Source organism: Notechis scutatus, chromosome 14 (genome assembly GCF_049901735.1).
Source record: "Notechis scutatus isolate UNSWTSFEM ecotype Mainland chromosome 14, rNotScu1.2, whole genome shotgun sequence".
NCBI lineage: Eukaryota > Metazoa > Chordata > Lepidosauria > Squamata > Elapidae > Notechis > Notechis scutatus.
In genome coordinates this window covers 2,536,948-2,607,682 of record NC_142022.1, presented here as the reverse complement: position 1 = coordinate 2,607,682, position 70,735 = coordinate 2,536,948, and the positions used below count along the sequence as shown (strand labels likewise).

The 70,735-nt window shown below is 48.6% G+C and overlaps 2 protein-coding genes across 2 annotated transcripts in view; one reads left to right on the top strand and one right to left on the bottom strand.

Annotated features, from left to right (window-relative positions):
* LOC148129495 (uncharacterized) overlaps positions 1 to 11,162 on the top strand; it is a 16,391-nt gene extending 5,229 nt beyond the window's left edge. Inside the window, exons 3-7 of the mRNA XM_087943253.1 lie at positions 1,703 to 1,963; positions 5,453 to 5,575; positions 7,039 to 7,077; positions 8,110 to 8,171; positions 10,376 to 11,162. Coding sequence (XP_087799379.1) covers positions 1,703 to 1,963; positions 5,453 to 5,575; positions 7,039 to 7,077; positions 8,110 to 8,171; positions 10,376 to 10,480 — 590 coding nt within the window. The 3' untranslated portion in view covers positions 10,481 to 11,162. The remainder of the gene's footprint in view (positions 1 to 1,702; positions 1,964 to 5,452; positions 5,576 to 7,038; positions 7,078 to 8,109; positions 8,172 to 10,375) is intronic.
* An 8,798-nt stretch (positions 11,163 to 19,960) lies between these two features.
* Positions 19,961 to 70,439, bottom strand: VANGL2 (VANGL planar cell polarity protein 2). The gene is made up of 9 exons (XM_087943248.1): positions 70,349 to 70,439; positions 56,708 to 56,895; positions 39,833 to 40,097; positions 35,561 to 35,681; positions 33,956 to 34,563; positions 30,427 to 30,563; positions 27,123 to 27,258; positions 24,657 to 24,888; positions 19,961 to 22,593 (listed from the first exon to the last, which is right to left on the bottom strand). Exons 3-9 carry the CDS (start codon positions 39,901 to 39,903, stop codon positions 22,333 to 22,335), a joined length of 1,566 nt encoding a protein of 521 aa, XP_087799374.1. The 5' UTR covers positions 39,904 to 40,097; positions 56,708 to 56,895; positions 70,349 to 70,439; the 3' UTR covers positions 19,961 to 22,332.
* Between the last annotated feature and the right edge of the window lie 296 nt (positions 70,440 to 70,735).

Here is a 70,735-nt window from a genome sequence, read left to right as displayed (position 1 = left end):
GGAGGGTCAGAGAGTGAGCTGAGTCATTGAGCCACACCCCACAGGGGATAAAAGTGGGTGTGTCTTCGGCTGGAACTTTGTACGGGACAAAGTTTAATCTTACTTCAGGTTTTCTTCGTGAATGATTTTTGTGGACTGCCTTGTAATTTTCTGTGAGTGGATTTTTATTTGTTATCAGTTCGGACTTGGCAGGCAGAGCATGTTGGAATGCCAAGGATATTATCAGTTCCAAAGAATTAACTCTGTGAAGTCAGAGCCAGCTTGCCTGCCTGTGTTTGTGTGAGTTTGTATTCTTTCATCTTTTGGGAAAGAAGAAAAGTGAGACAGAACTCTAGAAAGAGTGCAGAGAAGAGCAACCAGGATGATTAGGGGTCTCTGGAGGCTCAAACATACGATGAATGGTTGCAGGAACTGGGCCTGGCTGGTCTAGTGAAGAGAAGGACCAGGGGAGACAGGAGAGCAGCCTTCCAATATCCCAGGGGCTGCCCCAAAGTAGAGGGAGTCAAGCTATTCTCCAAAGCACCTGAGGGCAGGACAAGAAGCAATAAGGATGGAAACTAACCAAGGAAAGAAGCAATCTAGAACTAAGGATAAATTTCCTAGTAGAGCAATTCATCAGAGGAACACCTTGCCTCCAGAAGTTGTGAATGCTCCAACACTGGAAGTTTTAAAAAAGATGTTGGATAATCGTTTGTCTGAAGTGGTGTAGGGTTTCCTGCCTAGGCAGGGGGTTGGACTAGAAGACCTCCAAGGTCCCTTCCAATTCTGTTATTCTATTCTGTCCTGTCCTGTCCTGTCCTATCCTATCCTATCCTATCCTATCCTATCCTATCCTATCCTATCCTATCCTATCCTATTCTATTCCATTCCATTCCATTCCATTCCATTCCATTCCATTCCATTCCATTATTCTATTCTATTCTATTCTATTCTATTCTATTCTATTCTATTCTTTTCTAATTCTTATTCTATTTTCTATTCTATTCTATTTCTATTTATATTCTATTCTATTCTAAAAGGAAGTTTTTAAAAAAAGCTGTATTAGAATTGATTGATTTTGGAAATACTTTCAAGGAAAAGCTTAGAGTTTTAAAATGGAGGCCTCCTTCTCCCCCAAACATCATCCCCACATCACAGCGACTTTCATCTACTAACTCAAGGGTGTCAAACTGGATTTCTTCGAAGGCTGCATCAGCCTTGTACTTCTCCACGGACCGGCCAAGGGAGGGTGGGGTAGAGATGGGACAGATGCCTCCCACAGCCCCCCTGCTGGCCAAAACAGAGTGCAGGGGCCACGCATGGGCCGCTCACGCTCCGTTTAGGCCGGCACACTGCTGCAGGAGGCCACCCAGGCCAAAAACAGGGCACGGGGGGCCCCATATGCCCCCCACCCACCCCGTTTTGGCTGCTAGTGCTGCGGGAAACTATTCAGACTGAAAATGGAGTGCCGGGAGCCCATATGGGACCCCCCTGTACCTCATTTTGGCTGGCAGAGCTCCAGGAGGCCATCCAGGCCAAAAACAGGGCACGGGGACCCCCCACATGGACCCACACCATGCCCCCACGCACCCCCCTGTTTTGGCCAGTAGAGGCATCGCAGACAGGTCTTTTGCTGTTTCCAAGCTGCCCCCATGGGCCAGATTTACCCACCCTGAGTTTGACACCCCTGTACTAACTGTCCCCCCTTCCTGGGCTCCTCCAGGGAAGCTGACAGCCCCAACCATCACCGTCCATGCCAAGAACGGGACCTGCCAGGCCCTCCTGAGCTGTGCCGTGCCAGAAGAGGAAGCCGGCGACCTGAGTTACACCTGGTTCCAGGTCAACGGCAGCGTGGTTCTCTCCACGGCGCAGACACTGAACGTTGCCCAGAAGCCTCTGCAGGGCGCCCCGGATTACGTCTGCATTGTTCGCAGCCAGGCGGGTGAAAGTTCCAGCATGGTTTCGTTGGAGAAGCATTGCCAGGGTGAGCGCAGCTTCTGGTACAAAAACGGGTGAGGTTAAGGCACCGGAGGGTTTTGCCCAGGGGTAGGGCAACGTCTGGGGGTGCACATGGGGCACATTTTGACATTGTGAGGGCAAGCTCACAAATGTGGCTGATGCAGCAGCCATGCCAGTCAAAAACACCCATTTAGAAGAAGATGGAGATTTACGATATTTATAATTATGATATTTGTAAATATTTATTTATTACTTGTATGCATCGCTCACCTCATTACCTAACGTGACTCTGGGCTAAATGCTCCTAGATGCTCCTTGTTCACCCTCAAAGGACTCTGCAGATATAACTGATAACTTTTTCTATCTGCCAACAGAAACCGGCTAAAGCCCCCCTCCCCAAAGCATCTTAAGTAAAAGATGCCAAAAGATCCCAAAAGATAAAAGCAAAAATCATCCACAACCTACAGTGAAAGATCCATGAGACAGACAGGTAGAAGACGCAGAGCACATCAATAAACGGCTATTAGCAGCCAAAAGACACAAGGAAAACTCTTTAATCTCCCAACACATGAAGAGACTCAACCATAGTTTCAACTGGGAAACTGTGCACATCGTAGATCCGTGATGGCGAACCTACGGCACGCGTGCCACAGGTGGCACACAGACCCATTTGTGCGGGCATGTGAGCCCTAGTCAAATTGACTTGCACTGCGCATGCACGCACCTCCCAGCTGAGTTTTGGCCCATTTGAGGCCTTTTCAGAAGCTGAAAAATGGGCCTTTCAGAAATACTGGAAGTGGCAAAACCAGAAGTGCCAAACGGGCCGTTTTTCGACCTCCAAAGGCTGCAGAGGCTTCCCTCAAGCCCCCGGGAGGGCAAAAACACCCTCAAACGGGCCAAAAATCAGCTGGGAGGAGCACACATTCACAGTGCAGGTAAGGGGGGGGGTTGCACACGCATACATGGGGGGGACAGGACGCATTGCATTGTGGGTGCTCACACACACACACGTGCTTTCAGCACACCACAACAAAAAGGTTTGCCATCACCATCCTAGATCAAAACCACTAGGGAATTCCTAGAAGCTTGGCATACAGACGAATCGACAGACACATAGAGATAAACCCCATTTACGCACCAGCGCAAAGAGACAATAAAAAAAAGCTAAAAAGCAACCATCAAACCAGAACACCAATAACCAAGACCAAGATAAGAGATTAATACCAGACAAAAAAATCAAATAGAAAACAATAACCTAATCGAGGAACTACCAAGGAGAAAACCACACCCCACCAACCCTGGCAGAGCAAACTATGTATAAATAGGGAGCAAGCCCCATGACTAACGATATTACTTTGTTTGGTAATGAAACATCTGCAAGGAAACAAGCCAGCTCAGAGAGCACCAAGGGGCCCATCATCTTTCTATCTTTCTATTCCTGTTTAATTGAAATATTCCTGTTTAAATAATAAAAAACAAAAACAGGAGACACAGAACACCCGGCAGGCATCAAGATTGGCATTTAAGGCATCGTGTCAGGATTCTGGCAGTTATCCCAATTAAATCATTAGTCTCCAAACTCCCAAAACTTCAAAGGATTTATTGGAAGTCAACATCGGCATGACCTGGGCGTAGCCGACTCTGAGACACATAATTCACTGTCACCCTTGACCCTGCTTTTCTCCCCACTCCTCTGGGTTTATTCATATTATTATTATGATATCATATTATTCATATTCTCCAATGAAATATGTCCATAGCCAAGAGTCATCAATCATGCTCTCCAAATTAGATTTTTGCACAGCAGAAGCTTCAGCCATCTAATCAGTCTCTGAAGAAAATATGATTGGAATGTACTTTCGATTCCACACTGCCGCCTGCTCTTTGAAACTCCCCCTTCTTTCTGTTGCCAACTACAAAACGTGTATAGAAAATGGTTTATGAGCTGACACATCGCCATCTTCCTTTTCTAACCCGACAATGGCTTATGGCAAGAGATGCTTGCAATCCTGGGAAAATTCATTTCGTGTGACTCCAGAGATGGGATTCAAAAATCCCACCAACCAGTTCACTGCCTGGTTGCTGAGTGGGCGGGGCCATGGTGGGCGGGGCCTACCCAAACTTCCTGTTTCCGGCTTCCGGTGGGCCTCCAGAGCCCGGGGAGGCCATTTTCACCCTCCCAAGGGTCTAGAGGCCCACCGGAAACTGGAAATAGGACCATTTTGCCACTTCCGTTTTTTCTGGGAAGGCCGTTTTTCGCCCTCTCAAGAGTCCAGCGGCCTCCCCCAGGCCTCTGAGAGGGCAAAAACGGCCTCCTCTGGGCTCTGGAGGCCCACCAGAAGCTGGACTCAACCGGTCAGTTGAAATACCGGTTCAGCCAAACCGCTATAACTTTAACATCCGGTTCGCTCGAACCGTTTCAAACCAGTAGAATCCCACCCCTGTGTGACTTACCAGGGAAGATATCCTGAAAATAACCGCAGAATGAGTCAAGAGTTTGAGCATGCAAAAAAAGTCAGACTTGTAGATAACCCAGAACATTTACCAAAGGTTAATGCTACAGTTAAAAAGACCAGGTGTAGAGTCTGGGTTAATGGTGGTGGTACATTAATTTTAATTTCCAGTTGTAGAGTTTGGGTTAATGTTAGTGGCACAACTGCTTGTCAATCGTACCATAGAATTGGAGGGAATTTAGAAGTCTCCAGTCCAACATTGCACTGATGGTCTTACCTAGTTTGGGTAATGAAACTTCTGCAAGAAAACAGCCAAGTTCAGAGAGCACCAAGGACCCCTCATTTTAACCCTGAGCTGCAAATATTCTTCTCTATCAGCCTGTAGGGTTGACAAGGATTCTGTGACCAATGACCATTCAGCCTCTGTTGAAAAACCTCACCACTTCCAGTGGCAGCCTGTTCCTCTGGCCAACAGTTTTTGTACCCTCAGGGAGTTGTGAGGACACTTGCCAGGGGGTTGCACATAGTCAACCTCAAGAGCATCCTTGCCTACTGTAGGAGTGAATCTACTCTAGGCAGGTATCTGGGCTAGGCAAGATGATCTCCAAAGACCGTCCAACCTATTATTCTACGATGAAATACATCATGATACCAAAGTCACGTATTTTGGAGTAGCAACTCCTCCCATTGGGCGCACTGATCGGGGTTGGTGAGAGTCAAATCCTTACTCGGCTTTCCCCAACCTGGTGCCCACCATTTGAGTTGGGGTTGCTAGCCTGGTGGGTCATTTGGGGGGGGGGAAGGAATGTCATAAATCAGGGTCTCAACCTTGGCAACTTTAAGCCTGGAGGACTTCAACTCCCAGAATTCCCCAGCCAGCTTTGCTGGCTGGGGAATTCTGGGAGTTGAAGTCCTCCAGGCTTAAAGTTGCCAAGGTTGGAGACCCCTGTCATAAATGATACTTCATAAAAATGCTTAAACCACTCAGCAATTTTGCTAGAAAAAAATAGGGTTCGGGGAAGGATCTAACTGACTTTGCTTTTATTTGGGGGTTCCTACAGATCCGCCTATCACCAGCAAATACCTCTCGGCATCTTTTTACGCTAAATATATCGTCCCACCTTTCATCGTTCTTGTGATCTTGCTGTTTCTCTTCTTAATGTACAGACGGAAAAGAGGAAGAGGTGAGAAGTCCCTTTTTTTCTCTCTTTTTTTAGCAGGAATGCTTATTTGCCAAATGGTTTAGTATTCACTCTTAAAACGTACGAAGCACGGTTGTAGGAATTGGGGGTGTCTGGTCTAGTGAAAAGAAGGACTACGGGTGCCCAATATTTGAGGGGCTGCCACAAAGAAGAAAGGAGGTCAAGCCATTTTCCAAAGCAGCGGAAGGCAGGACAGGAAGCAACGGATGGAAACTCATCCAGGAGAGAAGCAACCAAAGAACTATTTCATGACAGGGAAAACGATTAACCAGTGGAACAACCCGCCTCTAGAAGTTGTGACTGCTTCATCACTGAAGGCTTTTAAGAAGAGATTGGACTGCCACTTGTCTGAGGTGGTTTAATAGGGCAGGGGTGTCAAACTCAAGGCCCGCGGGGTCGGCCTGGAAATATCAAGGGACCGGCCCACAGTGCCTGTGCCAGCCCCATGGGTAGAGGTGGTATTCAGCCGGTTCTGACCGGTTCTCCAGAACCGGTAGCGGAAATGTTGAGTAGTTCAGAGAACCAGCCAATCCCACCTCCGACTGGCCCCGCCAACCCCATCTCTTCTCTGCCTCCCTTTGAGTCCCAGCTGATCGACTGGGTCTTCTTTGGTTGCCCTGTGCAGGAAAAGGGAGCTGGAAAGCAGGTCAGTGGGGTGAGGAGGGAATGGAGGCTTTGCAGTATATCCTTCTCCTGCCACGCCCACCAAGCCACGCCCACAGGACCGGTAGTAAAAAAAAAATCCCCCAGTTTCTTCCACAGCCCACGGAGCCACGCTCCCACTCCCTGTCCGCTGCTTGGCCTCCCTCCGAATCAGATTCTGACAGGGGCGCGACAACTAGCCAGTGAACTAACCAACGGTCCTGGCCATGGGCAAGATGACGGGCAGGGGGTGGGGGGTGCCCCAGATAATGCCTGCAGCAGCCCAGCATGCACGCAAACAGCAGATCCTCCAAAGCAGGGGTCCCCAACCACCGGGCCTCAGACCGGTACCGGTCCGTGGAACATTTTCTACTGGGCTGCCGGTTTGCTGGGCACCGCCATCTTGTTTTGGTGAGAAAGTGCTTCCGGTGAGCTTTTCCAGTTGGAAAGCAGCGTTTGGGTCCTGAAGGAATCCTCGCGCCTTAGTTTCATCGAGGGGGGCGGCGGCTTTGAACAAAACTAAGGCGCGAGGATTCTTTCAGCACGCATGGCAAGGCGAGCCGAGCGACCGTCCCGAAGCCGTCGTGAAACCCATCGACACAGGTACAAAGGAGGAGTTGAAGGTGGCGGGGAGAAGCGGGGGACGGCTGGCTGGCCGGTCGCTCGGCTCGCCTTGCCATGCGTGCTGATGCCGGTACCGGGCTGCAGATCATTTTGTGATGCCGGTACCGGGCCGTGGCACAAAAAAGGTTGGGGGCCACTGCTTCAAAGAATTCACCTCTCTTTTCTTTCCCGTCCAACAGAAATACACAGCAGCATGGAGTCCATCAACGAGTCTTCAGGTATGTCACCTTCGTAGCCACGGCCCTCATCAAGAGCCACGGCTGGGCCACATTCACATTTCTTGGGTGCCGGGATGGGGAACCGCTCTGGGGTGCTGCAAATCAGGAGTTTGTTTGTTTGTACTTTCATGTAGCAGCAAAAGAGGGTTTTGGGCACAATAATCAGGAAGTCCAGGCAGTTTAAATGAATATATAGGTCAGTGATGGCGAAAACTGTTTGTTGTGGTGTGCCGAAAGCATGTGCACGCGCAATAGTGCATGCGCATTGCATGCCGGCACCCATGATGCAATGCACCCCACCCCCTTACCTGCATCCCACGTGCAACACCCCTGCCTCACCCCCTTACCTGCACTGCACATGCACGCGCCTCCCAGATGATTTTGGGCCCGTTTGAGGCCATTTTCACCCTCCCGGAGTCTCAAGGGAAGCCTCTGCTGCCTCGCGAGGCCAAAAAACAGGCCCATTTCGTCACTTCCAGTATTTCTGAAGGCCCATTTTTCGGCCTCCCGAGGCTGCAGAGGCTTCCCTTGAGCCCAGGAGGGCGAAAACAGCCTCAAACGGGCCCAAAATCATCTGGGAGGCGCATGCATGCTCAGTGCGGGTAAATTTGGCTTGGGCTCACGTGCTCGAACAAATGGCTCTGCGTGCCACCTATAGCACGCGTGCCATAGGTTTGCCATCATGGATATAGGTTTATTGCGAGGTCAACTCTCGACAAGAATCTGGCCGACTAACGGTTCAAAGCAAATTGGTAGCAGATAACAATTAGCGGAACTCAAGATGGGACTTGGATCTTGGGACTTGGATGGGACTTTGTGAGCACAAAGGGACTCGAGGCTGAGGACTTGCTTGACTCCTCCCTCCCTTGGGCTCAGCCTGGTCACCTCCTCTATTGCAAATCAGAGCAGAGGAGACCCAACCTTGCCGACTTCCAACTCCCAGCAGCCTCAGTTAGCACATGTAATGGTCTCTTTAGGCGGAGCATCCATTCTCCAATCCTGGGCCTGAACAGGGCTTAATTCTCATTTCAGAGTCCGACAGTGAGGTGGGTCCTTCGGTGGAACAGACGGCAGAGGTCACCTTCCTTCCCGAGGTAATCCAGTTATGCCCTGTGGGGGGATGGAAGTCCCGTTTCCTTTCCCACCTTTGCCTGGTCTTCTGCGTAGCATAAAATGTCAGCTTTTGTGATAATAATAACAAAAAACAACCGGAAACAGTGAACAAGAGATTTATTATTAAGTTTTTGCAAAAAGGAATTCTGCTCATGGCAGAAGACATTTTCCCCAGGAGGGCTGGGGTTTATATATAGGTTCAAATATACAATCTCTGCCCCTGTCCTGGGTTCACAATCTATCCAAGTACGTATCTCCCTACGCCACACCCATAGCGTAACACCTGTTTCCTTGTCTTTGGAAACTACCCTTTTTCTCATTGCTATGTCTTTCTGTTATGTCCATCGAAGCACAATGGATCATTAACCAGTTCCGTTCGGGTCACTATGACCCAGTATCTCCCACATATATCCTAACGCCAAGAAATACAACCCCACATATAACAGCGTTCCAGCAAACCTCCATTCCAGCCAATAACTCCGAGACAGACATCTCTCAAAAGTTCCTTTTATTTGGATAGTAACTGGCTCAACTGTGGAATCCTGAATCTGAAAGTTTTGGGCTTCCTTGCAATAAGTAAAAACTACAAAATCCACTCCCTGCACCCATCACCACATCCCATGGCCCAATCACCATCTGTCCCAAAGTAAGACTTCCTTTCACTGTGCGCAACACGACCTGACCTTGAATCAGAAAAAGAATGTTGTTATGTCTAACTAGATCTACTCCAATGAATTCCCCCCTCCCCCTTTCCCAGGCCCAATTGTGGCAGCGTGGGAGCATCGGATCTCAGTGTGGCTTCCAAAGCTGGCATAAGAAATAGAGTCCCCAACTTAGGAGTTGCTTAACAAGTGTTTAAATTTGCAACAGACCTACCTTGGGGCTACTTACAACACAGTTCCAACGGTCAGGCTGTCTCCGCAACTGCATGACCGAAGTTCAGCTGCCCGATAACAAGGCCACATTTATGGCTTTGTTCGTAGGATCCCACAGTCACGTGACCACATGTGCTGCCTCCATTCACCCACACGTGCAAACTTAGCCACAGTCATTGGCTCGTGACCAAGTAGATACCCAAATGCAAAACAAACTTACAGCCAAACCAAAAACAGGCTTGGAAATAAAGGTTTTGCCCCGGGGGAGGTTCCAAAAATAAACAGCCCTCCGAGGTCCACGGCCTCTACTGAGGTTTGTCAACAAGTCCAGTGGTCCGAGTTTCAGAGCTCGCAAGGAGAAGTCACAGGAATTATCCAAGCCAGGAATGCAGGAGGTCGTTTTCAGCAAAGCCAGCCACAAACAACCTCCAGACTAACCTTCCAGGCAATGGCCAATTTAGGCCAATTTAATTTAAACCACTCAGGGGTGGGTTTCTACCAGTTCTATCCACCTCTATAGAACTGGTAGCTCTTCAGAGCAGAAATGGTGGGTTGCAGGAGGGATGGACAGAGTCCCCACCTTGACCAGAGGGCTGCTGCCCCCAAGAGCCAGAAGCTGCAGGAATATTAGCAAGCAGCAAATCCTGCCTTCCTTTTGCTATCTTGGCAGCCAGGACAGAGGAGTGTGGATAAAAATGGCTTTTGACTTTTAAAATTGCACTGCTGTAGTTCGATTCTCTTGCTCCGCCAACAGCTGCTCGAGGTTTTAGACCACGGCTCTCCAAACATGGCCGCCTTTAAGACTTGAGGACTTCAACTCCCAGAATTCAACTCCCAGCCGGGAATTCTGGGAGTTGAAGTCCTCCACTCTAAAGTGGCCACGTTCAGAGCAGAAATGGTGGGTTGCAGGAGGGATGGACAGAGTCCCCACCTTGACCAGAGGGCTGCTGGCCCCAAGAGCCAGAAGCTGCAGGAATATTAGCAAGCAGCAAATCCTGCCTTCCTTTTGCTATCTTGGCAGCCAGGACAGAGGAGTGTGGATAAAAATGGCTTTTGACTTTTAAAATTGCACTGCTGTAGTTCGATTCTCTTGCTCCGCCAACAGCTGCTCGAGGTTTTAGACCACGGCTCTCCAAACATGGCTGCCTTTAAGACTCAAGGACTTCAACTCCCAGAATTCAACTCCCAGCCGGGGAATTCTGGGAGTTGAAGTCCTCCACTCTTAAAGTGGCCACGTTTGAGAACTCCCTGCTTTAGAGCTACAGACATGACCATGAACAGATGAAAAGGGGTTTTTCTCTTCCTCGCAGGGCGTTAAACCTCTTTCTCAGGACAATACATCCACTGCCGAAACGGCCATCGGCAACCAGGAAAAGGCGTCCGATGCACCGAAGCAGCTTCCAACTCAAGCATGATTTTTTGCTTCAGATTCTGGGTCACTGCCTTCTTCCGCCTTGTTAAGGAATGTTAAGGGTGGTGGGGTGTGGAAAGACGTCTGGCCACCCCAGAAAAGAAGTCCTGGAATGACCCCACACACACACACAACACACACAGGAGAAGGATTCCAAAACTGGTATCTCATCTCCAACTTCGCTGGTGACAAAACTGACCCATTTTAGTCTCGCTTAGGTTCTCAAACTGAACAAGGAGAGATTCAACTTGGAAATAAGGAGGAATTTTCTGACATTGAGAACAATCCACCCCTGGAACAGAAGTTGCCTTCAGAGGTTGTGGGAGCATCATCATCACTGGAGGCTTTCAAGAAGAGACTGGACTGCCATCTGTCAAAAATGATGTGGGAAGACAAACCGGAAGACAATTGAGGGAACCAGGAGTATCTAGTATGAGAAAGAGAAGGTCTAGGAGTGACATAATACAATCTTCCAATATTTGAGGGGCTGCCACAGAGCAGAGAGGGCCAATTTTTTCTCCAAAGCACCTGAGGGCTGAACAGGAAGCAATGGATGGACATTGGATCAGAGAGATCCAATGTAGAACTAAGCAGAAATTTCCTGATGGGTGCATCAATGAGTTAATTTGTGGGGGGCTCCGTTGCTGGTTTTCAAGAAGAGGCTGGACAGCCATTTGTCCAGAATAGCCTTGAGCACGGGGTTGGACTAGAAGACCTTCAAGGTCCCTTCCAACCCTATTATTCTATACTGCAGGGGTCCCCAAACTTGGCAACTTTAAGACTTGTGGACTTCAACTTCTGGAAATTGAAGTCCACAAGTCTTAAAGTTGCCAAGTTTGCAGACCTCTGCTGTACTGTAGGTTCCAAGTTGAATGCACCATATTATAACGTTTGTGCTCTTCAAGTGAATTGCCATTCTGGGTGTCTCAGGTCTTGGTCCTCCCATCTGTAACCTCTTTTGTGTGGAACCACTAAAATTAGTCATCCACCAATTCTGGATGACGTGTCATCAGTCTGTAATGATACCTATCCTGGTTCGAATGGAAGTCACAGTGGAAACCTTGAAGGTTCTCATGTTATGGATGAGTCAACAAGAGAGTGGTTTACAAGATGGAATGAATAATCTTGAAATTAGAAAAAAAAGCAAAATGGGGAACGTAGATTTGCAACTATTATGAAATGAAGGGTAATATTTCAACATGACAATATGGGGTGGGGGGGGGGGGGGGGGAACAGACCTGCCCTACCTAACTCCTGGCTCCCAGAAACTTGCAAGATCCTTATGGAGAAGGGGTGCCATCTCTTCTCCTTTCTCTGGAGAAGCCAAAAATCCCTACGGGAACATCAAAACATGAGAACATGAAAACCACCTGGGATCCGTGGCTGAGACTCTTGGGGAGGGGGCACCCATATTATACTTAAGTCTGTTCCAAGTTTGGGGGTCCTTGGTGCTCTGTGATCTTGGTTGTTCTCTTGCAGACCTTTCATTACTCAACTAGGTAACATCACCAGCCTCCACGATCTGAATGATAGAATAGAATATAGAGTAGAGTAGAGTAGAGTAGAGTAGAATAGAATAGAATAGAATAGAATAGAATAGAATAGAATAGAATAGAATAGAATAGAATAGAATAGAATAGAATAGAATATTGGAAGGAATAGAATAGAATAGAATAGAATAGAATAGAATAGAATAGAATAGAATAAATATTGGAAGGAATAGAATAGAATAAATATTGGAAGGAATAGAATAGAATAGAATAGAATAGAATAGAATAGAATAGAATAGAATAGAATAGAATAGAATAGAATAGAATAGAATAGAATAGAATAAATATTGGAAGGAATAGAATAGAATAGAATAGAATAGAATAGAATAGAATAGAATAGAATAGAATAGAATAGAATAAATATTGGAAGGAATAGAATAGAATAGAATAAATATTGGAAGGAATAGAATAGAATAAATATTGGAAGGAATAGAATAGAATAGAATAGAATAGAATAGAATAGAATAGAATTCTTTATTGGCCAAGTGTGATCAGACACACAAATGCCGATTTGGTGCAAATGCTCTCAGTGTACATAAAAGAAAAGAGACATTTGTCAAGAGTCAAGAATCATAAGGTGCAACATCTAATAATAGTCATAGGGTACCATAAGCAATCAAATCATGCTACAAAACAGTCAATATAAATTATAAAGATACAGTCATACAGTCACAAGTGGGAGGGGGTGGGCAATAAGGAGTGATGAGAAGATTAATAGTAATAATAGTGCAGACTTTGTAAATAGTTGGACAGTGTGGAGGGAATTCTTTGTTTAGCAGAGCGATGGCGTTTGGGAAAAAACTCCCCTTGTGTCTAGTTGTTCTGGTGTGCAGGGCTCTATAGCGTCGTTTTGAGGGAAGGAGTTGAAACAGTTTATGTCCGGGATGTGAGGGGTCTGTAGATACTTTCACAGCCCTCTTTTGGACTCAGGGTGCAGTATACAGGTCCTCCACGGAAGGCAGGTTGGTAGCCATTGTATTTTTTCTGCAGTCCTAATCACTCTCTGAAGTCTGTGTCTGTCCTGTTGGGTTGCAGAACCGAACCAGACAGTTATAGAGGTGCAGATGACCGACTCCATCATTCCTCTGGAGAACTGGATCAGCAGCTCCTTGGGCAGTTTGAGCTTTCTGAGTTGGCGCAGAAAGAACCTTCTTTGTTGGGCTTCTTTGATGACGTTTTTGATGTTAGGTGTCCACTTTAAGTCCTGAGATATGAATGCTGACATCCATGCCAACAAATTTCAACGCTTAAGCTTCAAGTAGCACTGATTGTGTCTGTAATGTCTGCAACAAAACAACTAAGCTTAAAAAGGACCAAGGACCCTGGAGTTGTCCTCCTCTACCTTCCGCTCCTCTGCAGACCCCACTTCCTTCTGGCATTGATGATGATGTTACCTAGTTGGCCCCTGAAACGTCTGCAGTAGAACTACCAGAACCTCCAGGACCCCAGACTTCAACCCCGAGCTACGGATATTCCCTACTCTTCCAAGCTTAACATCAATTTGTTATATAATCTGATTTTTTGATTTTTTTATTTCCTCCCAGTGTTAAAACTTACAAGTTTGCCATCCCAAACAGAAGTACTGGTAGTTGTTTTTTTTCCTTCTTTTCATAACCAATGATCCAGCTATTTATCCTGTAATGAATCCCTGACTGTAAATAAACACCAGGAGTTAAATTGCTTTAGATTGGATGTTCTTTGAATGGTGTTAATCCTTGGTTTAACACCCTCTTGAGTGATAATAGGCCATTGAGTCTTCGCCCTCAAGGCTTCAGCGATCTCTTGGTGTACTCTGACACTTAAACCAGGGATCCCCAACCTTTTCGACGCCGCGCCCGGTTCCGGCGTCAGCTGGCCCGGCGGTTCCAGCGTCAGCTGGCGCCGCCATCTTTTTTGACGAAAAATCACTTCCGGTGACGTCACGAAGTGATTTTTCGCTCAAAAATGGCGGCGCAGCGCTCCGGTGAGCTTTTCGGGTAGAAATGGCTTTCTACCCGGAAAAGCTCACCGAAGCGCTGGCGCCGCCATCTTTTTTGACGAAAAAATTGCTTTTTTTACCAAAAAAAGATGGCGGCACCCAGCAACCAGCGGCCCGGTAAGGCTTGTTCCGCGGCCCGGTACTGGTCCGCGGACCGGCGGTTGGGGACCCCTGACTTAAACCACAGAAACGAGGTGCAACATTTACATCTCTAAACTTAACAAGTAAATTGCAAATCCAGTAATGTCTAATTCACTGGTTACTTTTATGAACAGGAGAGCAATTATGATGGTCCTCGTTGAAGGATCTTTATGACTCTAAATTTCAAGAAGGAAAATGGTGACATGCAATCTTGGGGCAGGTTTGCTGGCAAGACAGGAAACCACATTCATACCTCTGAACACTTGTCTTTACCATTTCTAAAAAGCTACTGTGGGGGCGCGATTTGTAAGATGTTGTTTGATCATTTGGAAACTGAACTGAAAAGCACGTCACCTTGGCTCGCTCTTCTTGGCAAAAGCAACCCATTTAAAAATTTTAAAAAAAAGTTGAAAGGGACCTTGGAGATCTAGTCCAGCGGTGCCAAACTCCTGTGGTCCATTGGGTCATCCCAGGGCCTAAGCTTGGCCTTTCATCTGAGCACAAATTGGGGAGGGGGGGGGAGTTTGCTGAAATCCTTTGGGATAAGGCTGATCAGCACGCACCTTTATCTTCCTTGAAATGCTGCCAACCAATTAGTGATACGAGGCCAAAACGGAGCACAAATTCAACACAGAGCTTCAGGTTTCAAACCGACCAGTATGAACAAAGTTGCTTCCTGCAAAGATTCCTGTCCTTTTGCGCCTCCTTTATGTCTTATGGGAAGGGCCAATCACCTCCAAGCCTTACTCCCAAGTCACCCTTTTGTCTTAGCTGATCTTGCCTTCTGGCAGCTCTGCGCATGCACGCACTGGGAACAGGCTCCCCTTGTTCCTCTGCCTCGCTGCTGTCAGATTCTGGAAGCTCCGGAGGCAGCATCCCACTCAGGCCCTGGCCCCATCTCTGCACTGGACGCAAGACCCTCGTCCGAGTCCTCCCCAGACTCCTGGACTGGTCCCCGTTCTTCCCAACTGTCTGATTCTGCTGCCACCTGCACAGGCTGCCGGTGAACCACAACAGGTATGGACTCCATCCCAGTGCCCGAGTATCCAAGGGATCCTCCCTCCTCAGTCAGCTTGACCAATTGGACATCAACACTGAAAGCAACTTGGGAGAATGTTAAAAAAGAAGTGCTAAAGCGGCGCAGACTTATAAGAAACAGGCAGACACCGAGTCCTGCAATGGCCGTTCCAGGTGAAGGAGAAGGTCTACCTCACCACCAAATATCTGAGGTTAAGACTCCCTAGCAAGAAACAGAGGCCAAAGTTTATGGGACCATTCCCCATAGAAAAGATTATCAACCCAGTCAAGGTGCAATTGAAATTGCCCCGATCGCTAGGGAAGATACACCCGGTATTCCATAGTAGCCTCTTAAAACCCATGGTCAGTTTTTGGTCTGTCAACATCGTCACGTATTGGAACTTTCCCCCCCCCACTTTGCTAAACCGGGAGGGGAGCGGGGCGTGGCCAGCACATGACGCCTCTGGCCCACAGGCTGCGAGTTTCACCCCAGTTCTAGTCCAACCCCCTCTACTCAAGCAGTAGACCCTTCGCCAACGATGGTGAACCTTTTCGGCATCGAGGGCCCAAACCGGAACATGCATGCATGGAGGTGTGCTGGAAACCTGAAGACCACCTGGCAGGTGTGTGCATGCTTGTTTTTTGGCCATTTGGGGGGGCCATTTTCCAGCTGTTTTTTCGGGACATTTTCAGGCTGAAAAACAGCCTGAAAACAGCCAAACAAAACAGCCTGAATACAGCCCAGAAAATGGCCTGGAAAATGACTTGTTTTTTGGCTGTTTTCAGGCGCTCCGGCACCCACAAAGACCGGAGGGCCAGCACGCATGTGCGCAACAGAAACCAGAAAAGCAGCTGGTGACCTTGCGCATGTCGACAGAGGGGGCTCTGGCATGCATGCCATAGGTTCACCATCACGGCCCTATGCCAGCCCAGACAAATAGTTGTCCAAATTCCTCTGTATCCGTGGATGCTTTCAAGCCAAGGACCATTCATTCCACAAGCTGCTTCCCCCCCCCGTTCCTGAAAACATCACCAGGCCAGACAGAACAGAATACCCAAAACTCCAAAAGATGTTTATTTATTTTTTTAGAAAAAAATGTACAATTTTACTTCCTATTATTTATGAAAAAAAAAAAAAACCCTCTCGACTAACATTGTTGTAATGCTTAGTACCACTGCAAACTGTAAAAACAAAATTTTATATATTAAAAAAATTTTACATTTTACAATTTTCTACATGCATGCACAAGGTTTCTCTGCTTTTATTTTTTTTTTTGGGGGGGACGACGACGTCAGAAAATGGTTTCCTAAATTCGTGTGTGTGTTTGAGCTAAGGAGAAAAGTGGCCTGTTTGAATACTTCCAGTCTGGGAGGGGATGATGGTCCCTTGAACTCTTTTCCCCCTACTAAACCACCAAGTCTTAAAATGAGATGAAAGTGGCAGAGTGAAGTTACTTCTCAAGAGACCAGACCTGGATGTGCTTTCAAATTTTAAGAGGATCAAGAATGGGCTACAAATACAGACCCCCTGTCCCATCCCTGCGAAGATTAGACATTTTCTATAGATAGTCCTTGACTTACGACTTATTTAGTGACTGTCATGCCCGTCGGACTCTGATTCGGAGGGGGAGGCCGAGCAACTGACAGGAAGTGGGAATGGGGCTCCGTTGGCTGTGGAAGAAACTGGGGAAGGGCAAAGCCCAGCTGGGCAGAGCAGGGGAAAGGTAGAACAAGGGAGAGGCAGTTCAAAGACCCAGGCCCACCCCCTCTTCATCCTAGGGCACGCAGGGAGGAACGGAGAAGGGAGTAACGTGAGTTGCATGGCTTACGGGGGAGGAAAGGGCCCTGATTCCCTTCATTAGCTGCCACTGGGAACACAGTGTATAAAAGAGGAAGCTGCCCACAGCAAGTTGTTGGGAGCGAATCGTGAATTTATCTTGTATTGTTGTGGCTTATCTGTGTTCCTGGCGTCTTCCCAATTGTGTGAGTGTTGCCACGTTTTCAAGTCTGAAATTCTTGTTTCTGCCCTGCCAAACTAATTACCTCAGTTTTGCTAGATTGGACTTGAAGTTACAATTTGTGTTGACCATGTTTTGGACTGAATTTTCTGCCGTTAAAGACTGTTCTTGGGAGTGTTTTTTCTCCAGCTGAAGGTAACCTGGACGTTGGGGGCAAAGTTGGACATAATAAAGGGACTCTTCTTGCTTCTTTGACGGTGTTGCCTTTGTGCCACACCCCTTTGAGTCATCATAGTGACTAAGCTACAACAGTACTGCTGAACGATCATATGGTGGTCTTTGCACTTACAACCATGACAGCGTCCCCATGATCGTGTGATCACAATCCAGGTTCTTGGCAACCAATTCACACATGCGACGGTTGCAACATCCTGAGGCCACATGATTCACACTTGCGACCGTCCCAGCCGGCATCTGACGCAAGCAAAGTTGATAGGGAAGCCTACAGAGAAGGTTGCAATTTGCAGTCATGGGATGCCTGCTTTATTAACAAACAGTGATTCCATTTTAACGACCATGGCAAAAAAAAAAGTCGTAAAGGTCAGGTATGGTCACGTGATGCCTCACTTAACGACCAATTTTTCCCAATCATGGTTGTGAGTCAAGGACTTGTGTTTTTCCAAGTGCAACTGACTAGGGGAAACTTTTATCCTGTTATCAACTTTTGTTGTCTAAAAGCCACCCAAAAATTGCTCTAAAGCAGGGTGTCCAACCCTTGACAACTTTTAAGATTTGTGGACTTCAACTCCCAGAATTCCCCAGCCAGCACAGCTCTAAACCAGGACGCCACCATCCAAAATCAAGAATAGATCTCTGGTGGACCCTCTTTTAAGAATCCCTCTAAGAAACCGATCCCTTCTGTGGCTCCAAGATCTGGGTGCGAACTGCTTTGAAGGCCCTGAAATCCTCTGGATGGGATTAACAGAGTTGGAAGGGACCTCGGAGGTCATCTAGTCCAACCACCTGCCCAAGAAGGAGACCCTACTCCATTTCTGACAGATGGCAGTGCAGTCTCTTCTTGAAAGCCTCCAAGTGATGATGTTCCCACAACTTCTGAAGAAAATTCTGTTCTCTTGGTTGATTGTTGTGTCAGGAAATTCCTCCTTATTTCCAGGTTGAATCTCTCCTTGATCAGTTTCCACCCATTCTTCCTTGTCTGGCCTTCAGGTGCTTTGGAGAATAGTTTGACCCCTTCCTCCTCTCTGTGGCAGCCCCTCAAATATTGGAAGGTTGCTCTCCTGTCTCCCCTGGTCCTTCTCTTCCCTAGACTAGCCAAGCCCAGTTCCTGCAACCTTTCATCGTGTTTCAGCCTCCAGTCCCCTAATCATCCTGGTTGCTCTTCTCTGCACTCTTTCCGGAGTCTCAATCTCATTTTTATAGCGTGGTGACCAAAACTGGATGCAGTACTCTAGGTGTGGCCTTACTAAGGCTTTACAGAGTGGTATTAGTACCTCCCTTAATCTTGATTGTATCCCTCTGTTAATGCAGCTTAGGATTGCATTAGCTTTTTTGGATGCACTAAGACTCCAAGAGAGAGGACAATGAACCAGTGGAACAGCTTGCCGCCAGAAATTGTGGGTGCTCCATTACTGGAAGTTAAGAGACTGGACAGTCACTTGTCTGACATAGTATAGTTCTCCTGCTTGAGCAGGGGGCTGGATTAGAAGACCTCCAAGGTCCCTTCCAGCTTCTCTTCTCTTCAGGAGGGGCACACAGACACAGCCGAGAGAGACTGCACTGTTAAAGGCTGCAAAGGTGCAAGACCTCACCTGGTGGCCACCTGCTCAGAAAAACCACGGCTGGCGCCTGCATAACAACCAAGAGGGACTTTTGAACCTTTGATCTGCCAAGGCATCTATCGGTGGTCCTCAACTTTACAACTGCAATGGAGCCCCAAATTTCCATCGCTAAGACTGGGTTAAGTGAGCTGCGGCCGATTTTACCACACTTTTGCCACCGTTGGTAAACCAACCCCTGCGGTCGTTACGTAAATCAAGAGGTCATTAAGCGAACCTGGTTCTGCTTGCTGAGATGCCAGCTGGGAAGACCACGAGTGGTGACCACGGAACCCCAAGGACAGTGCCACCGACATCAAACGCATGCCAGTTGCCACGCATCCCAATTCTGATCACGTGGAGGTGGTTGCAGGGGTGGGGTTCAAATTTTTAAACTGCTTCTGTGGGTGTGGCTAGGTGGGCATGGCTTTTTCTGCAGCCCCCCCCTTTTTTCCTCCTGGGCCTCTGGGAAGCCTCCTGGCAAAAACGGAGCCCCCACGTGCCCCTTTTTGTCTCCTGGGCCAACTAGTAAGACAGCAACTGGGATCTCGGAACAGCTGATCGTCGGGGAAAAAAAAGAAATATCTTAAGGAGTGACTGGGCAGGGCGGGGCGGGTGAGAGAGAATACAGTCAGCAATGTCGCCCATGCGCGATAAGGGCGGGGAGGGGAGAAGCGGGCAAAGAGGGGCGGGGCCAGCCAGGGGCACAATTTGCCGGTTCTCCGAACTGTGCAAAAATCCTAACAACCAGTTCTATAAAACCGGTTCAAACCGGTAGAATGCCATCCCTGGGATGCTGCAACGGTTGTGGTCACAGAACATGAGCCACTTTTCTAGAGCCGTCATAACTTTGAACAGGCACTGAACAAATGGTCGTAAGTCGAGGACTACCTGTACCGGAAACTTCTCTGTGAAAGGGAGATTGGGCTGGTCTCCCCATCACTTGCTCCCTTTGGGGGATGTTACAGCAGGGAAAAGGAGAAGATATAAATATATAAATATACTGCAAGCGCCAACGTCAGCATGGATTTATTTTTGTAAAAGGCATTTTTCCCCCCCTCCCCAAAGCCAACACTGTGATTTAACTTGGAATATTCTGATGAGGTTGTAAAGTAGGGTTCTCACAACCTTGGCAACTTGGGAGACGTGTGGGACTTCAACTCCCAGAATTCCTCGGCCAGCGAAGTAAATCAAGTGTGGTCAAAGCTGGCTAAGGAATTCTGGGAGTTGAAGTCCCACACGTCTCCAAAGTTGTGAGGCCCCTTGTTGTAAAGGCTTTTAAGACCAGTTTGGTTCAAAGCAAAACCATCATCACTGCAATTTCAAAAAAAGATCCCTTACTGCGGCCAGTTCCTCTCCCAAGAATTAACATTATTTAAAAAAGGTGAATCACAGTGATATACCCGGAGGCCTCTCCACCCCAATCTTCACCTCTTCAATGCAGGACCCCCCCCCCCATGAGGCCAGCAGCCCCAACCTCAGCCGAGTACCCCAATTGCCACCCCTATCAGATCTTCCCCTGGAAAATCCGAAATTTAAGCAACCAAACCCCCCACATTAGATTAAAAGGAAACAGCTGAAAAACTACGGGGGCATTCCGGGGACGTTTTAAAAATATATATATTCCTGAAAACTGAACTGCAAAGTCATCTTAGGACCCCAAAGACACACTTTAACATAGAGCTTCCCAGCCGCAGCCACTTTTAAGACAGGGTGGACTTCAACTCCCAGCATGGCTGGCTGGGGAATTCTGGGAGTTGAAGTTCCACCCATCTGAAAAAGTGGCTACGGTTGAGGACGCTGCCTCAAGAGTGATGTCATCATTGCTCTACTGGTGATGGGTCCTCAGCCAATCAGTAATTTGGGGGTGAAGGGGGGTGTGAACTGGAAAACCCTCTACGAGCTGCTTTGTATTGGGAAGAGCGGGGGGGGATAGGCCCGGATGTTTAGGGAGGAGGGAAAATCAGAAGGCAGGCAGGAATCTTCCGAAAGGAACTAGCCGGATCTAGTTTTTTGCACGTGCAAAAGTGCCAAACTCACTCCTGCTGACTCAAAATGAAGGAGTTGCTTGCTCACCTCACCGCCACCTCTTCACACCAAAGCTTGCTCAACCCACAAAGCAACGTTTGAGTCCCCACCACCTCGTGGACGAGGGAGCGACTCAAGAGGAAACGTATTTACAACCCGCGGGGGCTTCTCCAAAAAGCAGAGCTCTCGAACCCAAAAAACCACGCCCCTCTTCTTAAAAATCTCCCACCCACCCACCCACCCACCCCATTTTCCACCAGCCTTCGCTGTGGGATTGACCTGTTGGCACTCCAGAGGCTGTCAAGAGGGCTCCTGCAGGGGAGGGAGGCTGTCGCTCTTCCCATTTGGACCCCCAGGTCCTTCCGGGGCGATTCCTCCCCCCGCAAAACCTTGTGCAGTTGTATCTTGAGAGGCTCAGGGAGAAGACAACGGCCTTAAGCAACGTTGTGTCAACGGCGGGAGGGGGTGTGTGGGTCTGGGGGTGCCACGTGCCGGCGTGTAGCTTTGTAGAAAACGACATTCACAAAAAGTTCCTTAGCCCGGACTCGGTCTGCAGGTGCTGGTGAGGACTGTCAACAGAGTTAGCCCTTAGGATTTTGGCACAGGTAACATCCAGCAATTCATCAGGAGGGGCGGAAGGAGGGAGGGAGGGAGGGGTGATGCTGTCCTGGTCACCCACTCACCTCCTCAGATCCCGGGGGCAGGCTTGCTACGAGGGAGGGAGGGAGAGATGGAAAGAAGGAAGGAAGGAAGGAAGGGGAACAAAGGAGAGAAAAAGAAAAGAGGAAAGGAAGAAGAAAGAAAGAAAGAAAGAAAGAAAGAAAGAAAGAAAGAAAGAAAGAAAGAAAGAAAGAAAGAAAGAAAGAGAAAGAAAGAAAGAAAGAAAGAAAGAAAGAAAGAAAGAAAGAAAGAAGATAGGAAGGAAGGAAGGAAAGAGGAAAGGAAGGAGAGAAAGAGGGAAGGAAGGAGAACAAAAGAGAGAAAAAGAAAGAGGAAAGGAAGAAGGAAGGAAGGGAGGGAGGGAGGGAGAAAGAAAGAAAGAACGAAAGAAAGAAAGAGGGAGGGAGGGTGGGAGGGAGGGAGGGAGTAAGAGAGAGGGAAGGAAGGGAGGAGAGAAAGAAAGTGAAGGGAGGGCCCTGCCCTTCCCCCTCAGTTAGGGCCCAAAGGGAGGGGGAAGGAAGGGGAAGCTCTGGCATGGAGAAGGGGGGGCAGGCGCCCCGGAGGGTCTACCACCGAGCCCAGAGGAACCCTCTTAAGCCCGAGAGACGCAGGCTGGCGCCAGGCCATTGCCCCCTCCTGGCAGGGAGCCGCCTTCCCTGGCATTCAAGCCCCTCGGTTCTGCCATTGGGTCACACCGAGGTCTCCGACTGCAGCCGCATGACAAACTTGTGCGACTTGGGGTCCACAAACTCCTCCGAGAGCTTGAAAAAGGGGATCTTTTTGGTGCTGACCACGAGGCTGAAGTCGTGGCGTTTCAGGACAAAGACCACCCCGTCCTTCAGCCCGTTGGTCACGGGCTCCTCGCTGACCAGAGTCCACTGCTTGGCCAGCCAGCGGTCCTTGTGGTACTGGATGGTGGGCCCGGAGGTCAGGTAGCGCTCCAGGAAGGCCTGTGAACGACGGACAGAGAGAAAAGAAGAGAAGGTCAGCGGTGCTCGGCTAAGGCCATCGTGGTTTACGAGAAAAGGGTTACACCCAGAAGGGTGGGGGGAAACCAGGGTCAAGGGTGACAGTGAATTACGTGTCTCAGAGTCGGCTCCACCCAGGCAAGTGCCGGCATGTTAACTCCCAATAAATCCTCTCTTAAGTTTCGGAAGTTTGGCTCGAGGTTCATGATTTAAACGGGGGGGTTAAGTGCCGGAATCCTGATTCTTATTTTGGTCGGCTTGCAAATTAAGTGTGGCAGGAAGATCTGGAGCCTGGCAGGAGTCGGTGAACGTAGTAACTAAACGAGGCATTTGCAGGCAGTTTCCTTAACGAGAATTTAAAAGCCACAAGCAGTTCAGTTGTGGCTTTTAATGGGCTCCACTTACAACTGAGCGCAAAAGTTTTAAGCGAGACATTTGTCAAGTGAGTTTTGCCCCATTTTAGGCAAGGGAGGGGGAAAGGGGTTTGAAAGAGCAGTGTGGCAGCTTGGAAACTGAAACGGCATAGTTTTTCAAAGATAGTTTCTAGGTGACCAAAGTTTCTGCCTTGCAAAATTCTAACTGGAGAGCCTGATTGATGACTCTGGGCTATGGAAGTGTCCCATTGGAGAATACGGATTACAATACACCCAGAGGGGTGGGGGGAAACCAGGGTCAAGGGTGACAGTGAATGACGTGTCTCAGAGTCGGCTCCACCCAGGCAGTGCCAACATATTAACTCCCAATAAATCCTTTGGAAGTTTTGGAAGTTTGGCTCGAGACCCACGATTTAACTGGGGTGATTTACGCTGCCGTAAAAAAAACAACACACCCCACAAAAAGTCATCTTAGGACCCCAAAGACACACTTTAACGTAGAGCTTCCCAGCCGCAGCCACTTTTAAGACAGGGTGGACTTCAACTCCCAGCATGGCCAGCTGGGGAATTCTGGGAGTTGAAGTTCCACCCATCTGAAAAGTGGCTACGGTTGAGGACACTGCCTCAAGAGTGACGTCGTCATCGCTCTACTGGTGATTGGTCCTCAGCCAATCAGTAATTTGGGGGTGAAGGGGGGTGTGTGAACTGGAAAACCCTCTACGAGCTGCTTTGTATTGGGAAGAGGGGGGGTAGGCCCGGATGTTTAGGGAGGAGGGAAAATCAGAAGGCAGGCAGGAATCTTCCGAAAGGAACTAGCCGGATCTAGTTTTTTTGCACGTGCAAAAGTGCCAAACTCTTCAAGGGCTTTGGAGAATAAGTTCTCTGCGGCAGCCCCTCAAATACTGGAAGATTGTATTATGTCACTCCTAGCCCTTCTCTTTCTCATGCTAGATATTCCTGGTTCCCCCTCAACTGTTTGCAGATTAGCAGAGTTGGAAGGGACCCTTGTAGGTCATTCTGGGAGTTGACGTCCACAAGTCTTCAAGTGGCCAAGGCTGGAGACCCCTGGGCCAAGATCTGGTTATCAAATCCACTCGAATTAAATATTATAGGTCCTTGGGCGCCCCCTGGTGGCCCATCTGTGGATTCCCTGGCACCCGCGGGCGCCTTGTTGCTAATCTCAGCCTAGGGTTGGTCTTTAAGACAGTGTTAAAGATGAGTTCAATCTGATATGGACACGGGTCAACTATTTTTAAACGATGTGTGCTCTTATCTTCAACTCCCTGCTGTCTGATTTAAGTCAGAAGGTGCACCTTCCCACCAAAGGGGTCCCTATTTATCTACTTGCATTTTTATATGCTTTCAAACTGCTAGGTTGGCAGAAGCTGCGGGGACAAGAAACGGGAGCTCACTCCATGACGCGGCGCCAGGGGTTCGAACCGCCGAACTGCTGACCTTTCTGATCGACAAGCTCAGCATCTTAGACACTGCGTCCTTATAAGGTAGAATCAGCTGACCTGGGCCAGTTTCCTGTCTGGCCTACCTGCTAAGGCTGACCCCTCCTTTCTACAGAGTAGTTCAACCCAGAGCAGGGGGACCTGTGATGGAAACCCCGGCTGCTCCCTGCAGTCCTGGTCCCCCCTCCCGCCTCCCCTCCCCGCCTCCGGCTACCTTGGGCGTCATGTCGTGGGTGATGCAGAACTCCAGGTGCTGAAGGATGCTCTCCATCGTGTGGTACGGCTGCTGCTTGGTGGTGCGCAGGTACTTCTGCATGGCCCGGGCCATGGAGGCGAAGATGGCCTGGGCGGCCTCCCGGGGGTCCATGATCTCCCGGGGGTTCTTCTGGTCCTCCTCCTGGAGCCGTTTGATGTGGGTGAAGGCCTCTTCCACGGCCACCACCAGCCTGCAGAGATGAGGAGAGCCCGTCCTAGCAAGCCACAGTCTCCAAGGCTTGGCCCCGTTCCTCCTCAAGGACCAACCAGGAGGGAGAAGAGGACGGAAATCCACCTTCAGCACAGACTAAGCGGCCCACCGTGGCACAGACACGTTCACAAAATCTCATTTGAATTTCTGCCCGCAGAGGGAAGGAAGAAGTAAAGGACCCCAAAACAAGAGGAACAAATTCCCACAACAACGTCAAAACTATTTGCTAAGATTGTATTACTATTATTCTTCTCATCCTTCCCATTACCTATCTCCTCCCACTTATGACTGTAACCTTGTGGCTTGCATCTTTACGATCTATATTGTTTTATTTAGTTTTCTAGTATGATTTTGATTGCTTATTTAGTATCCTATGACTATCACTAGGTGCTGTATCTTATGATTCTTGATGAAGACATTTTTTTCGTATACCGAGAGCTTCTGCACTGAAGATAAATTCCTTCTGTGTCCAATCACACTTGGCCAAGAAAGAATTCTATTGTATTCTATTGTATTCTATATTCTATTCTATTTGATTCTCTATTCCATTCTATTATTCTATTTGATTCTATTCTATTATTCTATTTGATTCTGTTCTATTCTATTTGATTCTATTCTATTCTACTATTCTATTTGATTCTATTCTATTATTCTATTTGATTCTATTCTATTATTCTATTTGATTCTCTATTCTATTCTATTCTATTCTCTATTCTATTCTATTCTATATTCTATTCTATTCTATTTGATTCCCTATTCCATTCTATTATTCTATTTGATTCTATTCTATTCTATTCTATTCTATTTGATTCTCTATTCTATTCTACTATTCTATTTGATTCTATTATTCTATTTCTCTATTCTATTCTATTTTCTATTCTATTTGATTCTATTCTATTCTATTCCTATTCCTCTCTTCTGTTCTATTCCTCTATTCTATTCTATTCTATTCTATTCTATTCTATTCTATTCTATTCTATTCTACTCCCATTTTCTATTCCTATTCCTATTTCTATTCCTATTCCAATTCCAATCTATTCTATTCTATTCAATTCTATTCTATTCTATTCTATTCTATTCTATTCTATTCAATTCTATTCTAATTCTAAAGAGAGAAGGGTGCTGGGGGAGGACAGTCTCCTCCGTAACTTCTCTAACAGATTACCTGGACTTACTTCACCCTCCGATTTGCACCCCGCCACGATTTCCATCATTTGGACAGCGCAATATATGTATTTCAGCATTCTAATCTGCTTACCGGGTGCTTGCAACAACTGTGACGTGGAAAGCACATTGCAAGCTCTCCTCAGCTTAAGGTTAATCCTATTACTCGGGGCGGCAGCCTGAGTGGAGCTCGGAGGCCCAAGAGCCATTTCAGCCAAGACTGAATCGGTTTTCCAAGTTTGATAAAAAGAGAATATTTGCAGCTTAGCTTTGAGGTTAAGCTCTGAGGTTGGTTGTTGTTGTTGTTGTTTTTTTGCAGACATTTCATTACCCAGTTAAGTAACATCATCAGTGCTAGAAGGGAGTGAGGCTTGTGAAGGGGGGGGGAGGCAGCATCCTTGGTGCTCTCTGAGCTTGGTGTTTTTTCTTGCAGACATTTCATTACCCAGTTAAGTAACATCATCAGTGCTAGAAGGGAGTGGGGCTTGGGAGGAGGAGGAGGAGGAGGGCTGTGGGATCCTTGGTGCTCTCTGAACTTGGTGTTTTTCTTGCAGGCCTTTCATGACCCAACTAGGTAACATCATCAGTGCTAGAAGGGAGAGGGGCTGGGGAGGGGGGAGGAGGAAGAGGTAACAGTGCTAGCAGCTACTAGTAGCTAGTTGGGTAAGGAAACGCCTGCAAGGAAATAACCCAGCTCAGGGATCCACCAAGGGCCCCCCGCAGTTTTCCAAATCAAATTCTAAAGCCGAAGCCAATTAACCCTTAAGGATCTCATTGGATAAGAGACAGGCATCAAATAAATCCCAGGAAGAAATAAAAGGGACACCTCCAAAAGCCAAATTGGGCCATTTCCTTGAAAGCGGAGCTGATCCGAGGGATTTTTCTGCCCAACCAACTCAAGAATCCACACGGCGACTACGGTTCAATTTGAGCCATCAAGAATCTTCCCACTGCGGGAACCTGAGCTGGGTTTTTTTTTTTTGGGTCAGCTGGCACACACACACACACACACACACACACACACACACAGGCCCTTTTGATGAGACCCACCTGGCTCGCCGCTTGCGCACCCGGCGCTCGTGTTCTGCTTCCTCGTAGTAGTACTCGTTGTGGCTGTTGTCCCGTCTGCGGGCGGCGGCTGCGATAACAGCCCGCGATTGGCTGGTTGAGTTGTTGGTTGTGTTCTCTGGAGGGAGGGAGGGAGAGGGAAGACCCATGGAGTTATTGAGGCGCCTCTCAAACCTCCTCAAAGCGGAGGATCATAAAACGCCATCAAGTCCAGCAGGGGGTTGGACTAGAACAGGGGTTGCCAACCGGTGGGCCGGGGACCACTGGGGGTCCGTGAGAAAATGTTGCTGCTCCGCAGAGAAATGTCCCCCTCCCAAAGCAATTAATCCAGGTTGTGCGGGAACACAAGGCTGCTCCACCCACATGGCCCACAGGAACACAGGGCTTGCGTCGCTTGCATTGCGAACATGAAGTAGTGAGGGGAGGGGGGAAAGGGCGGATGGGGGGGACTTGCCCCACTCACCCTATGTGCCTGGCCTGGCCACCGGGCTGCTTCTTTCCGCTTCTTTCTTCTTCTGCTTTTGGCTGCACGCAAGGAAAGCAGCCAAAGTCTTTCTTTCACTCCCCCAAACTCCGCCAGAAATGAGACTTTGGGACCCTGCAAGGCCTCCTGCCCCAAGAGGCTGCGCTAGCAAAGACTTGTTTCTGGTGGAGTTTGGGGGAGAGAAAGAAAGACTTCTGCTGCTTCTGCTGCTTTCCTTGCATGAAGCCAAAAGTCTCTCCCCACCCCGCCCCGAGACGGAGTGGATATGGTATCCTGCGATCCCAAATAAAGAACGATCGATTAGGAAAACGAGGTGGGGAATTTTCCTACAGACGTTTTTTTTTTAATTTTCCCAGGGTCTCTGGTCCGCGGGATTTAAAATTATGATTTATACTCATGATTTAAATGGGGGTAACGGCCGGAATTCTGACCGCATAATCTGGAAGGGGAGAGGGAGGACATGGCGGCTGGGGAATTCTGGGAGTTGAAGCACACACGTGTTCAAGCTACCAAGGTTGAGACCCCCTGATCTAAAGCAAACGGTCAACATTTGTACCAAGAAGAGACTGGGCTGCCACCTGAAATGGTGTAGGGTCTCCTGCTTGGGGGGGTTGGACTAGATGACCTACAAGGCCCCTTCCAACTCCGTTAATTTGTTATCTGTATCCATTGGGGAAATCAGCTGCCCATCTGATCTACCTTTTTTAAAAGAGAAGAATGCAGGCGCCATGGCTGCGCTGGCACCCTGGACTGGCATTCAGTGCTCGCAGGCATCAGCACAGCCTTCCCCCAACCTGGCATCCCCTAAATAAGCTGGGGGTCAGGATTCCGGCAGTTACCCCCCATTTAAATCCTGAGTCTCGAGCCAAACTTCCAAAACTAAACAGAATTTATTGGGAGTGAACATGTCCGGCACTGCCTGGGTGTAGCCGACTCTGAGACACATTGTTCCTTGTCACCCTTGATCCTGGTTTTCCCCTGCCCCTTGGGTGTATATCACGATTCATATTCTCCAATGGGACACCTCCGTAGCCCAGAATCATCAATCAGGCTCTCCAGTTAGAATTTTGCGAGGTAGAAACTTTGGACCACTAGAAACTATCTTTGAAAACATTTGTGGAATGCGCTTTCGGTTTCCAAGCCACTGCTGCCCTCTCTCCCTTTCTGTTGGCAACTCTAAAAAGACCAGAGGAATATTTTTATGAGGTGACATTGGGTTTGTCCCACCAGTAGCCGGGAACTCCGGAATTTGCATCGTAAGACATCTTAGAGCAAGGGGTCTCCAACCTTGGCAACTTTTATGCCTGGTGGACTTCAACTCCCAGTATTCCCCCAGCCAGCTGGGAGTTGAAGTCCGCCAAGCTTAAAGTGGCCAAGGTTGGACACCCCTTGCTCTAGAGGGTGCCAAGCTCCGGATGTCAGCAGAGTAACAGAGATGGAAGGGACTTTGGAGATCTTCTAGTCCAACCCCCTGCTCTATACCATTTCAGACAAACGGATGTCCGGTTTTTAAAGGCGCCTCCAATGACGGGAGCATCCAAATTCCACTGGTTAACCTATTCTTACTGTTAGGAAATTTCTCCATCGTTCTCATGTTGCTTCTCTCCTTGATTAGTTCCCCTCCGCTGCTTCTTGTCCTGCCTTCTGGTGCTTTGGAGAATAAGTAGACCCCCCCCTCTTCTGGGGGGGAGGGGGGACAGCCCCTCAAATATTGGAAGACTGCTCTCACGTCACCCCTAGTCCTTCTTTTCACCAGACCAGACATACCCAATTCCAGCAACCATTCTTCCTATGTTTTAGAATTGCAACGTTTTGTGTGTGTGTTACGGTGACCAAACCTGGATGCAGCATCGCAGGTATGGTCCTACCAAGGCCTTATAAAGAGGTTTAGTTTAGTTTAGTTTAGTTTAGTTTAGTTTAGTTTAGTTTAGTTTAGTTTAATAATTTAATTTAATTAAATTTAATTAAATTTAATTAATTTAATTTAATTTAATTAATTTAATTTAATTAATTTAATTTAATTATTTAATTTAATTATTTAATTTAATTTAATTTAATTTAATTTAATTTAATTTAATTATTTAATTTAATAATTTAATTTAATTTAATTTAATTTAATTTAATTTAATTTAATTTAATTTAATTTAATTTAATTTAGTTTAGTTTAGTTTAGTTTAACTTTTGCTTTATTGTCATTGCACCTCGTTACAACGAAATCAAACACCATCTTCAGTGCACATCATGGCCATGAAAACACAAACACAAACACACATCCTTCACATTCTATACAATTGAATGGAAAACCCGATATTGCATTCATATTGCACTCTACAGTAGAATTCAAACAAGCTCCTGCCCTGGGATAGAAGCTGTTTTCCAGCCTATTTGTCCTTGTTTTTATTATCCTGTACTGTTTGCCAGATGCCCAGGATGAGATGGATCTTTGAGGATGTTCTGAACTTTCTTATGGCAGCGGGAGCTATGAAGCTTTTCCAAAGAGGGGAGAGGGCAACCAATATTTTGGGCAATGACATTAACCCTCTGGAGCATCGTCCTATCTGCCCCTGTGCAATTGGCAAACCACACAGAGGTGCAGTAAGTTAAGATACTCTCTACGGTGCTAACGCTTCAGGTGATCTTGACACAGATCACGCTAACCTTGGTCCAAGAACCCAGCAATCAAGTTAGATCTCCACGAGTGCTGCCTCTTGAAAGCTAAGCTTGAGAGCCGGAGGAGAGAAGATTCTCGTCTGTGGACAGGGGATTGATCCCACGGGTTCGGAAGAGGCTGCCAACGCTTACCTTCCCCAAGCGAGTAGACCTTGAAACCAGACATTTTCTTAGACAGAACTGACTTGGGCAGGTTCAGCAGTGCCGGGTTGTAGACGGGGAAATCGTGGTAATAATTCTCCAGGATCCACACGGCGACTCTCTGGATGCTGCGGAGAAAGGAAGCGTTAGATCCAGCTTTAGTTGGACACAACACAGTAAGCGGATCGATCACCGAAGGATCCAGTTACACAACACAATACAGGCAATCCCTGGGTTACAAGCGTTCCCTTAGCGAACATTCGAAGTTATGCGATTAAGTGCTCCCTAGCGTTGGCAAACAAGTTCCGAAACTATGAATATTGCAGCACCAACAGCAGTTGTTTGCCCTTACGAACAACCGCAGAGGCTCTGCAACATTCGTCCTGCATGTTGTGTTGTGGTCCGCCAGGAGCCTTGCAGACAGCAGTGGAATCGGACAGTGGGGAAGAACGGGGACCAGTCCGGGAGTCTGGAGAGGACTCGGACGAGGGTCCTGCATCTGATGCAGAGATGAGGCCGGGACCATCTAGGAGGGGAGTGCAGCCTCTGGAGCCTGGCAGCAGTGAGGCAGAGGAACAAGGGGAGCCTGTTTCCAGTGCGCGTAGAGCTGCCAGAAGGCAAGAGCAGCTGAGACAAAAGGGACTTGGGAGTATGGCTGGGAGGTGACAGCCCCTTCCTTAAGGGATAAAGGACAGGCAAAGGTAGAGAAACCTTTGCAGGAAGCAAAGTCGTTCATTATGTTCGAATTAATCCTTGAAGCTCTGTGTGGACTTTGTACTTTGGTTGGTTTTTTACAGTTAATCTGGCACTTTAGCTGTTGGCAGCCATTCAAAGGAGAGACAGGTGGGTGCTTATCTCAAGGGACTGTTTGGGACTCATTATGGGCTGGGAATGAACAGAATGCCCAGCATTGAAATAACACAAGTTGTTTGGACTAAGCGTGTGCTTAATTACGGTCTCAGGAAGCCTTGGTCAGAACACGTTGCAGGCCGAAATGGAGCTTCTGAGGGCTAGATCCGGACTTCCAACGCTCCGTCGTGCCTCTGCAGGCCTTGCCTGGCACATTACTGGCTGAAATGGTGCCTCTGGGGGCCACATCCGGCCCTCCAATGCTCTATTCGGCCCTCCAAAGGTCTCCATTGGCCCGTTGCCAGCCAAAATGGATCCCCACCCCCCGGAAGCTCCATTTCGGCCTGCAACAGGTCAGGGGAGGCCCAGAGAAGCCCAAACGGAACTACAGAGGGGCGCACGCGATTGAGCGGCTGGAGAGGGGACTGCTTGCTAGAACAAGGTAACTGACCTGGCGCGGCAGGTTGTGAGGAAGGGCAATTGTGAGGAACATGAAGTATTTTAGTGGGTCAGGGAGGTCTTGGATGGTCTTAGGCAGGTGGTCTGTTCCATCAGAACCCACCCACCCCAGGTCTTCTCCACCCTGAAATACCTCTTGTGCACTTAACAAGCCCCACATTCGATTAGCAATTATAGCGAATGCATGGGGAAAAGGAGGGAGTGATCCCGTTCAAAGTACGAGATTCACTCCCACAAATCCTTGGGTTACAAACGGAACGGGCAGGCTCCGTTCCATACGTAACTCGAGGACTACCTGTAAGGCAGAATCTGGCTCATTTGCTTTCAGCGTGATCAGTTTAATGTCCCTTATTATGGCTCACAGCTGGACATGAGGGAGGCCACCAGCTTCTTCCACCAATCCAATGCAAATAATAACAACAATATAAATTCTGGATAGCAGACTTTATAACGCTGGAGACAACAGAAGAGAAAGGACCGGAGAAAACCACAAAATACAGGAAAACCTGCAAATACAGATAGTTCTCAGCTTACAACTGCAATTGACCCCAAAATGTATGCTGCTAAGTGAGAAATGTGTTCAGTGAGTCTCGCCCCATTTCATGACTTTTCTCGCCACCTTTGTTAAGCAGTATCAGTGCAGTTCTTAAAGGAATAAGCCGGTTCCTAAGTCCATCTGGCTTCCCCATCAACTTTCCTTGCCAGAAGGTCGCCAAAGGGGATCACATGACCAAGGGACACTGCAACCGTCATAAATGTGAGTCAGTTGCCAAATGTATCCGAATGTAAATCATGTGATGGTGGGGATGCTGCAACAGTCTGAAGTGTGTGGAAAGTGGCCATAAGTCCCTTTTTCTGGCGCTTTTGTAACTTGTCACTGAATCAGGCATGATATTCCCCTCAGAAAAAAAAATCGGGGCCCGCCAAAAGAGACCCCCACCGCACGCCAAGAAATCGCCCGCCGCTTTAACCAACCGCCGCGCGCGCCCGCCCGCCCCTCGCACCGCCCGCCGCTCGCCGCCCACCGCCCGCCGCACCCGCCCGCCCACTGCGCCCGCCCGCCCGCCCACCCCTCGCCCGACCGCCGCTCGCACCGACCGCCGCGTGCGCCCACCGCTCGCACCGACCGCCCCGCCCGCCGCTCACCCGGGCTCCACTCACACCACCCGGGCGATTCCAAAAAAAATCGGAATTCCGATTTTAATCGGAAAAATATCATGCCTGTGAATGAGCTGTGGTAAGCTGAGGACTACTTGTAGAAATAGAACGACTGTGGCAGAAGCAGGCAAAGATAATCGTAAGCATCTTGGGTTCCAATCCCCAAACACCTGGAGGACCGATTGAGCACCAACGGCACTGACAAAATCCCCATCGTTCAATTTGCAAAAAGCGGCTACTGTCATCCCCTCATCGGAGCCTGAATCTTGTGGAAGACGCCGAGCCCAAACGGGAGCCGACAAATTGAGGGGGCAGCTTCGTTTCCTTGGGAGGAAAATGGTGAGGAGCAGGCCCCGTTAGGCCAGAGCCTTTCAGGATTTGGGGCTACTTGTAGGAAGGGAGGCAGGATGACCAACCGAGGCTAAGTAGTGAACTTCAGAGACAGAGCTCAGGCAATGAGAAAGGACCGCCGCCTCCTGATCCGAGAGCACAAAGAGTGGAGAGAAGGTGAGAACAGCTCAGACTGAGCCAACTACTCGGGAGGAGAGCGCCCCACCCCTCTCCACAAGGCACACCTGGGGACTGAGACTTAAGGAGACGATGTGGGGAGGGGCATTTATCGGGAACGAACGCTGAATTCCTGGGGTGTTGAATGCCGACGTTTGAACTTTCCTGGATTCCTTGCATTCTTTCTGGATTTCTGGATTACTTGCCTGCCTCCTTTGCTTCCCGGATTCCTCGACCTGCCGTGCTGGAGTTCTTGCTGTGCAGCCGTGGTGCTCACAGCGTTGGGCTGGACTATTTGCAGCCAGAGGCTGCTTGACGGGTGTTTGTGTGTATATGTGTATCAACACTTTGCTCTGGGACTTGCCAGAAAAAAAAGTGGGAGCATTGGGGGAAATTTGGAGCAATAAAGGAACAGTTTGAACTGCCAGCTGCCTGGATTGCCTCTGTGCTGCGCCCTCGGGTCAATCCCAGCTTCCGTCAGCCGCCCCCGCCTGTCCCTGAACCGCACCGAAATGCCCCCAAGCCCCTGACCCTCCGCTGCCCTTACCTGAGGTGCCCCACGTTGTAGAAGCGGCTGGCCCCATCGGTGGAGCGCACCACCTTGAGGGTGAAGTGGGGCTGGAGCTGTCGCAGCTCCAGCAAGACCACGGCCAGGTAGTGGACAAAGAGCAGGGCGTCCACCAGCGAGACGGCGTACTGGACGATGCCCTGGTAGTTGGTGTCGCGGGAGTCCAGGATGCGGACGCCATAGAAGAGCCAGTAGGAGGCCACCAGGAGGAAGACCAGCACCATCAGGAGGGCGCGGAAGACGAAGATGCGGGGCAGGAAGGCCCTGGGGCGGCGGAAGAAGAGCGCCCAGCTGCCCAGCAGGAGGATGAGCAGCTTAAAGGCCACCGAGATGAAGAGGCCCTCGCAGGGGGTCCCGCAGGGGCTCAGCTGCTCCCCCCACAGCAGCTGGGGCAGCAGCATGAAGGCGATGGGGGTGAGGAAGGAGAGCAGGGCCAGGGCCCCCGCCAGCGAGACCCCCAGGTGGCGGGAGCAGTCCAGGTGGGCGCTGTCCTCCATGTCCTTCGTGATGCGCGTGATGTCATCGTGCGAAATGCTGTGCTCCGATGTGCCGGTCACCACGGTGGTCGTCTCACCCCAGTTGTCGTCCTGCCGGGACACCAAAAGGCCATTATGGGGGAGGGGGTCAAAGCGGGGAGACAACAGCAATCGGTGGGAAAAGAACTGGGGTCCCCTGGTCAGGAGAGGTGAACTCTGCGGGTGCAAAGGGTGTGTCTGTGGCACCAGGCCGGGACCCCAGCTGGACGGGCAGGAGCCCTTAAGCCTCCCCAGTCAGCCTCTCTCCCAGGAGATGATAGGGAGAGGGAGAGAAGAGATGGATGGATGGAGAAATGGGACGGGTGGATGGATGGATGGAGAAACTGGATGGATGGATGGAGAAATGGGACGGGTGGATGGAGAAATGGGACGGATGGATGGATGGATGGATGGATGGATGGATGGATGGATGGATGGATGGATGGATGGATAAATGGGACGGATGGATGGATAAATGGGACGGATGGATGGAGAAATTGGATGGATGGATAAATGGGATGGATGGATGGATAAATGGGACGGATGAATGGATGGATGGAGAAATGGGATGGATGGATGGATGGATGGATGGAGAAATTGGATGGATGGAGAAATGGGACAGATGAATGGATGGATGGATGGAGAAACTGGATGGATGGATGGATAAATGGGATGGGTGGATGGAGAAATTGGATGGATGGATAAATGGGACGGATGAATGGATGGATGGATGGAGAAACTGGATGGATGGATGGAGAAATTGGATGGATGGATGGAGAAATGGGACGGATGAATGGAGAAATTGGATGGATGGATGGATGAAGGGGATGGATGAATGGATGGAGAATTGGGATGGGTGGAGAAATGGGATGGATGAATGGATGGATGGAGAAATTGGATGGATGGATGGATAAAGGGGATGGATGGAGATACACCCGTGTAGGGAAGCCTCCCCAAACTCCACCAAGAGACCCCTCCATTTCATCCCTGGGGAGGCCCAAACCCTGCCCCCCCCCCAGGAGGCAAGAGCGAGGCTCCAAGCCGGCTCCAGGCCCATCTGCCCACTCACCCTTTCGTCCCCTCGGGTTGACTCGTTGTCCAGCAGGGGCTCTCCGGGGGCCTGGATGGTGACCGACTTGTCCCCACGGCTGCCATCTCGACTTTTGGAGCGATGCCGCTCTCGCCGGTCTCTGTGGGGCAAGAGAGGGGGTGGTCTTGAGAGTTAGGGGGATCTGGCTCAGGTCACAAGCACTGCAACACCCACCGTCTCCCTAACCAGCCGCTCCGTGGGGACGAGAAGGGGTAGGTCGTCCCCCCCCTCCTGCTGATGGTTGTGGAAGAGAGACAAAATTAAGGGTCCCGCACACAGGCAGGCCTCGACGTGCAACTTTGTTAGTGACTGTTCTAAGTTACAACATCGCTGAAGAACGATGTTGTGTAATTAAGTCCAAAAAAGGGACAAAAAACACACTCGTGGCTAGAGGAAATGATACAACAACGTATTGACTTAAAACCAGAAATATTCCTGTTTGGGGATCTTACCTGAAGCTTACAGTAAAGAAACTGTATGCTTAATTATTCAGGCGATAACTGCGGTGAGAATTGTATTTACTCAAAATTGGAAAAAGGAGCTGCAAAGAATGTGATTAGGAAAATATTAGAATGTGCAGAATTGCAATTGCAATTTAAGAGGGAGAGCAAATGGAATATTATAAGGTATGGGAACTATTCTATCGACGGTTAGAGAGAAAATATGAGAGCCAGATATAATTAATGGATGAGTTAAGAAGGACAATAGATATTTTTCACCGATAAGGCATAAATAAGCTAAGATGAAAGATAAAGAGATGTGATATTAAGTGCAATAAGTATAATAAGATAAGTCTAGAGAATAAAACTATGTAATGAATAGGATTGTAAACATTAACTGCATTGCACGAAATATTTATAACCAGAAAACACGCCGTCAAATTGGAAGAAGATAATAAAAATAATTTGTAATAAAAATAAAATAAAAAATTATTGGGGGGGGAGAGAATGATGTTGTAACTTTGAACTTTTCACAGATAATGACTTTTGCAACCTCCCCACAGTCACATGATCCAAATTCGGTCACTTGGCAGTGGACTCGTATTTATGACGGATGCAGCGTGACCATGCGATCCCCTTTTGCAACCTTTGGACAAGCAAAGTCAACAGGGGGAGCCGGATTTACTTAACAACCGTGTTATTAACTTAACAGCTGCCAATGAGTCGCTTAACAACTGTTTCTCCCCTCCCCCCAAAAAAGGTTGTAAAATGGGGCAGAACTCACTTAGCAAGTGTCTGGCTTAGCAACAGAAATTTAGGGGGCTCAATTGTGGTCGTAAATCGAGGGCTACGTGTTGTCCTATTTTACAGCCTCTGCCGCAGTTTTTTTCTCCTTTCCACCACCCAAAATTATCCACAAGCACAGGGGTGGCTTTGAGGGTCTTAAAAGGGAAGGGGGAAGGCTTCAGGTATCCCTTGCATGGAGTCATAGACCAAAGAATTTGAATCCAGGACAGCCAGGATTAAAAATCACACTAAACCAGAGGTCGCAAACCTTTTGGACCTCAGGGACTACCAAAGTCATAATTTTAAATCCTGCAGACCAGAGACCCTGGGAAAATCCACCAAAAAATCTGCAGGAAAATCCCCCACCCCGTTTACCTACCGATTGATCATTCTTTATTTGGGATCGCAGGATACCGTCTCCAGCTCCGTTCTCAGGGGGAGAGAGACTTTTGGCTTCATGCAAGGAAAGCAGCAGAAGCCGCAGAAATCTTTCTTTCTCTCCCCAAAACTCTGCCAGAAATGAGTCTTTGCCGGCGCAGCCTCTTGGAGCAGGGAGGCCTTGCAGGGTCCCAAAGACTCATTTCTGGCGGAGTTTGGGGGAGAGAAAGAAAGACTTCTGCTGCTTTCCATGCATGCAGCCAAAAGCAGAAGAAAGAAGCGGAGAGAAGCAGCCCGGTGGCCAGGCTAGGCGCCTGGGGTGAGTGGGGCAAGTTTACCCCCTGTGCCCTTCCCCCCTCTCCTCACTACTTCGTGTTGTTCACAATGCAAGTGACGCAATCCTTGTGTTCCCGTGGGCCATGTGGGTGGAGCAGCCTTGTGTTCCCACACAGCCTGGATTAATCGCTTTGGGGTGGACATTTCTCCGCGGACCACCAAAATTTTCTCTTGGACCACCAGTGGTCCTTGGCCCACTGGTTAGTGACCACTGCACTAAACCTCAGGGGTCACCAAAATTTAGAGCCATGGAACTGGCAGTCAATCGGTCAAGCTTCACACCAGATCCAGCCATAAATCACAGGTCCATAAATCAGCCATCTGAAGGTCCCAAATATAATGCCACTTGACTGGAATCATTATTGCAACAGACAAGAACGCAGCCTCCAGTGCCGCCACCAGTTGTCCAGCGCAGCACACAAAGAACTCACAAACCTTTATACAAGTCTATGCTCTGCAGCCTCGTTTCTCAAATCTCAGCAACTTTTTAAGATGTTCAAGAACTTAAAATATGGACCGGCAGGCAGGGGAATTCTGGGGACTGGAATTATTTTAAAGTTGTGGAGATTGCAAAACACGCCTCTAAAGGTTCAATTTTGGACCTCTTCCCTTTTACTCCCCCCAAATTAACTGATCCTAGGAGGGTCTCCTGGTGACCTGCAGGAAATGGGAAAATTAAGTTATGCTGTCCCTTTGCAAAAAAGCCCCCAAATCCAGACTGCAGCGTTCCAGTCCATCACTAGGTGGCAGCACAGACTTCCAGTTCTCTGGCATCCAAAATTTCGGACCCAGATACCTGTGACTGCTGCTTGCCTTCCTAGAGTTAGCAAACGATTTACCCATAAAAGAAAATATTTGCAGCTCAGGGTGGAAACAGGAAGTCTTGGGTGCTCCCTGAGGTTGGCTGTTTTCTTGCAGACGTTTCATCACGGCCCAACCAGGTAACATCACTGGCTAGCCCTGATGACGGGCCATGAAATGTCTGCAAGGAAACCACCAAGCACAGAGACCGCAAAGGAGCGAACAATATTTCAATGAATAAAAGAATACCAGCGTTGGGAGGGATCTTGGAGGTCTATACTCTCCTGGACAAAGGGCTGTCCACTCTTTCCTGGAAAACCTCCAGTGATGGAGCACCCACAATTGAGAGGAAAGCTGATCTCTCTCTCTCTCCCTCCCCCCCTCCTCTCTCTCTCTCTCTTCCTCTCTCTTCCTCCCTCTCTCTCCTCTCTCTCTCTCTTTCTTCCTCCCTCTCTCTCTCTTCCTCTCTCTCTCATCTTCCTCTCTCTCTTCTCCCTCTCTTCCTCTCTCTCTCTCTCCCCTCTTCCTCTCTTCCTCCCTCCCTCTTCCTCCCTCTCTCTCCTCTCTCTCTCTTCTTCTCTCTCTCTCTCTCTTCTCTCCTCTCTCTCTCCCCACCCACCTATCTATCTACCTACCTATCTCAATGTATCATTCATCTAATAGAAGCACAGTGCAGAAGGGACCTTAGAGGTCTTCTAGTCCAACCCCCTGCTCAAGCAGAAGACCCGATACCATTTCAGACATGTGCCAGGTCCAGTCTCTTCTTAAAAATCTCCAGTGATAGAACACCCACAACTTCTGAAGGCAACTGTTCAACTGGGAATAGAATAGAATAGACTAGAATAGAATAGAATAGAATAGAATAGAATAGAATAGAAAAAACAGAAAAGAACAGAACAGAAAAGAACAGAATAGAAAAAGAATAGAGAAAGAATAGATAATATAGAATAGAATAGGATAATATAGGAATAGAATAGAATAGAATAATATAGAATAGAATAGAATAGAATAGAATAGAATAGAATAGAATAGAATAGAATAGAATAGAATAGAATAGAATAGAATAGAATAAACAGAAAAGAACAGAACAGAAAAAGAATAGAAAAAGAATAGAGAATAGAGAATAGGATAATATAGGAATAGAATAGGATAATATAGGAATAGAATAGAATAGAATAGAATAGAATAGAATAGAATAGAATAGAATAGAATAGAATAAACAGAGCTGTAAGAGGGACCTTGGAGGTCTTCTAGTCCAACCCTCTGCTCAAGCAGGAGACCCTGCGCCCTTCCGGATAGGTACCCGTGTCCAGTCTCTTCTTAAAAACCTCCAGTGATGGAGCACCCTCGACTTCTGAAGGCAAGGCACCCCCCACTGATATCAAGTTCCTTTCCTGTCCACCTTTTGTCCCTTGACGAACCTCTGCCAAAGTTCTCCAGATCTTTCCAGGACTGTCCCCAGGGCACCTCCTCCACCTGCCCCCAAACTTGGCCCGTCTGGCCAGCTCACCTGGGCTTCCTGGAGCTGCGCGAGTGCCCCGATTTGTAGGAGTACCCCGAATATTGTGATTCGTTGTCCATGTTGTCTGAGCGCCGAGCCTTGTAGCGATCCACGTTGATGGGCTTGGACCCTGGGACAGCCACCAAGGCGGCCGCGGCCTCCTTCAGAGTGGGCTTCTTGAGGCCGAGGGGCACCTTCAGAAAGTCAACTTTCACCTTGAAGGACTCTATTTTGATCGGCTGGCTGGGCACACGCTAGAAGAAAAGAGGCGCACCTGTACGGGAGGAAAGCAGGACAGGTTAGTGCCTCTCATCCTATCCAGCGAAGAGTCCAGAGGACAACTTAAGAGGAGGAAAAGCTGATGGCGAACCTATGGCACGCGTGTCACAGGTAGCATTGCAGAGCCATTTGTGCCGGGGCACTCGAACTGCAGCCAAACTTACCTCACTGAGCATGCGTGGCCCTCACAGCTGATTTTCGTGCGGTTTGAGGCCTTTTTCGGTCTCCCAAAGGCTTGAGGAAGGCTTCTGCAGGCTTCTGCAAGCTTTGCAGGCCGAAAACTAGGCCCGTTTCATCACTTCCCGTTTTCCCGAAAATACCGGAAGTGACGAAACGGGCCTAGTTTTCAACCTGCAAAGCCTTCCTCAAGCCTCTTGGAGGCTGAAAAAGGCCCCCCAAAAGCCGAAAATCAGCTGTGAGGCGCATGCATGTAAGGGGGCGGCGGCGGGGTGTGTGTGGATGGTGGCACACGAACGCACAATTTTTGGCACAGGAGTCCAAAAAGGTTAGCCACCACTGGATTAGGAGGTAACGTTTGGTTTGAGGTTGCCAGTAGACCAGGGCTCTCCAACCTTGGCAACTTTATGACTGGCGGACTTCAATTCCCAGAATCCCTCAGCCAGCCAGACAGTTTGGAGAGCCCAGATTTGCTGGCTGAGGAAATTCTGGGAGTTGAACTCCACAAATATATAAAGTTGCCAAGGTTGGAGAGCCCTGGAGTAGAACATCTGCAGCTCAAGAAAGGGGAAGCTGCAGCCTTCTGCCCTGAGAAACTAGCTTTCTGCACGCAGGGATTTCTAATGCACGTTTGGTGCACATAATAACTTCACACGTCCTGGAGAATACAGGTAGTTAGAAATAGAGGTACAGATTAAGAGTTGAAAGGGACCTAGTAGGTCATCTAGTCCAACCCCCTGCCCAAGCACAACACCCTACACCATTTTTGATAGAGGGCAGTCCAGTCTGTTCCTGAAAGCTTCCAGCGATGAAGCTCCCACCACCTCTGAAGGCAACTTCTGTTCCACTGGGGGGTGCGAGTCCCCATTTGCGGCTTTCTCAGCTGGCTTCCAACAAGCAACATCAATGCGGAGTCAGATTCATTTAACGACGGTGTGATTCACTTAACAGCTGCAGTGATTTGCTTAGCAAGCAGGGCCAAAAGGTCGTAAAACCAGGCTGAACCACCCCTTCACATAACAACAGAAGTGCTGGCCTCAAACGTGGTGATAGATCGAGGGCTACCTTAGCTGCGTGATGCTGTTTCGTTCCTCCAAAAGCTCTCCCCTGTCAATTCCAGGTGGCCTTTCCTAACCCCACACCTGCTTTTCCAAAGGAAAAAGGGGTTGATTTCCCCAGAATTTCCCTCTTCCAAGGACTCCCGCAGCTCCCTAGACACAGAAGACCTGTCTGTAGGAATACTCAAATCATCCAGGTCATGGTTGTCCCAAAGGGGCTTTTTCCAAAAGGCAGATGGACTCTTCTTTTTTTTTTTTGTTTTCCCTTGAAAAATGTTCCGCTTCTCCCGTTCTTTTTCTTCCTCAGCTTCACTTCAGAATTGAAGAAGCTTCTCGGATGAGAAGCAAAATGTTCTTCCTTCCTTCCTTCCTTCCTTCCCTCTTTCTTTCTCTCTCTCTCTCTTCCTTCCTTCCTCTCCCTCTTCTTCCTTCCTTCCTTCCTTCCTTCCCTCCCTCCCTCTTTCTTTCTTTCTTTCTTTCCTTTCCTTCTTCCTTCTTTCCTCCCTCCCTCCCTCTCTTTCTTCTTTCTTCTTTCTTTCTTTCTTTCTTTCTTCCTTCCTTCTTTCTTCTTCTTCTTCTTCTTTCTTCCTTCCTTCCTTCCTTCCTTCCTTCCTTCCTTCCTAATTTTTAATTTTTTCATCAAACAAAAAAAAAAATCCAATGTCTACATAAATAGTGTGTCATCTGGGTAGTTAATTGTAAGAAATAATAATCATAATAGTTAACAATAATACACATAAACATTAATAACTCCACGCCAACACAGAAAGCTCAAACTGCCCAAGGAGAACTGCTGATCCAGTTCTACAGAGGAATTATTGAGTCTGTCATCTGCACCTCTGTAACTGTCTGGTTTGGTTCTGCAACCCAACAGGACAAACACAGACTTCAGAGGGTAATTAGGGCTGCAGAAAAAATTATTACTATCAACCTGCCTTTCATGGAGGACCTGTATGTTGCACGAGTCAAAAAGAGGGCTGGGAAAATATTTACAGACTCCCTCACATCCTGGACATAAACTGTTTCAACTCCTTCCCTCAAAACGACACTGTAGAGCCCTGCACAGCAGAACAACTAGACACAAAAACAGTTTTTTCCCAAACGCCATCACTCTGCTAAACAAATCATTCCCTCCACACTGTCCAACTATTTACAAAGTCTGCACTACAATTACTGTTAATCTTCTCATCACTCCTTATCACCCATCCCCTCCCACTTGTGACTGGATGACTGTAACTTTGTTGCTTGTATCCTAACGATTTATATTGGCTGTTTCCTAGTATGATTTGATTGTTGATTGTACCCTATGACTATCATTAAGTGATGATTATTCTTGACTCTTGACGGATGTCTCTTTTCTTTTATGTACACTGAGAGTATTTGCACCAAGACAAATTCCTTGTGTGTCCAATCACACTTGGCCAATAAGGAATTCTATTCTATTCTCTTCTCTTCTGTTCTATTCTATCCATTTCTGCACATTCTAATATTTTTTTTATTACATTTTCCTCTGAAGGGATCTCTTCTGTTTTTCCACTGTTGTGCAAACACAATTTTAACTGCTGTTAACACATGTAAATTTAAAAAAGTATTCCCTTTATTGTATTTCCTCTGGCAAGACACCCAGCGAGAATATTTCTGGCTTTAGATCTAGGTGCTGCTTTACCGATTTTTCCAACCATGTATGTATTTTTGTCCAATTTTTTTATTTTTGATTTTTTTGCTTTTGGGCATGTCCACCGCATACGATAATACGAACCAGGAGGCTGGCTGCACTTCCAATATATAGCAGACGTGTCTTTAAACATCTTTGCCAATCTTGCCGGCGGAAAGTGCCAAAGAAGCTAAACATTTTCAAGTGGGGAAAAAAAACCCAAGGAATTACGGCTGCCTTTTTGGAAAAGCCCATTTCAGACAGCTTTGGAGGACAATTAAGCACCTTTTGAACATCTCCGCCTGTTTGGTGCAGTGAAAAACTGAATTCCTTCAGGGAATGGAGAACTTCTCCAGCAGGTTTCCAGGGCAGGGATCCAGAACACCACGTGGTTGTCTTCACTGGGATCAAGGAGAGATATTCACATGAACCCCCTTGGCTGCCTGGTCACATGTATGCGGTAAAATTTAGTATTTATAAATATGGGAGTGCAAAGACTTTCACACTCCACCCAGGAGAATTTCACCCAAACCCTCTTCTTTTCACAACTAATTTCTGAATTCACTTCTCCAATTGTTCAATTAACTTCTTTTAACGGCCCCATCATCCCCTTGCAGAGTAGAGTCCAGGCAACTGAATGGAGCTAGCAGAGTGTTTTAAGGGCCGGATGCCCTTCCTGTCACCAATGTGGAGTTTTGTTCAGCAGATATACTCAGTGTGCCCAGGGAGAGAAATATCTGCCTCTAACCTAGGATCGAACTCACAGCCTCCTGATTTTGAGTCGAGAGCTCCAATTGTCCAATGTGGGAATCTTAATTCCAAAACAAAATAACAACAGAATTAAGGGACCTTGGAGGTCTTCTAATCCAACCCCTGCTCAAGCAAGAGACCCTAGATTGCTGTTATAACAATACTGTTTCCCTGAAAATACGACCTACCCTGAAAGTAAGTCCTAGCCTGATTTTTACACGTGCGCCCAATATAAGCCCTACCTCCCAAAATAAGCCCTAATTAAGATCCCGCCCACTCCGAAGTGCACAGGTAAAAAATAAGCTAGGGTGGAGATGGACAAGTGTAGCCAGGCCTCACACACCCCAACACCTGCCTTGCCGGCCCATTTTTTTCTGCAGCCAGCAAGGCTGGCAAGACTCCCTTGAAGGCCTCTGGAGCTGGATAACAAAGTTTTGGATCGATCCAGAGCTCTGTTACCGGCTGCAGAGGCCTTCAGAAAAGCCTTGCTGGACAAGAAGTAGTAGTTCCTGAAGGCCTCTGACAGCTAAAAGAAAGCCAGGGGCAAATGCACACAGGTGAGATTAGTCAGTGGAAGAACTTCACCCCAAAAATAAGACCTGGTGCCTTTTTGGGTAGCAAAAAAAAAATTAGTAAGACAGGGCCTTATTTTGGGGGGAACACAGTAGCCACAGCACTACATATTAAGGCATATTACATATTAAACAAATTCCCTGCACGCTTTCATTCTTGTTTATCCTAGCAGAGAAGTTACACTCTGGTTCAAACATGAGCATAGACTCAGGGCAAGTGTTGTCCAGCCACAAGGACCAACCGGCCACCTTCCCGGTGGAAGAGAGGACCTGCCTTGGTGGTGGAAGAGGACAAGGAGGGGACCAAGCAAGAGGCAGAAAACATCCTGGCCAGGATTTGGCTAGGAGAAAGTTCTGGGTGCCAAAATTTCACCCAGAACTCCACGCACACATCCCCACTCCTTGGAGATCTCTCCAGGGAGAGAACCACTAAGCATAGCTGACGTGCTCCTGAAGGATCTCCTCTCCTCCATGTTCAGTGCCTGAGAGCAAGAGAGGGAGAAGCCAACTGGGGAGATGGTTCCCCTCCTGCTCCTCTTCATGCAAGGCTGGAGCTCACTCTGCTTCAGGGCGCCAGGAGTCTGTCAGAACAAGTTGGACACAACCGCTCCGGAAAGAAGCTGACATGGCAAAACGCTCCAATCCTTCCCCCCAAGGGAAAGTCCCAGATCCGGTTCTCCTGGGGGGGAGAAGGGGAAGAGGTTGAGGGGCAGGGCAAATTCTTGGCACCACCAAGTCCCGGGCGAAGGTGCCTTCGAGACTGCCAAGGGGAGATCCAGCAGGGTCCCCCCTCCATTTCTCCTCCATTAAAGCACTGTCTAGATACGGCGCTTGGGAGATTTCAGCGCCTTCTTGACGAAAGGAACAAACCTACTTTAATAAGGACAAAGGAGAGGTCCAAGAATGCAGGCCAGGAGGGACAAGGCGGAATGAAAGACTGTTTCGGCATTCGGGGCCACATTTTTGCAGAGTAAATAGGAACTAAGTCCCCAGCATGGTGAGATTCAACGTTTTTACTCCCGGTTCTGTGGGCATGGCAGGGGAAGGATACTGCAAAATCTCCAGTCAGAGGCGGTATTTGCCGGTTCTCCAAACTACTCAAAATTTCCGCTACAGGTTCTCCAGAACTGGTCAGAACCGGAATACCCACCTCTGGTCCCAAAACTTGGCAGCTTTTAAGACTTGTGGACTTTCAACTCCCAGAATTCTCCAGCCAGCAAAGCTTTGCTGGCTTGGAGAATTCTGGGAGTTAAAAGTCCACAAGTTCCACTATGTTCCACTATGCATGCGCACACACGCCTCCCACCAGCCAGCCGATTCTCGGGTATCTGCCGTGCATGCATGCGGGAGACACGTGTGCGGGGGGAGTTGTGCGTGCATGCGCAGGGGAGCGAGGGAGCATGGGGGGGTTGCACATGCATTGCATTATGGGTGCAGACACCCGTGCATGTGCAATTTCGGCACATGGCGGTGAAGTTAGTCATCCCTGTCCTTTTTTTTTGTTTAGTAAAATTTTATTTCAGTTTTCCACATTTTAAAAACATCTCTTTTTAGTGAACAGCATGATTCCAGGTTTACATACAAATATGACCATAATTACCCCTTCATCTTTCGCATTCAACTTCATATTTTACCAATACTTTACCTATTTTCTATCATTACATTTTTCCCAAATACTTTTCTCCTATTTAAATCACAAATAACTCTCATATCTTCATAATCCTTGTACTTTAGTACTTTTATCTGTCAGTTTTGCAATTTCGTCGTATATTCTTATTTCATAATTCAAACATATCAAAAGAATCCCCCCTCAATCACTGTCCTAATGTTTGGCCAATGTTCCATGAACGGCAAGGCACTGAAGGCGAGAAGCCGCAATGAAATCAAAATAGGAGCAAAAGGATGCCAGGCACGGATAACGTGGACAAGGAGATGTTCTACCCCTCCTTCCCCAAATACTAGGCACCAGGGCCTTCCTCCCCCCCAACTCAGGGGTCCAACTCTGAGTGTTGAATCCACAAGGTTGGAGACCCCCGATGACCCGACAGAACTGCCTCCTGGAACAATCAGAGCAGGCAAAAGGAACATTTTTTGGGACAGCGTTGTAAATTCTGCTTGGAATCTGCTCCCAGGCGTGACGTTGGCCACCAACTTGGCTGGTTTCAAAAAAGGGTGGAATCCCCTGTTATTAAGCTATTAGTCTCGATGGTGCTGCTGCACCTGCCTCCGAAGGCGCCTGCTGGAGATCTAGCAGGCTTCCTGGTGCAGCTGGATGGCCCAGGGGTCCCATCCAGCAGGGCATGGCATATACAATCATGGAACCCTAGCGCTGGAAGATAAACTTGGAGGTCTTCTAGTCTAGCTCCATAGCCACGATCATAGAATCACAGGTCTAGAAGGGACCTTGGACGTCTTCTAGTCCAGCTCCATAGCCAAGATCATAGAACCCTAGGGCTGGAAGGGACCTTGGAGAGCTTCTAGTAACCCCCTGCCCAAGATTGTAGAATAGGCTAGAAGGGCTTTGGAGGCCTTCTAGTCCATTGCCTTGCCCAAGATCATAGAACCACAGAACAACAGGGATGGAGGGACCTTGTAGGTCTTCATAACTGCAACCGGAAGAAGCTACACCCCCCTCCCCCAATATCACAGAATCATAATGTCAGGCTGGAAGGGACACTGGAGGTCTTCTAGACTAGCTTCACAGCCAAGGTGATAGACTCACCGGACTGGAAGGGACTATGGAGATCTTCTATTAACCCACTGCCCAAGATCATAGAATCAAAAGGCTAGAAGGGACTTTGGAGGCCTTCTTGCCCAAGATCATAAAATCACAGAATCAAAAGGCTGGAAGAGACATTACAGGTTTTCTAGTAAGCCCCAAGGTCACACAGTCATAGAATCCTAGGGCTGGAAGGGACCTTGGAGGTCTCCTAGTCCAACCCCTGCCCCAGATGGGATCTCCTTGCCTGCGGGCTTTAGAGAGACAGTGAAAGAAGGACATCACACGGTGCTTTGCAAACTGCACCGCTTAGCCACGGAAGTTCTGGTCCGTATTAAAAGTCGTACGGCGAGGATCGCCTGGATTTATGAAACCGTCCTAGAGACAGGCCGCCACGCTACGCCAAGTGGGTCATGCAGTCAACCTGTCATCACAGGGCAGGTGGCAGCTCTGCCAGCCATGCAGGGATGGCACCCAGCTGCTGCTTATATTAAAGTCGTATGGCGAGGATCGCCTGGATTTATGAAACCGTCCCTTAACATCTGCCAGGCTCCAGGACTTCCAAGCACAGGTGTCTACCTGGGCAAGGTGGGAACAGCTCAGCCTCCTCTCCTCCTTCCACCTGCAGGCCACCTTCCCTGCATCCACCTGGTTTTTGGAGCTCTCTGAAACTCTACAGCCGTCTCCCCACCACACCCTGCAGCGCGAGGACAATTTCACAGCCCTCCCCTGTGGCCACCAGTGCGAAAACGATTTCAGTGCTTTGCACATGGCCCAGAAGGGACGGCCATTCTGGAAGGTGGGACATCAAAGATGTTGAACCTCTGGCTTGGATAGCAGCCCAAATCGGCTTTGCAGGGTTGAAGCCCCACACCTTCACACAACCCAAGAAACCGCACAATTAAGCCAACAGGACGAAGCCACAAGACTACCAAGGATAGTTTAGAAGCAAGGCAGGGACAGATGAGGGCTTTTTTTCGAGCCGGCTGGGGAATTCTGGGAATTGAAGTCCACCCAATCTTAAAGTGACCACGGCTGAGAGAAAAGTGTCCTAGACTTTGGTTCGGATGAGTGACCAGCCTTCCTTACCCCAAAAGTCTGACTCCACTGGTCAAATCACAACGTTAATATGCTGGCTTTATTCACCCCAACCATTTAAATGCCAATTATTGTCCATCACCCGTTTCTTTCCCCAAACCCAGAGTTCCCCGGCCTTTCCCCTTCCCCACTTTGCAAGAAAGACACGAAGCTCCGTTGAATGCTCCTCTTCAAAGAAAGGGCAAGGTTTGTGAAATGATAAAACACCGATTGCGTCAGATATTTCTCTCTCCTCTCTCTTTTCTCTCTGTCTCTCTCTGTCTGTAGTCTGGTTCTCTCTCTGTGTGTCTGTCTTTTTCTCTCTTTTCTATCTCTTTCTCTCTCTCCTCCCCCTCTCTTCTCTTTCGCTCTCTCTCTCCCTCTTTCTCTTTCCCTCTCCTCTTTCCTCTTCTCTTTCTCTCTCTCTCTCTCTTTCTCTTTCCCTCTCCTCTCTTCTTTCTCTCTCTCTTCCCTCTCCTCTCTTTCCTCTTTCTCTTCTCTCTTCTCTTTCCCTCTCCTCTCTTTCCTCTCCTCTCTTTCCTCTTTATCCTCTTCTCTCCTCTTTCACTCTCTCTCCCTCTTTCTCTTTCCCTCTCCTCTTTCCTCTTTCTTTCCTCTTCTCTTTCACTCTCTCTCTCTCTCTCCCTTTCTTTCCCTCTCCTCTTTCTCCTCTTCTCTCTTCTCTTTCACTCTCTCTCTCCCTCTTTCTTTCCCTCTCCTCTCTTCTTTCTCTCTCTCTCTCTCTCTCTTTCTCTTTCCCTCTCCCCTTTCCTCTTTCTCCTCTTCTCTCTTCTCTTTCACTCTCTCTCTCCCTTTCTCTTTCCCTCTCCTCTCTTTCCTCTCCTCTCTTTCTCCTCTTCTCTCCTCTTTCACTCTCTCTCTCTCTCCCTCTTTCTCTTTCCCTCTCCTCTCTTTCCTCTTCTCTCCTCTTTCACTCTCTCTCTCTCTCTCCTCTCTTTCTCTTCTCTTTCTCTCTCCCTCCCTCCCTCTCCCTCTTTCTCTCTCTGCCATTCCATTTCCAGAGAACAAGAAAGCTTCCTTGGAAGAGCTTTACGAAAGACTGGCGACCGGGAAGGGGTCTTGAATGAAAGGCAGCCAAGTGTCCTCAATGTGCAATCAACCTTGAGGCTCAGATCATGGAGAGGAACATGTCCCATAGATGTCTTTCCAAAAGGCAACTAGACATTTCTTGGCGTTTTTTTTTTTTTCTCTGAAAATGCTTCACACACACACAAAAAAAAAGTTAGAAAAGCTTCTTGGATGACAAGTGAAATGTTTTCAAGGGGGGGAAAAAAAACAGAAAACTCCAGTTCCCTTCTTGAAAAAGCACCTTTGCGACAACCGTGACCTGGATGGTTGAGAATATCCACAAAGATGACCATGCTTGTGTTGAGTTGAAGGCCAGCTAGCAAGGGGAGAAATTGGCTTGGCAGTGAAGCTGTGGTGTGACGTGCAGGAGGCCCTCATACCACAGCTTTACACCCAGGAAAAGACCATGAATGGCATAGGGCAAGGGTCTTCATAGTTGGCAAGTTTAAGACTTGTGGACTTCCACTCCCAGAATTCCTGAGCCAACATGACTGGAGGAGGAGGAATTCTGGGAGTGGAAGTCCACAAGTCTTAAAGCTTTCCAGTTTGAAGACCCCCGATCTATCACCTCTCACTCTCTCCCTCTCTCCATACTTACCTATTTACCTATCTAGCTATCATCTATCTATCCATCTACCTACCTACCTACCTACCTATCATCTATCTATCATCTTTCGCAAGGGTCTTCAAACTTGGCAAGTTTAAAACTTGTGGACTTCTACTCCCAGAATTCCTGAGCCAACATGACTGGAGGAGGAGGAATTCTGGGAGTTGAAGTCCACAAGTCTTAAAGCTTTCCAGTTTGAAGACCCCCGATCTATCACCTCTCACTCTCTCCCCCCGTATCTACCTATTTACCTATCTAGCTATCATCTATCTATCCATCTACCTACCTACCTATCTACCTACCTATCATCTATCTATCATCTTTCGCAAGAGTCTTCAAACTTGGCAAGTTTAAGACTGGTGAACTTCAACTCCCAGAATTCCTGAGCTAACATGACTGGAGGAGGAGGAATTCTGGGAGTTGAAGTCCACAAGTCTTAAAGCTGTCAGGTTGGAAGACCCCGGTTCCAAGGCACTGCAAGCAATTCCACCATTCTGAACCTCCTCTGTTCAAGAGGACCGCAGGTCTGCTAAAATTGAAATTAATCTGTTGTCTGAGTCAGCCATTTCTCACCCTTGCTGCTTGAAGAGGGATGGACCTCAATGCCCAGAATTCCATGCTGGCTGGGAAATTCTGGGAGTTGAAGTCCACCCTTCAAAGTGACCATAGTCCGCTCTAAATCATCCAGAGATTCGGAAGTCCTCAACGCTCAGTCTATTTTGGAGCCTGAACTTGGTGGGAAAAGTGAGAGATCTGTTCGAATCTCCAGCCACACTTGCAGCAGAGAGAAAGGCAACGGGGTAAATCTAACAGAGGAAAGATATAAAGTGTTCGGGCCGTTCAAAGGTCTCGGTGGCCAGAGACATATTCTCCATCTTGGTTGAAGCTCTCGTGGACCATCCCTGTCCACTGATGTGCAGGCTACCAAGAATATCTGATCTTCTCCATCTGGACCTCTCCTGGAGAAACCAGAGGCGAAACCTGGCCAAAACCCTCAACTACCACCTGCTCCAAAATGGTCTGGTTACCCAGAGATACGACAATAACGATTAAGGTGCTGGTCCTGAATTTTTGAAGCCTCTTCCTGCTCACCCCAAATTGACGCTCCCTGGCATCAAATATACAACATAGAACAACAGAGTTGGAAGGGGCCTTCGAGGTCTTCTAGTCCAACCGCTTGCTCCAGCAGGAAATCATCCTAGACCAGGGGTCTCCAACCTTGGCAACTTTAAGACTTGTGGACTTTTTTAACTCCCAGGGAGTTGAAGTCCACAAGTATTCTGCCCCAAGCCTTGTTCAAATCAAACAAACACAAAGTATGTATAAAAGCAAACCTTTTTTAATGCGGCGCTGTGAATTCTGTGATTTCACCGCCAAGAGTCATTCAAAACTAATTGTCCCAGATAAGAGCCAGCTCTTTCAAGGTTGCGAAAGGCTGCCAAGAACAAAAGACTATTTGCAGGTAAATATCCAAAGTCAGAAGTTTCCAAAAACAAACCGGAGTAAGCAGGACTTCAACGAGGACTCTGAGTAGAAAGAACTTCTTTGCTTCCTGCAAAGAAGCCAACCCCGAAGGCTGGCTTTTATCCCTTATGGGAGGGGCCATCACCTTCCAGCCTTAATCCCGAGTCGTCCGTGCTGCTTCAGCTGCTCTTTCCTTCAAGCAGCCCTGCGTGCACGGGCACTGGACACAGGCTCCCCGGGGTCCTCTTTGTCACTGCTTGCCAGACTCCACGACCTCTGGCCCCATCCCTGCATCACACGCAGGCCCCTCGTCCGAGTCCTCGCTCCCAGAGACTGCTGCTATCCGTACCTGATGCCAGCAAACCACAACAACAAGAGTCTTAAAGTTGCCAAGGTTGGAGACCTCTGTCCTAGATACCAATGGCTGTCCAGTCTCTTCTCGAAAACCTCCAGTCATGGAGCACCTACCCCGCTAAATTCCTGAGACGTTTAGGATCAGAGACAACCAACACCATTTAATGTTTTTAAACTCAGTTTGTTTTCTGCACCTCTTTGTTCTGCATTGTCCTGCCTATCTGCTCTTTTCTTCTCTCCTAAGCCACATGTGGCCATACCGTCTTACTCAGCCTCCGGTTCCCTTTTATTATGCATGCAGATAGAAACTAGTACATCTGCAAATGAAGGCTATTGTTTAAGAAAGACTCTCCCGGGCCTCCGCTGAACCTTAAGAAAGAAACTCCTTACAAAGAGCAACACCGCAGGGTTTTTTTTTAATAGCACGGTCTTAAAAAACAATGTAGGTGTTGTTGTTTTTAAAAAAAGCACTGTCTTAAAAAACAATGTGAAAATCCTTCAGCTTATTAAAACATCTGCCCTTTAATTTAACTGGTTTGTTAATCTCTGCATCTTTGAAGAGGGGTGGACTTCACCTCCCAGAATTCCCCAGCCAGCTATGCCTCCCATTGAAAAGTGTGTGCCTTTAAGCCAGGAGGTCTTGAAACTAGTTTTAAAAAAAAAACTAGTTTAAACTAGGGGGGGTGCATAAGCACACCAATCGTGTCTACCGTCCCCGTCCTATTGTTTTTTGTTTTTTTTTTCTCTTATAACTATCTATCTCACGTGTTCAAAACTATATTTATTCTTATATCTGTATCTTGTAAGCAATTGACAAATCAAATAAAATGTAAACGTAAACTCGGCCGCTTGTGGACTTCAACTCCCAGAATTCCCCAGCTGGCACATGCGGGCTGAGGAATTCTGGGAGCTGAGCTCCACCCTCTTAACGTTGCAGAGATTGAGAATATAATATAGAACAGGGGCCTTCAAACTTGACACCTTTAAGGCTTGTGGACTTCAACTCCCAGAATTCTTCCTCCAGTCATGTTAGCTCAGGAATTCTGGGAGTTGAAGTCCACAAGTCTTAAAAGTTGTTAAGGTTGGAGACCCTTGATATAGAATAATAGAGTTGGAAGGGACCCTTGAAGGTCTTCTAGTCCAAACCCTATTCAAGCAGGAGACCATTCTGGACCCTGAGCCTGCCAATACAGGTGGGTCCTTGACTTACAACCATGACCGAACCCCAACATTTCTGTGGGTAAGGGAGACCTGTGTAAAGTATGCTTTGCCCCCATTTTACGGCCTTTGCTGTTGAACGAAAAACCCCGGCGTTGTTAAAATTAGTAACCCAGCTGCTCAGTGAATCTTGGCTTCTCTATCAACTTGGCTTGTCCGAAGGTCCCCCCCCCAAAGGATGGGACCCCCGGGGGTCATAAATACGAGTCGGTCACCAATTGTTGATCCCGTGACCACGTGGGAGGCCAGCAAAAGCCACGGGGGAATGGGGATGACTTTGCCCTTTCCTTCACTGCAAAGGGGGAGTTTAGTTCTCCCACCCACCCAAATACAGAGAAGGTGGGGCTGCTGGGGCCCTCACCAAAAAGGGAAGGCCGCTGCAAATTAGGCTCATATTACTGGGGTGGGGGGGGGTGTCAGCCGTTGATAAATTCTCCCCGCTTCCCCCCCCCCTCCTCACAATGCAAGCACCGCTGCCTGCACAAAAGGAGAGAGAGAGAGAGGGAGAGACCAGCCTTTTGTGCAAAAACCCCCAGGAGGTTTGCACATTTATCACGGCCAGGGGGGAAACAAAAGACGGCCTGCGAAAGCTGCTCGCCCGGTTACCTAGGCGATGGCGAGCAGGCCTGGGAGCGTGCAGGCCAGCATCCAAAGAAGCCAGATGAAGTTTGGGGCAGGGGAGGGGAGGGAGGAGAGATGGGGAAGGGGAGCCAAAAGAGAGCGGGGGGGCACGCTGCCCCCATCGGTCCCCACCCCTCCTGAGCTTTGTTTGGTGGGTGGGTGGGTGGGAGGAAAACAAGAGGGAGGGGACAGCTGGGGGCAAACATTTTTGAGAAGGGTTGAGTTGGGGGCCTTTTTTCCCCCCCTGAATAGAAGAAGGGTGAGGAAGGTGGACATGGACTGAGCCTTTTATTCGGGCTGGCCTTTGGGTGAGGGAAAACAGAGGGGGGCACCTCAGTCACCCCCAGCTCCCTCACCCCCCCAGCCCCCAGCTGGGAGGGTCCCTTTTGGTGCCCATTTTGAGCAGCCCACTCCCTTACAAAAGATCTCCACGGGTTTCAAAGCTGCAGGGGGAGCAGCCCCCCCCCATTGCATGGGGAGGGGGCCGTTTGGAGCAGGACGCACCGCTAGAGAAGGCAGCCGCCAAGGCCCCCCCCTCCCCTGAAGCACCCCCGAATGGTGGAGGAGGGGTGTAGGTCCAGCTTCCTGACCCTGAATCTCTCCGTCAGCTTGGGGATGGCTCACAAGGGGATTAAAGTGGGGAGGGGGCGTGTGAACAGGGGCTCCCCAATTCAGGTTCTGCTCTCAGTCTTGGGAAGAGCACGTGCGAGCAATTTATTTATTTATGAAATGAAATCCATGTACTGCCCATGTCATTCTCCAAAGAGACTCTGGGCTGTGTATGAATTTGAGAAAGAGAGAGGGGAGATAAATAGATTGAGGGAGGGGAGGAGACAGAGAGAGAGAGAGAGAGAGAGAAACTGACTAGACACAGATAAAGAGACAGATGGACAAGACAGAGATACAGGATGAGTGGATGGATGGATGGATGGATGGATGGATGGATGGATAGAGATAGATAGATAGATAGATAGATAGATAGATAGATAGATAGATAGATAGATAGATAGATAGATAGATAGATAGATAGATAGATAGATAGATAAACAGACGAGAGAGAAGCGAGATAGTTAGAGAGACAGACAAGAGAAAGAGAAAAATGAACAGGATAAACAGGGGGAAAGGAAGAGAGGAAGAGAGAACCAGACTAGACAGAGTGGAGAGAGAAAGAGAGAAGAGAGAGAAAGAGATGGGGGAGATAGAAAAAGAGCAGAGAGAAAGAGGAGATAGGGAGAAGAGAAAGGGAGAGGAGAGAGAGGAAAGAGAGGGAGAAAGGGAAAAATAGGAGAGGGAGAGAAAAAGAGAGAGAGGGAGAGAGAAAGAGGAGAGAGGGGGGAAGAGAAAGAGATGGAAAAGAGAGAAAGAGAGAGAGAACCAGACTAGACAGACAGAGGGAGAGGCTGGCAATCTGGGAGCAGAACATGAACTTGGGGGCCCGGTCTCCCCAATGCTCAACAGTGCCCATCATCCTGACCCATACAAAGGTGGACCCAAAGGCTGCATCGGCCTACAGCCGCCTTCCTGTGCTATCAACACACGGCCTGTGTGGGATCAAGAGTTTTCTCTGCAGCCATGAAGCTACGCCACTGCTATTCAAAAACCTCAGAACCATCACAAATCTATTTGATTCCCTACAGCAGTGGCCACTTTTAAGGCGCGTGGACCTCAGCTTCCACAATTCCCCAGCCATTCTGGGAGACCTTTCCCTCGGCAGGACTTTATTAAGGCTTAAAAAGAACAATTCACCCATTATTACCCAACATATCCCCTCTAAAAGGTGATGGTAAAGGTAAAGGTTCCTCTTGCGCATACGTGCCAGTTGTTTCCGGCTCTAGCGCGCAGTGCTCATGTCCGTTTCAAAGCCGAAGAGCCACGTCTCCGTGGTCATGGGGCCGGCATGGCTAAACGCCGAAGGCGCATGGAACGCTGTTCCCTTCCCACCAAAATGGTCCCTATTTTCCTACTTGCATTTTTTTTTAACGTGCTTTTGAACTGCTAGGTTGGCAGAAGCTGCTGGGACAAGGAACGGGAATTCACTCCATGACGCGGCGCTAGGGGTCCAAACCACCGAACTGCCGACAAGCTCAGCATCTCTACACACCGCTAGAAGTTTTGAGCTCAAGACAACAGCCGAGATAAAACCAGCATTCTGGATCAGAACTCCACTCCCATCAACGATTAAAACCAGCTTCAACTAAGTCTCAGGAATCCCAACCAGCAGCAGAACACGCACAATCACACTGATCAGTTGTGATAACTTAAAACAAGACATGTCCGTTAAGATGTTATAGTTCCAACCTGAATCCCAAAAATGAATTCTTCTCTCTGAGAACAACAGGTTAAAAATAAAGTGGGAAAGAAACACCCCACAGGGTGGATTCGATTTAAACCAAGTTGATTTAAACCACTAATGAAAAGGCTTGATTTAAATAAACTCAATTTAAATCATAATTTTTTTAAAGAGCCGCTGTCATCTCTGTCCCACAGCAGCAGCTCCTCCTCTGACCCACTGTTGACTCACCGGCAGTCCCAATATGGCAGAATCTACAGCCGTGAAGGCAAATCTATGGCACATGTGCCACGGGTGGCATGCGAAGCCACATGCGCAGGCACCCAGCCACACTTACCTGCACCGCGCATGTGCACACCTCCCAAATGATTTTCGGCCCGTTTCGCCCTCCCGGAGGCTCGAGGAAGCCTCTGCAGCCTCGGGAGGCTGAAAAAGGGCCCGTTTAGGCACTTCCGGAAGGCCCATTTTTCGGCCTCCCGAGGCTGCAGAGGCTTCCCTCGAGCCTCCGGGAGGGCGAAAACGGGCTTAAAACGGGCTGAAAAACAGTTGGGAGGCGCGCGCATGCGTAGTGCAGGTAAGGGAACAGGGCGGGGACCGTTGCACGCGCACGCAGGGGTGCATTGCATGGTGGGTGCTGGCAGGCATGCGCTTTTGGCAAACCACAAGAAAAAGGTTCGCCATCACTGATCCACAGCTTCATGCTACAAAACGAAGCTCCATTTCGTGCTGAATAATCTAAATTAATGTATCTTAAATAGAAAACTACATTTAGATCCTTACTCCAAAAGCGTTTTATTAAAATAAACTTGGCTAAAAAAAAAAAAAATTCCGATTTAAATTTATAAAAAATCCATTTTGTTTTGTTTTTTAAATTGATTTTTATCCACCCTGAACAGGTGGATAAAACACCCCCAGTTGAAGGTCCACCTTTCAGGCCAACCTTCCCCACACTCACCAACCCAAAGGGTGCTGAAGAACCGTCTCCTGCTTGCCCACTCAGCCCCACCAACAGCTGTGCATAGCCGGGGCCGCTGAAGACCTCAGCTGCTGGGCCAGATGCGCCCTCCTGTCCCGGTTAGCGTGGCAAGTCCTGGATCTCAGCATCTACAAGAGCTACCGGGTAGTCCAAGGTCCAGCAACGAGCTGCAGAAAGAACCAAGATCAGGTATGAGATAATGCAAGTAGGGTTGGTTGTTGTTATGATTCCTTATTTTAGCTATGGACCATACAAAGCAAGAATGGGGGTGTAGCACCCCAAAAGTATCTTAAACGGTTGGAGGAAGTAAAGGAGAAGGCAGCTTGAAGGACCTTTACACCCTACAAGGAAGGACAAAGAGACAATTAACCAGTTTGCCTTCAGATGTTATGGCTGCTCCATCACTGGAGGTTTTTAACAAGAGACCGGACAGTCACTTGTCTGAAATGGTATAGGATATCCTACCTCAGCAGGGGGTGGACTAGAAGACCTCCAAGGTCCCTTCCAGCTCTATTCTGATTTGGCATATGTTGACCAGTTGGTAAAGGTGCCCAGAATCAAACTGTGAGAGGTGGGACTTCAAGGGTGGCTCCAGCACTTCAGGATATCGAAAGCTCTACAGCAGGAGGTCTCCAAACTTGGCAACTTGAAGTCTTGGCAACTTGAAGCTCTGCTGGCTGGAGAATTCTGGGAGTTGAAGTCCACAAGTCTTCAAGTTGCCAAGTTTGGATGCCTCTGCTCTACAGAATTGGGACACCGTGAGTCCAAGCAACAGAGGATAGACAAACAAAGGGGGAACAGGCCCAGAGGGATAAAGGGGGAGGATGGTGCATGTCCCTGTAAGAAAAGAATTAACATTACATCAAGGTTTAACGGGTTGAGAAGTCAAAAAGGAAGGCCTCAATAGCCCTTGGACTTATATCCCGCTTCACAATGCTTTCCAGCCCTCTCTAAGCGGTTTAGAGAGTCAGCCTCTTGCCCCCAACAATTTGGGTCCTCATTTTACCCACCTCGGAAGGACGGAAGGCTGAGTCAACCTTGAGCGGTCAGGATCGAACTGCTGGCAACGGGCAGAGTTTAGCCTGCAATTCTGCATTCTAACCAGAGGGAGGGAGGGAGGACTATAGTAATTTCACTCAAGACTTATATACCGCTTCACAGTGCTTTGTAGCTCTCTCCAAGCGGTTTATAAAGTCGGCATAATTGCCCCCCCCCAACAATCTGGATCCTCGTTTTATCGATAAACAATAAAGCAGATCTTTTAGTCTCACGTTCAGGATTCAGACCAACGAGGGTTTTTGGATCTAGAGGACATTATGGAAATGATGCACACTGTGGAACGTCTCAAGATGCCCAGCATTCAATTCAGCCATGGGAAATCCCCCGGGAGAACGTTCAGGACGCGTCACCCTTCATTTCAACAGTTGTGAAATTGACCGAAGTCGTTCTCCACTCCAGCTTACAGTCACCAAGGTTGAGAAACAGAGAGATGGGGCTTCCACCAAGGAGTTTCACAACTTTTCAATGGAAGGCATAGCTGGCTGGAGAATTCTGGGAGTTGAAGTCCACAAAGTCTTCAAGTTGCCAAGGTTGGAGACCCCTGGCCTAGACACCAACTTGGGGGGTGGAGGGGGCCATGGTCAGAACTGCCTCCAATGCCAAGTCTAAAATCTCCACGTTGGCAATTTTAGTGGTTACGCTTCAATCAAAGTTTCCCCCCCACCTTGGTAGCCTGTGACAGGTTGTATGGAGACTACACTCTCCTGGATTTTTTCAAGTGACTTTTCAACGCTTAATCTGACCGCAGCACTTGGGGAAACGTTCTTGGAACAAAGAGCTAACTAATAGTGGAATGTAAACTGGTAAAATACAAGCAAGCCTTCAAATTTCAACCATTTGTTTAGCAGTCACTCAAAGTTACAACAGCACTTAAGAATGGTCCTCGCGTTATGACCATCACACTTTTCCCATGAATTTGGAAACTTGTCAACCGCCATGGTGGCGCAGTGGCCAGAGTGCAGTATTGCAGGTGACTTCTGCTGCCTCCCGTCTGCCTGCAATTTGGCAGTTCGAATCCCACCTGGCTCAAGGTTGACATGAGGACCCAAATTGTTGGGGGCAAGAGGCTGACTCTGTAAACCGCTTAGAGAGGGCTGGAAAGCACTGTGAAGCGGCATATAAGTCTAATCGCTATTGCTATAATTGCAACATCCCGGGATCATGGGATCACTATTTGCAACCTTCCCAGCCAGTTTCCAGTAAGCAGAGCCAATGGGAGAAAAGTAGACTCACTTAGTAATGTATTTAACTGTAGTTGATTCACTTAACAACTACGGCATACACACAAAGTTTTGAAATTGCTCACAACTGTCCTAACTGCCTTGCTTAGCAACAGAAATTCTGAATTGTGGTTTTAAGTTGAAGATGACGAATGGAGGGCAGGCAAGGAAGGAAGGAAGGAAGGAAGGAAGGAAGGAAGGAAGGAAGGAAGGAAGGAAAGAAAGGAAGGAAGGAAGGAAGGAAGGAAGGAAGGAAGGAAGGAAAAGAAAGGAGGGAGGAAAGAGGAAGGAAGGAAGGAAGGAAGGAAGGAAGGAAGGAAGGAAGGAAGGAAGGAAGGAAGGAAGGAAGGAAGGAAGGAAGGAAGGAAGGAAGGAAGGAAGGAAGGAAGGAAGGAAGGAAGGAAGGAAGGAAGGAAGGAAGGAAGGAAAAGAAAAGGGGGAGGGAAAGTAGGAAGGAAGGAAAGAGGAAGGAAAAGAGAGGAAGGAAGGAAGGAAGGAAGGAAGGAGGGAGGGAGGGAAGGAAGGAAGGAAAGAGGAAGGAAGGAAGGAAGGAAGGAAGGAAGGAAGGAAGAGAAGGAGGGAAGGAAGGAAGGAAGGAAGGAGGAAGGAAAGAAGGAAGGAAGGAAGAAAAAGGAGGGAAGGAAGGAAGGAAGGAAGGAAAGAGGAAGGAAAAGAAAGGAAGGAGGGAAGGAAGGAAGGAAGGAAGGAAGGAAGGAAGGAAAGAGAGGAAGGAAGGAAGGAAGGAAGGAGGGAGGGAGGAGGAAGGAAGGAAGGGAGGAAGGAAGGAAGGAAGGAAGGAAGGAAGGAAGGAAAAGAAAAGGGGAGGGAAAGTAGGAAGAAAGGAAAGAGGAAGGAAAAGAGAGGAAGGAAGGAAGGAAGGAAAAGAGAAGGAGGGAGGGAAAGAAGGAAGGAAGGAAAGAGGAAGGAAAAGAGAGGAAGGAAGGAAGGACAGGCAGGGAGGGAAAGGAAGGAAGGAGGGAGGGAAAGAAGGAGGGAGGGAGGGAGGGAGGAAGGAAGGAAACATAACTTTGCTGCTCCCAAAAGAACAAATAACCAGAGACCATGTTGTTTCTCATCTATTATGCCCAATTCTGGGGACACGGTTTCAAGAAAAGACTCCAGAGAAATTGCCACGGGTTCAGCCCGGCCCAAGGAAGGCTAATTGGCAGGTAGATGAAAACCTCTAATGAAAGGTTGGACGATTTGACTGGGCGAGTTTTGGGTCTTCTGAAGAGGACACAAAAGGGACACAATTGTCTCTCCCGACTTTCTTTCTTTCTCTGGAGAAACGGAGCAAAATGCCTGGCTTCCTTCGGTCTGCCTCCCAGCTCCCCCCAAGAGACCCCACCCCCAAAGCCTCTTCGAAGCCCAGGACTCCTGTCAAAATCCAGAAGCATCTGGATCTTCTCACAGTCCGGTGGCCATTACGAAGGCTCCTCTTAGGGCGACCCTTGCAACTCACACAAGCTGGAATGCATATTTCCCAATTTTATGAGTTTCGTAAACTTTATGGGGTCTCTACAGCCAACCGGTGCCTCTCTCCTCCTCCCCCAGACCCAAAGCTTCAAATCCCCTCCCCAACTTTTTTTTCAGAGCCCTCCAAGAAGGGTTATCTTGAGGTTAAATCATCTTGCCAGACTGAAGAGGGTTCAAGACATTTTGAAACCCTTTTTAAACTTTTTGTCCACATAATAAAGACCGTCCCTGAAGATGGGTTCAGCCAGGGAAGCTGGAGAAAAAGGGGAGGGGGTGCCAGTCATTTCTGCCCATCACTGCAGACCATGAATACAAGACCTGAGATGAAGAGTAGAGAGGAGAGAGAAGAGAGAAAAGAGAAAAGAGGGGATTGAAGAGAGAGAAGAGAGAGAAGAGGAGAGAGGAGAGGAGAGAAGAAAAGAGAAGGGAGAGGAGAGGAGAAGAGAAGAGAACGGAAGAGAAGAGGAAGAGAAGAGAGGAGAGAGAAGAGAGAGAAGAAAGAAGAGAAAAGAGGATTGAAGAGAGAGAAGAGGAGAGAAGAAGAGGAGAGAAGGGAAGGGAAGAGAAGAGAGAAGAGAGAAGAGAAGAGAATTCTTTATTGGCCAAGTGTGATTGGACACACAAGGAATTTGTCTTTGGTGCAAATGAGTGTACATAAAAGAAAAGATCACCAGGATTCAAAGGGATCGCCTTTGATCTATTCTAGATCTATCCGCAAGTCAAATCTAGAAGAGAGGTTGGAGTCTTCCAGACAAATGGAAGTCCATGAGCCAGCCGTGTGCAGCAGCAGCCAAACAAGCCAATGCAATCCTAAATTGCATTAATAGAGGGATACAATCAAGATCAAGGTAGATACTAATACAATTCTATAAAGCCTTAGTAAGGCCACACATAGAGCATCCAATTTTGGTCACCACACTATAAAAAAGATGTTGAGACTCTAGAAAGAGTGCAGAGAAGAGCAACCAGGATGATTAGGGGACTGGAGGTTCAAACATACGAAGAACGGTTGCAGGAACTGGGCCTGGCTAGTCTAGGGAAGAGAAGGACCAGGGGAGACAGGATAGCAGTTTTCCAATATTTGAGGGGCTGCCACAGAGAGGAGGAAGGGGTCAAGCTATTCTCCAAAGCACCCAAAGGCCAGACAAGGAATAATGGATAGAAACTGAACAAGGAGATTTAACCTGGAAATAAGGAGAAACTTTCTGACGGGGAGAACAATCAACCAATGGAACAGAAGTTGCCCTCGGAAGTTGTGGGAGCTTCATCCCTGGAGGCTTCCAAGAAGAGACTGAACTGCTCTCTGTCAGAAATGGTGTAGGGTCTCCTGCTTGGCCTGGGGGTTGGACTAGAAGACCTCCAAGGTCCCTTCCAACTCTGATTATCTGTTATCCCACTTCCAACCACAACCCACCCCCCCAAAGACTTTGCTGCTTCTCCAGTTAGGGTCACACCTTTTCCCAAATAATCCTTTTTCACTTAATTTCTCCAATGCAACCCAATGCACAAATCCTCACCCTAGTTGGATCTAATCTCTGCACTGAACCACATTTGATGCCAATTTGTTAAATAAGCCATCTTGGGTTGATTCCAGCCGACATGGCCAAGTATAATTCTGGTACTGAATAGCCATGTTCGCTCAACACCTAAATAACTATCGGTAGCAGCTATGTTTGCATAAGATGCTAAAGTTGATTAGTTTTAATTTGGTCAGGTTTTTCTGACCAAATAATTGTGGAAATACTATAATGGACAAGCATGAGGGCTGGTCATACCTTTTTTCAGTGCCGTTCTAATTTCAAAAACTAATTGCACTCAATTAACAGGGCTATATTGCTACTATCCTTCTCATCTGTCCTATTACCTTCTCCTATTGGTATCTTATGATTCATCACTTTGTCGTTTGTATGTACACTGAGAGCTTTTGCACTGGAGACAAGTTCCTTGTGTGTCCAAGGTCAATAAAGAATATTCCATATGAAATGAATGGTTTAAGTTGAAAACTACCCATAAATTCTTGAAGTTCAACAAACACGTCTCTAGCCATCAATGATCAAAAACACAGAAGAGACAAAAGGGACCACTAAGCTGTGTTGGCTTTGCTCCCGACACCTGTCCACTTTGGAAATCACCGGTTTTCTGTGGGGCCTGCAACGCCTTTAGAAGTTCTATAATCCACACAGGTGGTGACTTCTGCAAGCTACTCCGTGAGCAGAGCTTTTATCCAAGCCCTATTAATAGATAAAAGACATTCTGGTTAAACAAACAATACACAACTTGTGTACAGTGCCAAGCCTATGTTGAACTCACTGAACCAACATTCACCATCTTTGTCAGGAAAAGCAAGTGATGAGGTGATGAGGGCACCTCATTTCAGAGGTGGGACTTCAACCAAAGGTTTCCTGTACTTGTGCATCAATCCTACACACCATCCTGGAGACATTTTGGCCCGTCTTTCTATCCAAAACACCTTTAACTCATAGATGTTGGGGGACCAACTCGACCAAACTGGTTTCTTCAGCTCATGTCACCACTTCAGATTGAGTTAAGATCAAGTGGTCAACTCGACCATTTTCAAATGCAAAATTTATTTCGCTTCAAACCTTCTGCGGTAAATTTATTCATGCATTCAGGATTGCTGCCGTGTTTAAGTTTCAATTTCTGTACAGACTACCGTGACATTCTCCAGAAAAATATTCCGGTACAATCCAGAATCTACTATTCCTCCAAGGATGGAGACCTTCCAGATTCTGAAGCTGCAAAGCCACCTCGAGTTAGATGGGAAGGAGAGCTTCTGCTTAAATGAATGCACTTCTCCAGGTGTTAACATTTCTCAGTAAAGCCAGAAAGTCCTCCATTGGCTCAACTGTCCACAGAGCGTGGTTCCAACAGCTACTAGGCCATCCAACGTTCTTCAGCAAACTCAAGTTGGGATCCATATGCTTTCGGCAGGAGACTTTCCTCCTTGATGTCCTTCCATGGACGTCCTCGTGCTGACGGGACGCTGAAATTAAGACCATGCAAAGTTGCTCCGCAGGTCTTCTGCTGAACTTCTTTTGAGGCCTCCTGGATGATTCAGCTGTGTGACCATCGATGGGAAGGCTAACCATGGTGACCATGGATGAAGGGAGGCTGCCTTTGGCCATGGTCCAGCCTCACGACCACGGTCAACTTTTTTCTGAGCCCTGCAGGAAACTCTTTGGATTGGGATATAATTCATTTCCACAAAGTTGAATAATAAGACTCTAACTGTGGTAATCGAACAACATTTTAATATGGAAGGTCCCTCAAATATACATCCAACTGCCATCTCCCTGACAACTAGGTTCAATGATTTACCCCCATCCATGCAAGAGCATCAGACAGCCCATATCTTCACCAACAAAGATGGTGACTGTCAGCGCAACGTTTTCCATTATTTTTCACCCTATTTTGTTCAGCCAGAATCCCTTTATCCATTCATAGTGTTCCAGACGAAGCTCTAATTACCCTGCATGTCAGAGTCAGCAAGATTTATGGATCACCATAATTAAGCCTCACCATAATTAAGATCCCTCCAGTCAAGGGCAGTCCACCATTCTCCACCAAAGCACATCTGTTCCCAGCTTGAACAGCGTTTGCCGTAGGAAGTTTTGCTTCAAGTCCCATCAAAACATCTGCTTCCTCGTCATTTACACCCAACGGTCCTCTGAACGATTCTGCCCTCCTCTATGGGGAAAACCCTTCTTCACGTACAAGCAGACTTCGACTTGCAACCACAACCGAAGCCAAAGTTTCTATGGCTAAGTGAAACATTTGCGAAGTGAGTTTTTGTCCCCTTTTACAACTTTCTTGCTCCAAAGTTCCTGGGATACAGCAACCGTCGTAAACATGAATCACATCTAAATGTCGGTCACATGACCAGGGGCATACTGCAGAGGTTCTAAGTGTGAAAAACAGTCGTAAGCCAATTTGCTGAACACCGTTTAACTTTGGTCACTAAACAAACTACTACCTGTATTGGAAGCCAGCTAACCTGAGCCACCAACTTATTTTCCTCTGAAGGCTAAACAACCACAACCTTTTTTTTCCTTCCAGGTCATCTCAGCTGCTCCCCTTCAAGGGTCTGTACATTCCTGAAATTCCTACAGTGCATTGTCCAGAACTGGACACAACTGCCCCAAGTGGACTCTGACCCAACCAGAGCTTAGGCCAGCAAACAAGAAGCCATCATTAACATGGCAGTCGGCTACGGCTGCAACAGAATTGTCCTAAGAAAGCTGCACAGAAAATACACCGAAAACTGGATGAGAAACTACCACTCCCAGAATTCCCTTGACCAAGGCTGAGGACTCTGGGAATGGTGGCCTCCTTCCATCTAGAAGGCACCAGGCGAAGGGTCCTGTCAAGGCAAGGGCTTGGGCAGGGGGGCTGGACTAGAAGACCTCCAAGGTCTCATCCAGCCCTGTGATTCTAGGACTTCTCCCGTGTTGGATCCCTTTGCCTCCTTGTCCCAGGGGAAGGGAGCGGCCCAGCTGTTGGGCAACTGAGATGAAACCTAGGTTGCCAGCCAGTCTGCCGGGTGCAGCCGGGATCGACGGCGCAATCAAAGCTCTTTTGATGGGACACCCAGGAGCGTCTGCCAAGCTTTGGGCAAGAGGTGCCTCCACAAGAGACAAGACTTGCTGGGGGGTGGTGGGGGCAGCATCCTCCAACCTCCCCCCTTCTGCAGAACCCCAACATCCCCCGGGCCCCCCTCTTCCTCACTGGACTCTCCACCTGCGAACCCCAACAGAGACGCATTTGGAAGCTCTGATGCCTCCCGGCCACGTTTACAACCGTCACCACTCTAACTGCAGGGCTCAATTATGGCCGTAACTCGGAGACCGCCTGCCATTCAGGCCGTAAAGTGAGACCCCTCCAACGCAGCTGGATTCCTGGAGACGTCCAGGGGGCGTTTTCTGGGCAGCTCAACCCTCGTTTAGCAACCGTTCAAAGTTACGATGGCACTGAAAAAAAGTGACTTGCGCTTACGACTGTGGCAGTGCCACAAACTGCCATCCGGGCCCCTGGCAAGCAGCTCCCATTTACTGACGGTCACACAAGCGACACTTGCCAGCTTTGCAGCTGCCTTCCAACATGCAAAACCCAGTGGGGATGCCGGCAGAGGAGGTCGCAAGTTGTGGTCATGTGATGGCTCACTTTTCTAACCCCAAGAGTGGTTGTAAATCAAGGACTCCCTGTATTCCTCCAGTTTTTTCTTTCATTCTTTTTCTTTTTTTATTTTTCCCTTTCTTTCTCTTCCTTCCTACCTTTCTTCTCCCCTTATTTTTTCGTTCTTTCTTTTTTCTTTCTCTTCCTTCCTACTTCTTCCTTCCCTCCCTCTTCTCCCCTTCCTTTGTCTTTTCTTCTTTCTCTTCCTTCCTATCTTCCTCCCTCTGTCTCTTCTCCCCTTCCTTCATTCTTTTTTTCTTTCTTTCTTTTTCTTTTGTCTTTATTTTTTTCTTTTTCTTCCTTCCAATCTTCCTCCCTCCCTCCTTCCCTTCTCCCCTTCTTCATTCTTTCTTTGTCTTTATTTTTATTTTTCTTCCTTCCTATCTTCTTCCCTCCCTCCCTCTCTTCTCCCTTTCCTTCCTTCCTTCCTTCCTTTTTTGGAACCTGACAGAAAGTACAGTGTTTTCTGACACACTCACACCCTTAAAATCAGGACAAAAAGCACGCAGAAGTGCCTTCCCCTTCTAGAATCTTGTTCCACCTAATGGGTGAAACTGGGAAGGACCTTCTTGTCCGATCCGGCTCCTCTTACACTTCCTGCTAGGATCAAAATTTACGTCTGCACCCTCCAACCTGGGTGCCCTACCAGATCAGGGTTCCCCTTGCTGGGTTTTTAAAAACCCCTATCTCAAGTTTTTCTAACTTTTTGTCTGGGTTTTCTAAGTCATCCAATTTTAAAATTTCACAAAATCTCAAGTTTTCCTATACAGGCACAGTCCTCGGCTTTTACAATCTGGCAACCTGTTCAAAGTTACGAGGACACTGGAAAAAAAAGTGACTTGCCACAGGTCCTCACTCTACGCCCGTCAAGGCAAAAACCTCACAATCGCGTGAGAACAAAATTTGGATGCTTGGCAGCTTTGTACCCATGAGGGGTTGCTGCAGCCTCTGGAATTAGGGGATTGCCCATTTGCAGCCTTTCTGTCAGTGCGGGGGGGGAGGAGCCAGATTCATTTAAGGACCACATGAATCACTTAACCATGGTGGCCAAAAAAAAAAAAAAAGCTGTAAAATCAGGCCCAGCATAACAACGGAAGCCCTCAGCAACACAACTTCCCAATTGTGATCAAGAAGTATCTATACCTTATATTGTAGGATCCTGCTAGGGGGAGGTGGGGGTTGGACTAGATGACCTACAAGGTCCCTTCCAACTCTGTTAATCTGTTTTAAAAAAAATGTCAATTAAATAGGTAAAAATAATTCAGTTTAAAACTGATGCGTTGTGATTTATTTATTTTTTTAAAGAAATCCCGCTGGCTACCTCGCTCCAGACAGTGCCAGAGTTCGAAGGCTCGGGGTGAGAGAAAGCGAGGAAATGGGGGTGACCTCCCACCCTCCACCCCCGCAAGGGAGCCCATCGTGCGAGTCTTTCCTTTTCTCCCTGCTGCAAAGCTACTCCCCAACTCCTGGCCCTTTGCACCCCCAAACCCAGCTACCTTTCTAAGCAATGCCAATGCTCCCAGCCCCATGGAGGAACGAACCCTCCCCCTCCTGCACCCCAATAATCTCCCCGCTTCTTGCAAAGGGCCCCCGGAAGTCAGACATGGAAGGCTCTGCCTGATCCCAGCAGCTTCCCTCGGCTCACAAAAGGGGCTTTTCCCAGCTTCTCCCCCCCCACACACACACTCACACAACCTTTAACATTTTTCCAACAATGAAAAGCGGAGTTAAAACGCATTTTAAGGCCTGAGAAATTCTCTCGTCAGCTCCTCCTCCCAGCCATTCAGCCCCAGCCTGGCCCTGAGGCAAGGAGGGAACTGTAGACTAGCCAAAAAAAAGGGGGGGGGAATAATTTCATATTTGCGGTCCTTTTCGCCAGAATAAGCGGTGTGAATTCCACAAAGCAAAAATCAGGCCCGGCACGGCCGAAGGCTTTCCAAATGCAGCTTTAAATCTTAGCTAAGCCCACTAGCCAAACTATGGTTTATTATTATTCAACCCTACCGGAGTTCAACTGACTTCATCCAGACCTTGGGTTGGGAGTCTCGCTTGGGAAAAGAGCTGGCCGGTGTCCCGGTCCAAGGCCGAGTCACAAAATGGATTCTGCCAAGAGGTTTCCACTTAAAAATAAAAAAAATCAGGTCCTTCGTCTTCGCCTTTGCAACCCGAGCAACGTGTTGCAATTCACACACACACACACAAAAAAGGCTGAATCTGCCCCAACCGGAGAGAAGGTGCACCCCAGAAGTGCCAATCACCCCAGAAATTGAGGAGGGGTTTTTCCTCATCCCTGCCTTGGCCCAGACCAGATTCCGGGTCCATTCCAGAAACAAAAAAACCCAGCAGGTTTTGCTAAGCAGATGGGATTTGCTGGGCCCCCTCCCTTGCAGTTATCTGCAGCCCCCCCCCCAAACTGCAATAGCTCTAACTAAGGGGCTGCCTTCATTCTCTCCAGACCCTCCAACTGGGGAGGAAAAGTCCCCACCCCCAAAGGCCTTTGCAACACACCCTGCTAGAGAGACAACCGGTTACACCCCCTTACAAGCTTCACACCCAGATCCACCCTTCTTTCCCAAGCCAAGGGGGGAGTTTTTCCTCCTGCAGCCAGAGGACCCCTGCACCCTCCCCCATTCTTGCAGGGATGGGGGGGGGGGATGTGTGGAAAAGAGCCAAACACACACACACACACACACCAGGCCAAAAGGCTGGGGGCGGGGCTCTTTACCCAGAAAAGAAAGATGCCATCCATTCACAGCCAAGAGACCCCAAACAACTACTCCCACCCCACCCCCAAACAGATGGATAAGGAGAGGAGGGTCAGGTTTATGCTTTCCCCCCTCCAATATACTGAACCCCACAGGTTGCAACCTTGATAGTTTAATATACGCTGGGGGAAGCCACACACTGGGATGAATGCAACAAGCCATGGTTTATTTGCAGGAAACTAGAATGTGCCCTGCATTCCCAGTTGCACTAAGCCAGGATGTCACTGAGAGGTTTGGGGTGAAGCGGGTTGCCCGAATCAAGGCTAACACTCATCGCCCCTCCAAAGGAGGCATGTCTGCACACCCCCTAGTTCTCAACCCCCCCCCCTCTTCTCTTCATTGGTGACCAGGGCAGAACAGGCCCAGAATCGGGGTTCTTCTCCCCCAAAGTGGACTCCTCCCACAATCTCCCAACCAGTTCAGACTGGAAGGGGGTTCCCCAGCTCAAAGGGACCCACAGATATCTAACCTGTCCCCCACCTCCCAGTTTCTGCTTGCCATGCCAGCCCTCTGCTCCCCCGGATTGCCTCCCCCATTTCAAAAACAAAGATGCCAAACAGCAACCCTGGGAGGTAGGCCACTCCGCCATGCGGAAGGGCCCAGAGAGGGCAAGAAGCTGAGCAGCAGCTCACGCACTGCACCAAGTTGGGGTGCCTGCCAGGCATTTGAACTCCCGGAGAGGAGGCCCAGCTTAGCAGGAGGGAGAAACCCAGGTTGTTCCTGTTGGGGGTTAAAGCCAACAATCCTGGCTTGTTGTCAGGGAGAGCGTGGAAGAGCCCACGCAGAACGGAACCAGAGTTCCCTGGAAGAGCCTTCAAGGGCTCCCCTAGCATCACACACACACACACACACACACACACACACCCCAAGCCTCGCCCCGGATCAGATGCAACCCACCCAGGTTGCATTGCAATCCGTTCACACGTGCAAAGCCCGGAATAAGACCGTGCCAGGCCCCGGGCAGGACACACACACACACACACACACCCGTGCTAACCCGGGACAGTTGCAACCCAGCCAGGTTGCATTGCAATCCGTTCACATGTGCAAAGCCCGGACTAAGACCGTGCCAGGCCCCGGGCGGGACACACACACACACACACCCTGATGCCAAGGGGCAAAGCGAGGAGCCCACTCCCAAAAGGGCCAAGGACCCCCCCCTCCCGCTTTAGAGGCCAGGCCAGGGAAGGGGGGGCCGAGGCCCGGAGGGCTCCCTAGGCTAGGCAGAGCCAGGCAGGGCGACTCCGCTGGCCCCCGGGGCCGCTGCCCGTCCTTGCAGGCCAGCTTGGGGTTCGCGGAGCCTCCCCAGGCCGCTCGCCCCGGAGCAGCGCCCCTCGGAGCCTCCCCCGGGCAACCCTCCTTCCCGCTACCGAGCCGGGGGGCTCTTCCCCTTGCAAAGCGCCCCGTCCGGGAGACCCTCCGATCGCCTCCCCACCCACCCCAAGCCCGGCGGCTCCTTTGCAATGCACGGCCGCCCCGACGGTTGCAACCACGCCTTCCCGGACCCCCCGCTCCAAGCCGGGCAGCCCCGCTTGCAACCGTTGCAAGGAGCCCCGAACAAAGGCGGGCGCGCTCGGTCCGGATTTACCCTCGGGGGGTCGAGGGCGACGGCTCCGGTTCCCACGTCTCCTCCTCCTCTTGTCCCTGCCCGGCCCGCGTTCTCCCTCTCGGGCGGCTCCTTCCGCTTTCCATGCAATTGCAAAAAAAAAAAATAGGAAGCGCGGGGGGACGACGACAGTGGAGGAATCCGATTCAGGCGGTGGGAAAGGGACCCGCGCGGCCCCGAAGCGACGCCGGGCTGCTCCTCGCCTTGCAAAGGGCCGAGTCCCCGCTCCCGCCCCCCCTCTCCGGGCTTCCCCCCTCCCTCCCTCCCGCTTCTCCGGCGTGCGAACCGAGAGGATTCGAACCTGCGGACTCGGCGCGGCTGTTCCCAGGGCTCCGCGCGCCTCCCTCCGGCGCTTCCATTGTCTCCGCCGCGAAGTTCCCAGCGCCCGCTCTTCCCTCGGCCGCTCCCGCCCCCTCCTCCCTCCTCCCCCTCCCTCCTGGCGGCCGGTTAGTTTTATGGTTCGCTCGTTTCGTTCAGGAAAGCGAGTGGGCGGGCGGGGGGGAAAATAAGAACTTCATTGGACAATGCCATTTAAGGATTATTATTATTATTTTTTAAAGAGAGACAGAAGGAAATTAGAGATGTCAGGAGCGAAAAGGCGTAGCAAGGCATCCTTTCTCGCCTCTACAGGTTGTTGTGTTTTTTAAAAAAAAAATCCTAACTCTATCCTAAACTATATGACAAGAAA

Excerpts from the sequence above, each read along its gene's own strand:
- VANGL2 (XM_087943248.1), bottom strand. The coding sequence starts at position 39,903 with ATGGACAACGAATCACAATATTCGGGGTACTCCTACAAATCGGGGCAC. Across the intron at positions 27,259-30,426 it reads GGTCTACTCGCTTGGGGAAG|AGAACACAACCAACAACTCA; the intron begins GTAAGCGTTGGC and ends CCCTCCCTCCAG. Across the intron at positions 22,594-24,656 it reads CCCACGACATGACGCCCAAG|GCCTTCCTGGAGCGCTACCT; the intron begins GTAGCCGGAGGC and ends CGTCGTTCACAG.